At 43.0% G+C, this 58206-nt stretch overlaps 1 protein-coding gene across 3 annotated transcripts; it reads right to left on the bottom strand.

Moving 5' to 3' along the window:
• Nucleotides 1–4186: 4186 nt before the first annotated feature.
• Nucleotides 4187–45394, bottom strand: PIDD1 (p53-induced death domain protein 1). Of its 3 annotated transcripts, none has more exons than XM_073554376.1 (15): nucleotides 45136–45394; nucleotides 42492–42905; nucleotides 40465–40671; nucleotides 38921–38975; nucleotides 37387–37588; nucleotides 33397–33531; nucleotides 32545–32721; nucleotides 31673–31820; nucleotides 31449–31584; nucleotides 30511–30661; nucleotides 24572–24695; nucleotides 24218–24336; nucleotides 23655–23762; nucleotides 15271–15476; nucleotides 4187–4334 (listed from the first exon to the last, which is right to left on the bottom strand). In XM_073554376.1, the coding sequence occupies exons 1-15, from the start codon at nucleotides 45392–45394 to the stop codon at nucleotides 4310–4312; spliced, it is 2466 nt and encodes an 821-aa protein (XP_073410477.1). In that variant the 3' UTR covers nucleotides 4187–4309. The 3 variants fall into 3 exon arrangements, with proteins under 3 accessions (XP_073410477.1, XP_073410476.1, XP_073410478.1); XM_073554375.1 differs by lacking the exon at nucleotides 4187–4334 and adding an exon at nucleotides 5249–7274; XM_073554377.1 differs by lacking the exons at nucleotides 4187–4334; nucleotides 42492–42905 and adding an exon at nucleotides 5249–7274.
• Between the last annotated feature and the right edge of the window lie 12812 nt (nucleotides 45395–58206).

The raw sequence follows: 58206 nt of genomic DNA, 5'->3' as shown, positions 1-58206 counted from the left end.
ACCTATATTCTTTTGTGGCAGTGCTTTTTCTTCTGGAAATGGAGGAAGGGGGACTTTACATTTATATATTCATTAAATTTGCCATACAACGTTACTGTTAATTGTGAATCGCTCAAAAGGGTCAGGGATGGCAGACAAACTAAAAGAATTTGTAAGGATCAATCCGTCTGATAGTGCATGATCTCTTAGGAACAATTCATCACAGGCTAAGGTTGGAGATCAGCGTAAAAGTCAGGCTTCTGACAATGAGGAAGGTGGTGACCAGGAAGACCTAACTCTTCAACAGGCGTCCGAACAGTTAATGCAAGCCATATCCCTAACTAGAACGTCCCTGACCGGAAAAAGAGAGGATGTGCACTCAGAGGTGGAATGTCTTCGGCAGGACATGCAGGCCATGAGGGGGCGCATCACAGAAGCTGAATCAAGGGTGTCTCACTTGGAAGACAATCTTACACCTATAGAGACCTTGCTAACAAAGGTGGCAGGCTCTGTAAATGCTTGGAGACAAAAGGCAGATGATGTAGAAAATAGACTACGCCGAACTAACATTCGAATCATTGGTCTGCCGAAGCGCTCTGAGGGCCAGCGGCTTGAGAAATATCTAGACGGATGGCTCAAGGACACTCTGGGAGATGAATTCTCTTCTACATTTTCTGTGGAAAGGGCTCATAGGGTCCCTACAAAATCGCTTCCCCCAGGCAGCCCACCTACACCCTTTCTGGCGCTACTCCTCATCTGCAAAAACAGAGATGCTATATTGAGTTTGGCGCGGCAAAAAAGTCCCATCAAGTTCAACAATGTCACGATTTCGATATTTCCTGACTTTTCTATGGAACTCCAGAAGCAGAGAGCACAATTTATAGAGGTCAAGAAGCAGCTCAGAGAAAAGAACTTTCTATACTTCATGATCTATCCAGCCCGACTCCGAGTTGTCCACAAGGGCTCTTCCATAGTCTTTACGGATCCGGTGGAAGCATCTGAGTGGGACCTCGTGAAAAGAAGTCCAGATATGCTTGCAGATATTTGGGACCATCCTAATGGATATATGATTGGAGCTCTCTCCACTAGTGTCCAATGTAACAATACCAGACGCTGTATTCAGTAAGGGTATCCCCTTGTCTAATTCATGCTGGGAGCACAGGACTCTGCTCCTTTATCTTTAAACTTTCTTTTGTTCTGTCTTTTGTATTATTTCTGTTTGTTGTTTGTTATGTAGATGCAGCTGCCAAAACTTCTACATGTTGCCTATAAATTCAGCCGATGTGATAATGTATACCATATTTAGATGAGGAGACATGGGGTCTGATATTATATGTATGACCTGGAATGTGAGGGGTCTCAGGTCCCCTTGTAAGAGAATCAAGGTATTCTCCCAAATTAGGCGCTATCACCCTCATATTGTGGCTCTGGTTGAGAATCACTTAACCAGAGATTGCGCTCGACACATACAGAGACCTTGGGTACAATGGTTCATTCATACGTTTCATACAAGTTATTCAAGGAGGGTTTCATTGTTGACACATAGAGATGTTATGTGGGAGGTTAGAGAAGCTCGGAGGGACCCTGAAGGTCGTTTTATTTTCGTATACACATTGATAAATTATATAAGATAACTCATACTGTGTATCTATAATCCTCCACCAGCTATTGTGTCAATTCTTCAAATGGCATTGAGTTTTGCTTTAAACTACCCGGATGTGCATCTTATATGTATGGGAGACTTTAATCTAGTTATGGATACTAGCCGTGACAGAATTAATTTAGATAGTGGAATTTCTGGGGGGACCCCCTCCCCGTCTCCGTCTCAACTAGCGTTATTCATGGATGGCAGTGGTTGGATTTATTTGTGGAGGATACGTCACTCCATGGTAAGGGAATATACTTGTCATTCCTCTACTAAACGTAGTTTATCCTGTATAGACTACATATTTGGTTCCAGCAGTCTAGCGATGTGGGTAAATGACGTGGAGCACGGTAATAGGTGGGATCTCAGATCATAGTCCGATTATACTCAAACTTGGTTTTGGTCGGTCAAACCACACTATATTCTGGAAGCTAAATCCATTCTGGCTGAAGCTAATAGGTTCTAATGATAGAACTGTAGACCAACTGAACTTCTTCATCTCATCCCATCCTGAGCCCCAGAATATTAACCTGTTCTGGGATACCCTTAAAGCGTACCTGAGGGGTTGCCTATCATCTACAATCTCCTATCTTAAACGGGTGACCTTAAAGGAGGATAATGAAATGGAACAGCGTTTCAAGGATTCAGAGGCGGCTTATATATCTAACCAGAACCGGACTAACAAGAATAGAGTTGCATGGTTGACTTCCCATAAGATATATTCCCAAAACATGGACACCAAATCTAAACGTAAACTTTTTTTTACCCGTCAGTCCTATTTTGAGCTTGGGAACCAGGCAAGTAAATTTTTGGCCTTTTTTGTGCGTCAGCACAACGCACCTAATACTATACTTCAATTTCGGAAACCAGATAACTCAATAGCGACCTCAACTAAGGATGTACTCCACTGCTTCTATGACTATAATAAAACATTATATACCTCAGGAAGTGGTCGTGATGTTGTAGAGTGTCTAAATTATTTATCAGACATAGAATTCCCCACATTAGACTCTACTCAGTGGGCCCTTTTGGACGCTGGCTTCACCATAGAAGAAATAGAGGGTGCTATGATGGATATGGCCTCTGGGAAGGCTCCTGGACCAGATGGGTTCCCTATTGAACTGTACAGAAAATATAGGGATATATTAGTGCCACTTCTTTTAAAGGTGTTTCAGGGGATTTGGGGGGGGGATATATGCCTGACTCCTTTTGTGAAGCTAATATAATTGTACTTAAGAAAGTGGGGAAAGACCCCCTTGAGTGTGGATCATACCACCCCATACCATTGGTAAATGTAGATTATAAAATTTTTACTAAGGTTCTGGCCAATAGACTGAACTCGGTAATATTGGACCTTATACACCCTGACCAGACTGGCTTTATGCCTGGTAAGAACACTTCTATTAATGTCAAACGGGTCCAGGCGGTGGTTCAGTACAGTTCTTTGACACCAGACAATAACTGGGCTTTAGGGTCGTTAGACGCTGCTAAGACCTTTGACTCCCTTGAATGTCCCTTTTTATTTGCATGTCTACGGAAGTACAGTTTTGGTGATAAATTCCAGAGGTGGATCAGCGTAATATATGCAAAACCCAAAGCTCGTATAATTATAAATAATTATTATTCTAGAGGGATGCGACAGGGGTTCCCCCTTTCCCTGGCCCTTTTTGCCCTTGTGATTGAGGTGTTAGCAATACGTGTAAGGTCCTTTCCAAATATTAAGGGTACACACAGAGAATGATGTCCCCACAGCCATACACACGCAGAATGATGTCCTCACAGCCCTACACACAAAATGATATTGTCCACACAGCCCCACACATGCGATTTCATGTCCCCACAGATTCATACAAGCAGTGTGATGCCCTCACAGCTATAGGTCCCCACAGCCCCACACACAATATTATGGCACAGTGCATTTCCCCCACAGAGACACTGATCAGTAATTAAAAAAAGACTACTCAAATAAAGGCTGGATTGATATAGCATTTGCTACTATGTTGAGTTTCTCTGTTTTGGCTTACATCCGAACTCCCACAAAAAGGGACTCGGGGCTTATGTGGCAATGGAGCCATTGACTATAGTGATGCAGATGCAGTCAGAGTGTGCTCCGTCGTGCATCATTGCTGCATACAGTACTGATCAACCACAGAGTACACACGCATGTGAGCGCCAGAACTGAACCATGGAGTGATAGAACAATGGGCTTTGATTTTATAACTCACATTTTCTTGTACATATTGGGGAATGCTAGATGCTTGAGCATTGCAAACCTAGGAAAGAAGGATGCAGAGTAAAAGGAAGGTAAGCCGGTGTGAGCAGTTTAATACTCTGGGCAATGTTCTGCATGGAAATCCTGGGACTGGCATTGCTGCGGATGTTACTTGAACACGCACCACAAATTTTAATATTATAATAATGGCAGTAGGTAAGTGTATGGTAGAAAAAAAAAAAGACTCTAAATTGGCACAGTCACTCCAACAGAAGACAGCAGCAAATCCAGAGGATCAGCAAAAGATGTTATTTTATTTGTAGTGTTTAAAAAGCTTACTCATTTTGGGGATCTCCTTCCGTCATAAGACCAAAAACGAGACATGCTCCAATTCAGCATTTTTCTTGTACAATATATTCATCTATTCTTGCTCTGTGAACCATCCGTAACTCCACGAAGATACACCGATCCTCCTACTCTGTAGCAGGGCGATATACACTTTTAAAAAAAAAAAAGTTAAAAAAGGTGAGTACTGCATTGTTGTGTACCGCTGCTGCATGGCTGTATGACTGAAAGCTGGTGGTTTCTTCACGGTAGTTGCACTAGTAAGGCGGGCAGACAGCACTGAAACTCCATTAACCTGCAGATTAACCCCATATCTGTAGGTCTGTAGGTTAATAGCGTTTGGAAACGCTCCGCCGCCCTATGGGATCTAGAGTGTGCTGGACTGTCGGATTTGTGAGTGACAGCCCAATCGTCCAATCTGATCCTGCGGCGTGCTGTGCTGTCAGCATTTTGATTGACAGCCCAGCTGGTCAAACTGATCTAGCCTGCGGGCATTGGTCTAGCCTGCGGGCATTTCCCCAGGTGACTCCCTCAAATGATTTGCAAGGTATTTAGCTGGCTTGCTGTGAGCAGCAGATTGTCAGTTATAGTTTTGCTATAGTTAGATGTGTGTGTTTGCGCTTTGTATGACTTCTGATCTTGCTACTGACCTGGAATCTCTTGTGACTATCCATGTGGATTATCCCTTCTGCTCTTGACGCGCTCTGATTTCAGATACATGACCCCGGACTTAGCCTCTGACTATCCATTTGTTGTACTCCTTGGTTTTGACGTATGCTCCTGGCATTTGACCCCGGACTGTTACCTGACCATACCTTCGTCTTACCCTTCTGTACTATGAGCCCTCCTGGTATCTGACCTCGGACCTCCTGACTACCCTCTCTCATGGCTTGCCTGTGAGTAGTGACTCAACGTCACAAATCTGACATTATGGCGGTACATAATAAAAATGTATTTATCCCTGATTTCCACGATCTGGGCACTACTTCATTTCCATCTGTATGCCCACTATTGTGGTAACTACATGATATATCAGACATAGTATGAAGCAAGCAAAAATCAGAAGACACTGTAGTAAATTTTGTTTATTAAAGTGTTATCCTGCTACAAACGTACAGTATCTATGTACACATAGATTTTATTTTTATATTTAAAGAAACATTTTAGGAAAACCTGACACTGATTATTACCCGTGCAGTAAATGAAAGAACGTATCGTCATTGGAGACCCTGCTTTTTTCTGCAATGCTCCACCAAAAACAGCTCAGGACAGGACAATCATTTTTTACAGCTCAGACATGTTTATAAATCTTTTCTATAAATATATTTACACAAATATACAGAAAACTATACAAAACTATACAGCGAAACATACAAAAAATAGTGGGAAATCAGTCCTACATGGACTAATATGTGATTTCTTACCTGCCTAAAATGAATTATCCCAAATGACCCACTATAATAAGGTTTGAATCCAGTTTCTAAAGCATTTTGTAAAATGACTCCAAAGAAAATGTTTCACCTTAGATGGAAACTGCCAACAGAATTCTACAAAACCATCCCTTTAATGATGAGTATGATTTAATTTTAATAATATTATTTACGTGTAAAGATATCTTTTATAGTTGCAACGATAAACTTTGCAGCAATTAGGTTCCAGCGCTCCTATGACAACACTTCTGTTCCATCATATGCAGTAAAATCATGTCATATCAATGTACTCCTTCTGGATTTTTCTAGTCTGGAAGTACTAAAGTGAATCCATTACCAGATTTCATGATGCAAATTAGATATACAATAATGTCTGTAAAGCGCTGTGGAATTAATAGCGCTATATAAACGAGTAAAAAATAAATAAATAAATATATTATTAAATAAATCTCTTAGACCTGAAGAGGCTGCTGTACTAACTTTGAAAATCCAAATCATTATTAAAAGTTTCCCCTACCTAATAAAACAAGCATTTTTTTTACTCCATCACTAATTTAGTTTGAAGAACATGCAGCCATTCTGTCACGAATTTCCAAAGTAAGCAGACCAGCCTTACCTGGTCTATGCTGCTTTTATTGTGAAATCTGATGACAGATCCTCTCTGAAGGGATGTTTGGGATTAATTTTTAATTGAGACATAGAAAATAATCCCCCCAAAATCCACTGCATTGACCGGCTGAAGGAGTGACATAATGACTTCAGAACATGTGACTACTGCAGCCCAGTGATTGGCTGTAGGTGTGACGTCAGCACATAACGGGGCAGCGGTCCGCCAGTGACGGACCTGGGGAGGATGAGTAGAGCTGTCTTTGATATATTTTACATCTGCGAGACTGGAATTAATCATGGACAATCTCATTAATGTAAATGACAATTCAATTTATATAAGTATTTTCCTATATCTGCATATAAATACTAAGAAATTAACTAGCATAAGTAATATGGCAAGTGTATGTTTTGGTCTACCTCCTTTAGCATCTACAAATCCAATCCCTTTAACACATCCGTTAAAGCAGGGAGGAAAATTCTCAATCTCTTGCAATACAAAGAGAAAAAAAAGGCAAAAGAACAATAATGAGGGTAAAAAATAAACCTTTTCTTTGAGATACAGGACTGACAATAAATTATAAAGTTTAGTTTAGAAATCGTATAAAGGATTTTACAGCTTCTGACCCTTTTACATGTTTGCTTAAAATCCAAGCATGTGAGATGACCGGAGAGACAAGTCTCCTAATGAAGTTCAGTTATTACGATAAATGTGGCGATGAACATGGCAGAAAGACCGCACTATGCGATGGCCGTGGCTCAGTATGGTCTATGTAGGTGTCAGCGAGTCTCCAGTTTAGGTCCATTCTGACCTCACGACTGGCTCATGGCGATGGCAGAGTCTTCGCTGCTGTTGCCTTGGTCCAAGCCGACTCTTCGGATGGACTGTGAGTATTTTTCCTTCCCCAGTTTGATCACGTCTTCTATTTCATCAGCGATGTCGTTCCTTTTACTGTCCCTCATGGCCTGCACCAAGTTCTGTACGCAGTCCGGCTGCGCAGAGTTATTCCGAGCCCAGAGAAATATCATATCCAAGATTAGCTGGTGGAGGTCTTTGCTGGGGAGACACAACGTAAGAGCATCAGAGGCATTGTCTGCATCACAGACTGAGAATTCTGGGTCCTGATAAAACACAATTGGACTATTGAGGAATTCAGGCTTCTATTTCACTTTGAAGAGGCCCTCTCTGTTCTCCTGACATGTCTGATGTAGGGAACACTTATGGCACTGACACTAGGCAGGAATTTTTTCTTCAAGGTATACCATTGAAAAAAAAAAATGAAAGCAAGCCATGAAGGAGAAAGGTAGCCAACTAGTGATGAGCGAACGTGCTCGGATAAGGTGTTATCTGAGCATGCTCAGGTGCTAACCTAGTGTGATCGGCGTGCTCGAAAAATATGTTGAAGTTCCCATGGCTGTTCGACAGCCGCAACACATACAATAATTGCCTAACAAACAGGTAATCCATGCATGTGTTGCGGCTGTTGAAGTGCTGTGAGACATGCAGCTGCGGGGACTCAAACATATTATTCGAGCACGCTGAAGACACTCGGTTAGCACCCGAGCATCCTCAGATAACACTTTACCTGAGCACTTTTGCTCATCACTAATCACGACCATTGATTTTCTCACCGATCTTGATGAAGGGGCATAGTGGAGTCAGACGCTCCTGATTCATTAAGAGACGCATGCCATCATGAATCTGATTAATCTCATTGCACCTCGCCACAAACCTTACTCCAATCACTAAGATTTCTGGCATCAGGAATACCACCACTTGTCATAAATAATAATAATGATATGCAACTCCGGTGAGTCGGGCTTTGAAGAGACGCCGGCAAGACAGCGGGGCCTGTGGAGGACAGCGGCCACCTTCCACTGTGCGCTCTGACGGAAGGAGGCACAGAGCTGTGGATCCCAGTCCCGGGGGAGCCGTTGGAGCAGCGAGACTTTCTCCTGGAGGTATACAAGAGGGAGGCACGGTGAAAGCTTTGAAAAATGAGCCCCGCGCTCCCTTACTGACAACATAGCTGGCCCGTGGGCTCTCGCCATTTTAGGGATCTCTGGTCTCTTGCCGCTGCCCCTGCAGGTGCTGTGAGATATTAATCCATCCTGCTGCACAGGACTTGGGCAATAACTTTAAACCTGCTTCACTACTCAACATTTTACCCTATTATACTACCAGGATCTGCTTGCACTCCCCCATATTATTGAGTTAAGACAAGTACCTATATTCTTTTGTGGCAGTGCTTTTTCTTCTGGAAATGGAGGAAGGGGGACTTTACATTTATATATTCATTAAATTTGCCATACAACGTTACTGTTAATTGTGAATCGCTCAAAAGGGTCAGGGATGGCAGACAAACTAAAAGAATTTGTAAGGATCAATCCGTCTGATAGTGCATGATCTCTTAGGAACAATTCATCACAGGCTAAGGTTGGAGATCAGCGTAAAAGTCAGGCTTCTGACAATGAGGAAGGTGGTGACCAGGAAGACCTAACTCTTCAACAGGCGTCCGAACAGTTAATGCAAGCCATATCCCTAACTAGAACGTCCCTGACCGGAAAAAGAGAGGATGTGCACTCAGAGGTGGAATGTCTTCGGCAGGACATGCAGGCCATGAGGGGGCGCATCACAGAAGCTGAATCAAGGGTGTCTCACTTGGAAGACAATCTTACACCTATAGAGACCTTGCTAACAAAGGTGGCAGGCTCTGTAAATGCTTGGAGACAAAAGGCAGATGATGTAGAAAATAGACTACGCCGAACTAACATTCGAATCATTGGTCTGCCGAAGCGCTCTGAGGGCCAGCGGCTTGAGAAATATCTAGACGGATGGCTCAAGGACACTCTGGGAGATGAATTCTCTTCTACATTTTCTGTGGAAAGGGCTCATAGGGTCCCTACAAAATCGCTTCCCCCAGGCAGCCCACCTACACCCTTTCTGGCGCTACTCCTCATCTGCAAAAACAGAGATGCTATATTGAGTTTGGCGCGGCAAAAAAGTCCCATCAAGTACAACAATGTCACGATTTCGATATTTCCTGACTTTTCTATGGAACTCCAGAAGCAGAGAGCACAATTTATAGAGGTCAAGAAGCAGCTCAGAGAAAAGAACTTTCTATACTTCATGATCTATCCAGCCCGACTCCGAGTTGTCCACAAGGGCTCTTCCATAGTCTTTACGGATCCGGTGGAGGCATCTGAGTGGGACCTCGTGAAAAGAAGTCCAGATATGCTTGCAGATATTTGGGACCATCCTAATGGATATATGATTGGAGCTCTCTCCACTAGTGTCCAATGTAACAATACCAGACGCTGTATTCAGTAAGGGTATCCCCTTGTCTAATTCATGCTGGGAGCACAGGACTCTGCTCCTTTATCTTTAAACTTTCTTTTGTTCTGTCTTTTGTATTATTTCTGTTTGTTGTTTGTTATGTAGATGCAGCTGCCAAAACTTCTACATGTTGCCTATAAATTCAGCCGATGTGATAATGTATACCATATTTAGATGAGGAGACATGGGGTCTGATATTATATGTATGACCTGGAATGTGAGGGGTCTCAGGTCCCCTTGTAAGAGAATCAAGGTATTCTCCCAAATTAGGCGCTATCACCCTCATATTGTGGCTCTGGTTGAGAATCACTTAACCAGAGATTGCGCTCGACACATACAGAGACCTTGGGTACAATGGTTCATTCATACGTTTCATACAAGTTATTCAAGGAGGGTTTCATTGTTGACACATAGAGATGTTATGTGGGAGGTTAGAGAAGCTCGGAGGGACCCTGAAGGTCGTTTTATTTTCGTATACACATTGATAAATTATATAAGATAACTCATACTGTGTATCTATAATCCTCCACCAGCTATTGTGTCAATTCTTCAAATGGCATTGAGTTTTGCTTTAAACTACCCGGATGTGCATCTTATATGTATGGGAGACTTTAATCTAGTTATGGATACTAGCCGTGACAGAATTAATTTAGATAGTGGAATTTCTGGGGGGACCCCCTCCCCGTCTCCGTCTCAACTAGCGTTATTCATGGATGGCAGTGGTTGGATTTATTTGTGGAGGATACGTCACTCCATGGTAAGGGAATATACTTGTCATTCCTCTACTAAACGTAGTTTATCCTGTATAGACTACATATTTGGTTCCAGCAGTCTAGCGATGTGGGTAAATGACGTGGAGCACGGTAATAGGTGGGATCTCAGATCATAGTCCGATTATACTCAAACTTGGTTTTGGTCGGTCAAACCACACTATATTCTGGAAGCTAAATCCATTCTGGCTGAAGCTAATAGGTTCTAATGATAGAACTGTAGACCAACTGAACTTCTTCATCTCATCCCATCCTGAGCCCCAGAATATTAACCTGTTCTGGGATACCCTTAAAGCGTACCTGAGGGGTTGCCTATCATCTACAATCTCCTATCTTAAACGGGTGACCTTAAAGGAGGATAATGAAATGGAACAGCGTTTCAAGGATTCAGAGGCGGCTTATATATCTAACCAGAACCGGACTAACGAGAATAGAGTTGCATGGTTGACTTCCCATAAGATATATTCCCAAAACATGTGGACACCAAATCTAAACGTAAACTTTTTTTTACCCGTCAGTCCTATTTTGAGCTTGGGAACCAGGCAAGTAAATTTTTGGCCTTTTTTGTGCGTCAGCACAACGCACCTAATACTATACTTCAATTTCGGAAACCAGATAACTCAATAGCGACCTCAACTAAGGATGTACTCCACTGCTTCTATGACTATAATAAAACATTATATACCTCAGGAAGTGGTCGTGATGTTGTAGAGTGTCTAAATTATTTATCAGACATAGAATTCCCCACATTAGACTCTACTCAGTGGGCCCTTTTGGACGCTGGCTTCACCATAGAAGAAATAGAGGGTGCTATGATGGATATGGCCTCTGGGAAGGCTCCTGGACCAGATGGGTTCCCTATTGAACTGTACAGAAAATATAGGGATATATTAGCGCCACTTCTTTTAAAGGTGTTTCAGGGGATTTGGGGGGGGGGATATATGCCTGACTCCTTTTGTGAAGCTAATATAATTGTACTTAAGAAAGAGGGGAAAGACCCCCTTGAGTGTGGATCATACCACCCCATACCATTGGTAAATGTAGATTATAAAATTTTTACTAAGGTTCTGGCCAATAGACTGAACTCGGTAATATTGGACCTTATACACCCTGACCAGACTGGCTTTATGCCTGGTAAGAACACTTCTATTAATGTCAAACGGGTCCAGGCGGTGGTTCAGTACAGTTCTTTGACACCAGACAATAACTGGGCTTTAGGGTCGTTAGACGCTGCTAAGACCTTTGACTCCCTTGAATGTCCCTTTTTATTTGCATGTCTACGGAAGTACAGTTTTGGTGATAAATTCCAGAGGTGGATCAGCGTAATATATGCAAAACCCAAAGCTCGTATAATTATAAATAATTATTATTCTAGAGGGATGCGACAGGGGTTCCCCCTTTCCCTGGCCCTTTTTGCCCTTGTGATTGAGGTGTTAGCAATACGTGTAAGGTCCTTTCCAAATATTAAGGGTATCAACATAGCAGATCGTCTAGATACTATCGACTTATATGCCAATGCCATGGTGATATTCATGGATAAAACAGAAGAGACGCTATCATGTGTAATCACTACCATTGATAATTTCAGTAAATATTCAGGATTATGTATTAACTGGGGAAAATCTGCCTTGTTACCCCTTTCTTGCAGCTCAGGGACCCACCTTGATGCCTTGTCTTCATTGTCTATAGTGTCCCATTTCAAATATTTAGGAAATAATATACCAAAAAATAGTGAACTTGATCTACAACTCAACATCCTTCCACTATTGGATTTAGTTAAGCTTAAATTTGCCTCTTGGAGTAAACTTCCGTTGTCTGTCGCTGGCCGTATAAATCTAATTAAGATGATTTTGCTTCCTAAATTTAGTTATTCCCTTCAGCATAGTGCGGTGCTGATCCCTAAATCCTTCTTTACGAATTTAAATTCTCTAATCACGACTTTTACATGGGGGAAAACGAGACCCAAGTTTAAATTATCTACTTTACAGAGGCCCAAACAGATGGGTGGGGCGGCACTGCCGGATTTCTATTTAAACTATCTGGCAGTGCTGGCTCTGAGTAGATGGATGCCTGATAGTCACTTATCTAACCCCGAAAGTCATTTGGCTCACGCTGCAAAAGTTGACTGCACGTTGGGTTTTCTAGAAGCGGATAAACTTAGTGTCCCTCGGTTATTACCTTTACTTCGATTAGCGAGGTCAGTTTGGAGACAAATTAAAAGGGTGGTCTGCTTTGGGGACATTATAGCTGAAATGCCACTATGGAACAATGCTTATTTCCCGGTGTTGTTGAACCACCTGTCCTCTGAATTCTGGATTTTACACAAAGTTTCCTCGGTCAGGGAAATTCATTCTAAAAATAATATTCTGAGGTCTCAAGTTTTCCGCTACCATCAGCTTAGATCAGCTTTCCAGTCACGATTACGCTCTATGGGTGGGACCCAAGCTATCTCGTCCTTCCCTTTAATAGGTATCCTTAAGTCACAGGACCCCAGGGTCTAATTTCTGCTCTTTACACCTATAAGCTATCTGTGGGAACTGGCTCTGCAAAAGTGGCAATCAGGAGGAGGTGGGAAGGTCTTATTCCTGATGCTCAGGATGAGGATTGGGAGGAGGTTCTTGAATCTCCAATTAAAGTGTCCCCATTAATCAACAAGAGAATAACTCAATTGTATATGATACACCAATCGTATTTAACTCCGTCACGATTCTTCAAAATGGGCCGATTTCAATCTCCGGAATGTTTGCGATGTCATTCATTGGAAGCAGACTTGCTCACATGATATGGAGTTGCCCTATTATCCTTTCATACTGGAGTGAGGTAACATCGCTGTTGACATCCTTAGTACAGGCCCCGGTCCCCTTTAGCCTATTAGTCTGTTTGTTAGGGGTGATGGACGAGGAGATGTGGGGACGCTATGTTATGATTTTCTTACATGAGACACTCTTTCTAGGTAGAAAGGTGTTAGCACTACGTTGGATGGATGGTGTACATCCCTCTCTTAGAGCCTGGATTGAACTGGTAAATGCAGTTATACCATACGAGCGAACATTATATCAGAACAGGGGTTGCTTGGGGAAATGTGACAAGATTTGGGACAGATGGAACTCTTCTCATCTTACTATACTGATGCGTAGTGGTCCAGTACCACCGGAACATTATGGTTAAAATACATTGAATCATTCTCTGGCATCACATGGCTATTAACATTATATAACTATGCTTGGCAGTGTGTTAGTAGTAGTTTAATTAGGCATGTAGTGTTGTTTGAGGTGTATATTGCCAAATGGTTATAAAGATAAATAATGTTCCGCTCACTTGATAATTGGTTTATTATTATTATTATTATTATTATTTATGACACTAAAATTGGATTGACAATCTACTGTCAAATTTGCTGTTCCACTATAATTGTTTGGCTAAATGCATATGTATATATGTTTTGTGAATAATAAACGAATTAAAAAAAAAAAAAAACATGACCCATGTCCACATGTGCACAAGATAGTAACCCTGGGCTAGAACACTATTGTTTAAAACGCTACGCTGTTCCATTGCTCTATTGTTCCTTCTCAAAGTGTATGAATAAATTAACAGTTCCCTTTCCCCTTGTCAATGGGGTGTGTGCCACTGCCTACACATATCAGTGCATTTACTATTACAGATGATGGGAGAGTGAATGGCCGCAGTATACACATCCTGACTTCCTATTGGGTCTTACCGTATGTAGACATTTTCAAAAAAATGCAAGTAGACTGTTTTACTTAATGGGTGCAGAAAATCTGCAACATCAAAAATTATCCAAAAGCTTGTCATGGAAACATAGCCAAAAGATCGGCTTACATTGCCTGAAAATGACTGCCGAACGGTAATTCTTTACACAGGCAGACCGCGGAAAACGTCAACCTGTTTACACTGAAAAATACCAGTGAAACAAGCGTTATTAAAGACGCTCATTCAAGATCATCTTTCAGTGTAACTGAAGTCTCCATGGGCAATACCATGTAAATGTGCAAACAGATGGCACATCGTGAACACAGTCAATCAAGAGTATCATGCCTACGAAGGCTGGGGTTACATGGCTACTTTTTCTTTGATGAACTCACCAGCCAAACATTAGGGATTCTCGAGCTTACCATACCAAAAAAGAGACAAGTAGATATTCTTTTTTTCTGCAAATTTGCAACACCGTTCAGCAGCATCCCCCATAACATTGCCATTGGCAATGCTAGTCGCAAAAGGTCCGGCCGCGTTGGACTTTCAGCAAATTGCTTTTTGCAGTTGCAGTACCCTCAGGGTCACAAAGTCAGCTCATTAAGTTGTGTTGCACTGCAAAGTAACAGTGACATTATGCAAACTTTGTCACCGTCAAAGACATTGTGCAGCCACAGGCTACATGCTCCAGGTTCAGCAGAAAAGTCCAACTGTCCCAGGACACAGTGTGTCTGTCCCGGTAGACACATCTATCCCACATTACTGCACCAGAATGCATTGCCTATTGTTATGGGGGCACTGCTGAACGGCGTAGTACATTGGCAGCAACACACGACATCTAAATATCACTCTTTTGGCATGGTAAGCTTGAACATCCCTAATGTTTGACAGGTGAGGAGGCCATTGAAGAAAAAGTCCTGAATTATAATAAATGTTAATTGATGATTACAAGCTGTGATTAGTCAGATTTTTCACCAAAAACCTGTCCAAATAACAGAAGGTGGTTGGCAGAAAGCAGCCCTTAAGTCTGATTACTAAACCATCTTATATTTATGAGGCAGGCAGACACATCTGGAAATCTGTTCTTCTAGATGTTGATATCTCTTTCTGCCTCCATAGGATTCATAGCACCAATAACACAATGTTATTGATGCGAATGATGATGCGATCAGTGTGAACAACGACGTACTGGCAGCGACAAACCTGGTTGTGTTATGTGCTACGTTTCTCACCTGTTGTTAAAGCGAATACGTTCTAGCTCGTGATACGGAAGGCCCAGGTTAATACCAATGTTCATCCAATCTGATCCTATCTGACTGGCGATGCTGAGTAGATTGGTTTCGGTCAGATAACCCATCTCAGGATTGCCTATATTCAAAGGGGGCAGTGAATGATTGCTTCTTTGCCTGTTGTTTTCTCCATTTTGGTATTTCATTTTCTGGTAAAGAAAATAAGAAGAAAAATGTTAGGAATATTATGAGCACATTAGAATCATAGAATGTTAGAGTAGGAAGGGTCCCCCAGGGTCATTGTGTCCAACCCCCTGCTCAAAGCAGGATTTGCTATACCATCTCAGACAGATTTCTGTCTGGCCTCTGTTTGAAGACTTCTATTGAAGGAGAACTCATCACCTATTGTGCAAGCCTGTTCCACTCATTGATCACCCTCACTGTCAAAAGTTTTTTTCTAATCTGTATTTTCTCTATTAGTATACCCAAGTATTTTTCACATGTGCTGTTGCTTAGTTCTATTCCTCCCATTCTGTAGCTGTAATGACCTATTGTTTTACCCCTTCTCGACCGGGCTATTTTCAATTTTGTTTTTCTTTTCTCTTTTTTCCACCCCTTCTTTCAAGAGCCATAACTTATTTTATTTTTCTGTCCACATAGCCGTATGAGGGCTTGTTTTTTTGCGAGACAAGTCTTGTACCTTCCAAGTGTGTTGAAATTGCAAAAAAAAGTGTAATTCCAAAATTGTATTTTGGTTTTTTTATGTACCATTTAAGGGCTTATATTTTGTGCCATTAGCTGACATCTTCACTGATACCATATTGGGGTAGATATGATGTTTTAATTGCCTGCTATTGTATTTTATTGCAGTGCTGCAGCAGCTATAAAACTACAATTCTAGGGTATCGATTTTTTTTTTTCTCATTACGCAGTTTACCAATCTGATTACCGTAATTTACTTTAGATTTTGATAGATCAGACTTTTACAAATGCAGTGATACCAAATATGTGGTTTTAAACTGTTTTATTTTTAATGGGGCAAAAGGGGGGTGACTTGAACATTTGTGCCTTTTTATGTTTTATTTCATATCTTTAAAAAGTTTTTTTTAACTTTTTACTGTGCTTAACCCCTTAAGGACCAGGGGTATTTCCGTTTTTGCGTTTCCATTTTTTGCTCCCCTTCTTCCCACGGCCATAACTTTTTTATTTTTCCATCAATATCGCAATGTGAGGGCTTATTTTTTGCGGGACTAGTTGTACTTTTGAATGGCACCATTGATTTTACCATATCCTGTACTGGAAAACGGGAAAGAAATCCAAATTCGGTGAAATTGCAAAAAAAGTGCAATTCCACAATTGTTTTTTAGAATTTTTTACCATGTTCATTAAACGCTAAAACTGACCTGCCATTATGATTCCCAAGATCATTACGAGTTCACAGACACCAGACATGTCTAGGTTCTTTTTTATTTAAGTAGTGAAAAAAAATCAAAGTTTGTAAAAAAAAAATGTCATTTGCCGAGACCCATAGTGTCTTCCATTTTTCGGCATCTGGGGCCGGGTGAGGGCTTATTTTTTGCATGCCGATCTGACGTTTTAATTGATACCATTTTGGTGCAGATACAATCTTTTGATTGCCCGTTATTGCATTTTATTGCAATGTTGCAGTGACCAAAAAAACGTAATTCTGGAGTTTCGTTTTTTTTTCTTTTTTGCTATGCTGTTTACTGGTTGGATTAATTATTTTTATATATTGATAGATCAGGTGTTTCTGAACGCGGTAATACCAAACATGAGTATATTTTATTTTTTTATAGTTTTATTTTTAATGGGGCGAATGGGGGGTGAATAGAACTTTTATATATATACTAGCTGAAGAGCCCGGCGTTGCCTTGGCATAGTAACCAACTGTGGTTAGTTATAACAAATTATAATGATTATATTGCACGTAAAAACATTTCACATCATATATTCAACACTACAGATTTGCAACACAAATTAACTTAACGATTACTCAAGTATTGATAGTATTATATTTTCAACTCATTTAAGATTTTTGGTTTTTCCTTTCGGTGCAAAGATGAACAGATTTTTGGCAGTTCCAACTCTTGAACAGATCACGTAAAGTTGACCATGAGAAAAGCATGGAGATTGCAAATCGATCCCTACTACTTTCAAGGACTGTCCCTGAGCATTGTTAATGGACATTGCAAATAGCAGTTGAACTGGAAACTGGAGGCGTTTAAAATCAAAAAACAAATCAGATGGAATGAGTGGAATTCTTGGAATGAAAATGTCCTCTCCTTTGGCACATTCTGTTTCTGAGCTGTGTATCTAACCCTATCCTGTGTGATACTGTGTGCTGAGCTGTGTACCTAATCCTCTCCTGTGTGATACTTTCTGCTGAGCTGTGCATCTAATCCTATCGTGTGTTACTGACTGCTCAGCCATGTATCTAATTCTATCCTGTGTGATACTGACTTCTGAGCAGTGTATCTAATCCTATCCTGTGTGATACGGTCTGCTAAGACGTGTATCTAACCCTATCCTGTGTGATACTGACTGCTGAGCCGTGTACCTAATCCTATCATGTGTGTTACTGACTGCTCAGCCGTGTATCTAATCCTATCCTGTGTGATACTGACTGCAGAGCCGTGTATCTAATCCTATCCTGTGTGATACTGACTGCTGAGCTGTGTATCTAATACTATTCTGTGTGATACTGTGTGCTGAGCTGTGTATCTAATCCTATCCTGTGTTATTTATGACTGCTGAGCTGTGTATCTAATCCTATCATGTGTGTTACTGACTGCTCAGCCGTGTATCTAATCCTATCCTGTGTGATACTGACTGCAGAGCCGTGTATCTAATCCTATCCTGTGTGATACTGACTGCTGAGCTGTATATCTAATACTATTCTGTGTGAGACTGTGTGCTGAGCTGTGTATCTAATCCTATCCTGTGTTATTTATGACTGCTGAGCTGTGTATCTAATCCTATCCTGTGTGATACTGACTGCTGAGCCATGTGTCTAAATCCTATTCTGTGTGATACTGACTGCTGAGCTGTGTATCTAATACTATTATGTGTGATACTGTGTGCTGAGCTGTGTATCTAATCCTATCCTGTGTTATTTATGACTGCTGAGCTGTGTATCTAATCCTATCTTGTGTGATACTGACTGCTGAGCCATGTGTCTAATCCTATTCTGTGTGATGCTGTCTGCTGAGCCGTGTATCTAATACTATTCTGTGTGATACTGTCTGCTGAGCCGTGTATCTAATACTATTCTGTGTGATACTGTCTGCTGAGCCGTGTATCTAATACTATTCTGTGTGATACTGTGTGCTGAGCTGTGTAGCTGTTTAAAATCAAAAAACAAATCAGATGGAATGAGTGGAATTCTTGGAATGAAAATATCCTCTCCTTTGGCACATTCTGTTTCTTAGCTGTGTATCTAACCCTATCCTGTGTGATAATGTCTGCTGAGCTGTGTACCTAATCCTCTCCTGTGTGATACTTTCTGCTGAGCTGTGCATCTAATCCTATCGTGTGTTACTGACTGCTCAGCCGTGTATCTAATTCTATCCTGTGTGATACTGACTTCTGAGCAGTGTATCTAATCCTATCCTGTGTGATACCGTCTGCTGAGCCGTGTATCTAACCCTATCCTGTGTGATGCTGTCTGCTGAGCCGTGTATCTAATACTATTCTGTGTGATACTGTGTGCTGAGCTGTGTATCTAATGCTAACCTGTGTGATACTGTCTGCTGAGCCGTGTATCTATTCCTATCCTGTGTGATACTGACTGCTGATCTATGTATCTAATCCTATCCTGTGTGATACTGACTGCTGAGCCGTGTATCTAATCCTATTCTGTGTGATACTGTGTGCTGAGCTGTGTATCTAATCCTATCCTGTGTGATACTGTCTGCTGAGCCGTGTATCTAATACTATTCTGTGTGATACTGTGTGCTGAGCTGTGTATCTAATCCTATCCTGTGTGATACTGTCTGCTGAGCCGTGTATCTATTCCTATCCTGTGTGATACTGACTGCTGAGCCGCGTCTCTAATCCTATCCTGTGTGATACTGACTGCTGAGCTGTGCATCTAATCCTATCCTGTGTGATTTATGACTGCTGAGCTGTGTATCTAATCCTATCCTGTGTGATACTGACTGCTGAGCCGTGTATCTATTCCTATCCTGTGTGATTTATGACTGCTGAGCTGTGTATCTAATCCTATCCTGTGTGATACTGACTGCTGAGCTGTGTATCTAATCCTAACCTGTGTGATACTGTCTGCTGAGCCGTGTATCTAATCCTATCCTGTGTGATACTGACTGCTGAGCCGTGTATCTAATCCTATCCTGTGTGATACTGACTGCTGAGCCGTGTATCTAATCCTATTCTGTGTGATACTGACTGCTGAGCCGTGTATCTAATCCTATTCTGTGTGATGCTGTCTGCTGAGCCGTGTATCTAATACTATTCTGTGTGATACTGTGTACTGAGCTGTGTATCTAATCCTATCCTGTGTGATACTGTCTGTTGAGCCGTGTATCTAATCCTATCCTGTGTGATACTGACTGCTGAGCCGTGTATCTAATCCTATTCTGTGTGATGATGTCTGCTGAGCCGTGTATTTAATACTATTCTGTGTGATACTGTGTGCTGAGCTGTGTATCTAATCCTATCCTGTGTGATGCTGTCTGCTGAGCCATGTATTTAATACTATTCTGTGTGATACTGTCTGCTGAGCCGTGTATCTAATCCTATCCTGTGTGATACTGACTGCTGAGCCATGTGTCTAATCCTATTCTGTGTGATGATGTCTGCTGAGCCGTGTATCTAATCCTATCCTGTGTGATACTGACTGCTGAGCCGTGTATCTAATCATATCCTGTGTGATACTGACTGCTGAGCCGTGTATCTAATACTATTCTGTGTGATACTGTGTGCTGAGCTGTGTATCTAATTCTATCCTGTGTGATACTGTCTGCTGAGCCGTGTATCTATTCCTATCCTGTGTGATACTGAGTGCTGAGCTGTGTATCTAATCCTATCCTGTGTGATTTATGGCTGCTGAGCTGTGTATCTAATCCTATTCTGTGTGATACTGACTGCTGAGCCGTGTATCTAATCCTATTCTGTGTGATGCTGTCTGCTGAGCCGTGTATCTAATACTATTCTGTGTGATACTGTCTGCTGAGCCGTGTATCTATTCCTATCCTGTGTGATACTGAGTGCTGAGCTGTGTATCTAATCCTATCCTGTGTGATTTATGACTGCTGAGCTGTGTATATAATCCTATCCTGTGTGATACTGACTGCTGAGCGTGTATCTAATCCTATTCTGTGTGATACTGTGTGCTGAGCTGTGTAGCTAATCCTATCCTGTGTGATACTGTCTGCTGAGCCGTGTATCTATTCCTATCCTGTGTGATACTGAGTGCTGAGCTGCTGAGCTGTGTATCTAATCCTATCCTGTGTGATACTGACTGCTGAGCCGTGTATCTAATCCTATCCTGTGTGATACTGACTGCTTAGCCGTGTATCTAATCCTATCGTGTGTGATACTGACTGCTTAGCCGTGTATCTAATCCTATTCTGTGCGATACTGACTGCTGAGCCGTGTATCTAATCCTGTTCTGTGTGATGCTGTCTGCTGAGTGTATCTAATACTCTTCTGTGTGATACTGTGTGCTGAGCTGTGTATCTAATCCTAACCTGTGTGATACTGTCTGCTGAGCCGTGTATCTAATCCTATCCTGTGTGATACTGACTGCTGAGCCGTGTATCTAATCCTATCCTGTGCGATACTGACTGCAGAGCCGTGTATCTAATCCTATTCTGTGTGATACTGACTGCTGAGCCGTGTATCTAATCCTATTCTGTGTGATACTGACTGCTGAGCCATGTATCTAATCCTATTCTGTGTGATGCTGTCTGCTGAGCCGTGTATCTAATACTATTCTGTGTGATACTGTCTGCTGAGCCGTGTATCTATTCCTATCCTGTGTGATACTGAGTGCTGAGCTGTGTATCTAATCCTATCCTGTGTGATTTATGACTGCTGAGCTGTGTAACTAATCCTATCCTGTGTGATACTGACTGCTGAGCTGTGTATCTAATCCTATCCTGTGTGATACTGACTGCTGAGCCATGTGTCTAATCCTATCTTGTGTGATATTGACTGCTGAGCTGTGTGTCTAATCCTATCCTGTGTGATACTGACTGCTGAGCTGTGTATCTTAACCCTATCCTGTGTGATACTGGGCTCCCCCTGCAGTCTGTGTCAGAGGGTGGTCTGTGTTGGCACGGTAATAAATTGTGTTATTTCCAGCTTTACAGAAGGACGATAACACCATAGAAATGATAAGAATAATAGGCCAAATTGTTTGGTGAATTGGAAAGCGCGGGGTTAAAATTTCACCTCACAACATAGCCTATGACGCTCTCGGGGTCCAGACGTGTGACTGTGCAAAATTTTGTGGCTGTAGCTGCGACGGTGCAGATGCCAATCCCGGACATACATACATACATACATTCAACTTTATATATTAGATATAGTTTTAATACATTTTTTTTTTACTTTTTATTTGCTTTAATAGTCCCCATGGGAGACTAGAAGCTGCAATCATCTGATCGCTTGTGCTACATAGAGCAGGGCTGCAGCCCTGTTTTATGTAGCAGAAATGCTCACTTTCTATGAGCGCCGACCGCTGGGCGATGCCCATAGCTATCCGGCTATGACAACCACAGGGGTCTCCTCCTGACCCCGATTTGTCATGCCAACCCATCGGCGACCTGCGGTCATGTGACACGGGCACCGATGGGAGGAGGTAATGACGCGCTTCCTGCACTTGCATGTTAAATGCCACTTACAGACTTTGACAGCAGCATTTAACATGTTAACAGCCGCAAGTAGATCGCGATTCCACCCGCAGCTTTTAGGGGCACATGACAGCTGATCAGATCAGCTGTCATGTGCCGAAAAAGGTGGGGGCTCATCGCTGAAGCCCGCACCAAACAGGGGGAGGCGTCCAATGTCGGTTATATTCATCATTGGATGTTAAGGGGTTAATAGTCCTCTTAGGGGACTTTAAGCTGCAATTCTCTGGTCGCTTGTAATTTACATAAGAACTAAACCGTTGGCACAACCCTGAGAATTGTAGGTGGTGCCCAAGTAGGATCCCAATCCGTGAACTAAATATATATAAACTTGGCACACACCAAAGGTTTCTGATGCAGAAAGGTGATTTTGGATTCGCGGCGGATACTGCGTCCACACTCCACAAACCACCACGCAGTGGGACGGCTTCATGTGCCTCCTCACAGGATTGGTCTATCTCACAAAGCCCAGTCACTAAGAATCTCACAGTACAATATATCGTACATTGATGAAGGTCCTAGACCGAAACGTCTGTGTATGTATGTACTGTTGTATAATTAAAAATCTCCTTTCTGCATCAGAAACCTTTGGTGTGTGCCAAGTTTATATATATTATGCTTGTAATTTACATAGCAGGGCTTCAGCACAGCTATGTATAGAAAAAAAATCACAATCTCATATGAATGCCAGATAAATGTTGGCTTTCATAGGAAAATCATCATGGTAAACACAAGGGTCTTCAGCAGACCCCCAGCTGTCAAGGCAACCCATCGGCGCTCCACGATCATGTCACAGGTGGGCCGATGGGCCTGTGAAATGACACACCACTCTGCCGGCGAGTGTTAAATGCCGCTGTCAGAGATTGATGGCGGCTTTTAAAATGTTAACAGTTGAGGGCAAAGCACTACTCCACCCATGGCTGTTAAAGGCACATGATGGCGGATTAAATCAGTCATCATCTGCTGGGAAAGATGTGGGCTCGGCACTAGGTACTACTCAACTCAACAAAGGAGCCAGCAAGGTTGAATAAAGGGAACCTTTCAGATAATTTATGGACAATCATGGACAGCATCAATCAGGGTGAGGCTCTCTCATTGCAAAAAATTATGTTTTGCTCAAAACCGCAAAGAAAACGTGGTAAACTGGAACTAAGAAGGAAAAGACTAGTTATCGGCGTGGGTCCTAGCTGGATTCCCACTCCCCGCTCGGCTAGATCACCAGGTCTTTCTTAATACACACATAGGTAGAGACCTGTCAATCAAGCAGAGCTGAGAGGAGAGAAGCTGTTGGGATCCTGCCTCAGCGATTTGTCTGCTCGGTCCTGGCTCCTGTATAAAGTGAATTTTCTCTATAAAATATACAGGAGAATTCTGCAGTTACAAAGCCTGTCCCTGATTTATACTGCCCATGGTTGGGGCTGCATGAATGACCGAACAGGTTCACGTAAAAAATTCAGTATATATATTTTTTATGATTTTTGTAAAATATCTTACAGGCAGTTTGATAGGTAATGTTGCCATCCAATCAGATCGGGAGCCCTTCCTATGTTTAGTGACTTCCTCAGGAAGACGCTCTGGGACTGATTCACGGTAAAAGGAAACCTATCAAAGAAAAAGAGAATCACAACATGAAGTACACATTAAAGGGCGATTATAATTTAAAAAAATGTTTTTATGCACATAGGGGATACAGAATGCTGCTGATCGGTAGGGGTCTGGGTCTTGGCCACCCCACTGATTGCTCAAAACACCGTGCTGGAGTATACAGGCTCGATATTATATATATATGTAACTAGACCTGTGGGATTTAAATATGTCTGACCCTTGTTTCCACTGTGAGATATGTCTATCTATTATTTCCCTCTTCCTACTGAAATAATCCTGCAGCTATTATTCATGTTTATGGGGAGTTTGTAGAGATAAGAGTGACCACCATGAAATACTGTATGTATGCCAACCCAAGGAACATACAACCACCTGCTGAACATGTAGAACATTTTCTGAATATCATCCACATTCAATACAAACTTGTTTCCAGATTAGACGGATGTTCTCACCTGTCCCTTAACATCCTTCTCTATCCTGTCAGCAGACGACGTAACATAGACCTCTTTCATGTTTTTCATGCGTGAGTAAAACACAAAGCATATGCGGCCATCTACGCAATCGGGACGCTCTGAAGGGAGCAACAAATCAAAAAAAAATGACTGAAAATCTGTTCCATCATGTACAAATGCCAAAACTAGGTGATTTCACGGTTATCAAATTCAGGCTATGTTCACACCACGCATACATCTCATTATTGGCATATGTGCAGTGAAAGCTTCCAACATATGTATGGAATGAGCACCATATCCCTGACTGAGGATAGATCACATAAATATATATATATAAATGTAAATGCCCTATACCTGAGTACAGCTTCAGGCCTTGCTCGAATGTTGCAAAAAACTGTTCCCCTTCCACAAGTTCAACCAGGTCGGACGGCTCCGGGCCCTTATATCTGTCCTGCAATCTTTTAACTGTTGAGTCCACCTAAGTAAGGAAGAAATATTTCCAAAGCGTCAACAGGAGATAGTTAAGTATTAGCTGAAATATCTACCATTCTCGATACCATCTTTTCCCCCAAAAAAATTAAAGTTGCAACCAATCTCCATTTCAGAATCGGCATGTACTGTAAAATTAATAATATTTATGAAGCTTTCATCTTCCTGTAACCACCAGCTATTTGTGCCTGATTGTGCAGCAGCTTCTCACTCTTCTGTTCTGGATGACTAGTATGCTATGTAGCTACATGGACTAAAGTGGTAATAAAAAGCTGAGTGTTGCACAGTATTAAAGGGGACCTGTCACCAGGTCAAAAAGCGACCAGTTTTAACTTTTATTTTATTCCCACTGTACTCATGAGTATTCCAATTTTTGTTTTTTTTAAATCCGCTATACGGTTATAAAGATATGGACCTTTTTTATTTTGTGCAGATTTTTATGGTCTTTACGAAGGGGGCGTGGCTTACGCGAGATCCTGTTAGCCACGCCTCCTTGTAAAGACCATAAAAGGTAGTACGAAATAAAAAGGTCCATATCTCTGGAACCGTATGTCGGATTTTAAAAAAACAAAAATTGGAATACTAGTAGGAGCCGTGGGAATAAAATATGAGCAAAACCTGGCCACTTTTTATTTGGAGACAGGTCTCCTTTAAGCTGGCCATACACATCAGATAGATGTGTGCTGAACCCATTCTCGGCTGACAGCTATATCTCCTGCACAGATATGAGCATGGCTGTTCGTGTGTTTACGACAAGTAGAGAGGACAAAGCTACTATCAGACACTTATGTCAGCGCCAAAAGAATGGGGCATTGAAAGTCCAATTTCTTGATCCTTCTGTACTCTGACACCATCTGTAGGAAGAGATTCTGGAAGCTCCCATACACATATACATAGTTTGTTCTATAACATGACTTCTGGCAATGAGAAGTCGATAGTTAAGACTACATTGTCACCATTGGTAAAATATTCATAGGATACACACTGCTACACAATGGCTAACTAGGTTTCCTCTTAATACAAAACTTCCAATATTTCTTCTTACAATCTCCTTTTAGTCTTGTTCGTTGCATGAAAGTCTAAGTGGCCCCAAACACAATAGACGAAAGATGTCCAAACCTACTGACATCTAGGAGATCGGTGGAATACCATCTAATGTCTATGATTCTATGACTCAATATCTGCGGACGGATACAATACGGCAATACATGCACGATCATTCAGTAATCACGTTACATGCAGATACCCTTCAGCCACATTTTACATTTTGTTTCCGCAGGATCCAGCAGGTGCTAATTGGCTGAAAGTTGTAGATAAATGAAGATAATCACAAGCTGTAACATCAAAAAAGGTTAATGTGGCTGGGTAGCCAGACGGCGGTATATTGGGGGCACATAGCGCGCTGGTTTAAAGTGGATCTCCTTTAAAAAAAACTATTATCAAATTGTAATTATTCAGTAGGTCATGTTCACACTGCATGTTTGCCCTTTGTGTAACGTGTACACTGTAAAAGCTCCCAGCGTGCATGCCAATGTGTTTACAGGGATTCATTGCTAGATGGAGGCAAAAAAAATGTGTTTTTGGCTCCCGACTGGAGACTACTCTTTTCCATCCTTCAGGATACAATAAAAAACGTATTCTTTTCCTCTATACATGCTCCTGTGTATACAGCAAATGGGTAAGATCGCTGCCTGCCAAACGCGATCGTCTACTCCATCATTCGTCTGACAGCTACCTAACGTGTGCCATGATGACACTGATTTTTTAATAATAAAACTAAAATAAACACTACAGACCACTTTAAATTTTTCACTCTTTGTTTCATTGCAGCCATTTGGTAAATTCAAAAAAGTTCATTTTTTTCACATTAATGTACACTCTGCACCCCATCTTGACTGAAAAATAACAGAAATGTAGAAATGTTTGCAAATTTATTAAAAAAAGAAAAACTGAAATATCACATGGTCATAAGTATTCAGACCCTTTGCTCAGATGCTCATATTTAGGTCACATGCTGTCCATTTCCTTGTGATCCTCCTTGAGATGGTTCTACTCCTTCATTGGAGTCCAGCTGTGTGTAAACTGATAGGACTTGATTTGTAAAGGCACACACCTGTCTATATAAAGCCCCCGTCACACATAACGATCTTGCTAGCGAGATCACTGCTGAGTCACAATTTTTGTGACACAACAGCGATCTCACCAGCGAGATCGCTGTGTGTGACACTGACCAGCGACCGGCCCCCCTGCCGGGTATCTCTGATCGTCCTGGAATAGCAAGGACATTTTTTTGATCGCTGGTCTCCCGCTGGCCAGCACGCATCGCTGGGTGTGACAGGCGGGAGACCAGCAATCACCTTGCTGGTAGCTAGGGTAAACGCAGGGTTTCTAAGCAGCGCGCGTCACTTAGAAACTCTCTGTGTACCTTAGTTACCAGTGCGCTGATGCAGGGAGCTGGTAACCAAGGTACACATCAGGTTTCTAAGTGACGCGCGCTGCTTAGAAACCCGATGTGTACCTTAGTTACCAGCTCCCTGCATCAGCGCACTGGTAACTAACGTACACAGCGACGCCGCGCGCTCGGTGTCGCTGGTGGTGATCGCTGGTGAAGCTGTCTGTTTGACAGCTCACCAGCGATCACATAGCGACTCACCAGCGATCCTGACAAGTTGATATCGTTGTCGGGATCGCTGGTGAGTCACTATGTGTGACGGGGCCCTAAGACCTCACAGCTCTCAGTGAATGTCAGACCAAATGAGAATCATGAGGTCAAAGGAACTGGCCAAGGAGCTCAGAGACAGAATTGTGGCAAGGCACAGATCTGGCCAAGGTTACAAAAGAATTTCTGCAGTACTCAAGGTTCCTAAGAGCACAGTGGCTTCCATAATCCTTAAATGGAAGAAAATGGAAGAAGTTTGGGACCACCAGAAGTCTTCCTAGACCTGGCCATCCAGCCAAACTGAGTAATCATGGGAGAAGAGCCTTGGTGAGAGAGGTACAGAAGATCCCAAAGATCACTGTGGCTGAGCTCCACAGATGCAGTAGAGAGATGGGAGAAAGTTCCACAAAGTCAACTATCACTGCAGCCCTCCACCAGTCAGGCCTTTATGGCAGAGTGGCCTGACAGAATCCTCTCCTCAGTGCCAGACCAATGAAAGCCCACATAGAGTTTGCTAAAAAAAAAACACATGAAGGACTCCCAGACTATGAGAAATAAGATTCTCTGCTCTGATGAGATGAAGATAGAACTATTTGGTGATAATTCTAAGCAGTATGTGTGGAGAAAAACAGGCACTGCTCATCACCTGCCCAATACAATCCCAACAGTGAAACATGGTGGTGGCAGCATCATGCTATAGGGTTGTTTATCAACTGCAGGGACAGGATGACTGGTTGCAACTGAAGCAAACATGAATTCGGTCAAGTACAGAGATATCCTGGATGAAAACCTCTTCCAGAGTGCTCTGGACCTCAAACTTGGCCGAAGGTTCACCTTCCAATAAGACAATGACCCTAAGCACACAGCTAAAATAACAAAGGAGTGGCTCTGGACAACTCTGTGACCATTCTTGACTGGCCCAGCAAGAGCCCTGACCTAAACCCAATTGAGCATCTCTGAAGAGACCTGAAAATGGCTGTCCACCAACGTTCACCATCCAACCTGACGGAACTGGAGAGGATCTGCAAGGAAGAGTGGCAGAGGATCCCCAAATCCAGGGGTGAAAAACTAGTTGTATCATTCCCAAGAAGACTCATGGCTGTACTAGCTCAAAAGGATGCTTCTACTCAATACTGAGCAAAGGGTTTGACTACTTATGACCATGTGATATTTCAGTTTTTCTTTTTTAATAAATTTGCAAAAATTTCTACATTTCTGTTTTTGTCAGTCAAGAAGGGGTGCAAAGTGTGCATTTATGAGAAAAAATGACCTTTCTTGAATTTACCAAATGGCTGCAATGAAACAAAGAGTGAAAAATTTAAAGTGGTCTGAATACTTTCTGTGCAGACTGTATATAGTAAACTTATCACCCAAGTTAAAAATTTTGCAACACAATACTCCTTAGGTTCCTAAAAGAATTTGATGGAGTTCACAATCATGGTCTATTGATAAGTAAACTGTGAGGGTCAGACCTTGATCAGCAAATTTAAGAGGATGCAATGGTGTCTTGTTTGCATGTACCTGTCCAACCTTACAATTATGGGGCGGAGATGCAGTATCAATTTCATCAGCACATTTGTGCCAGGATACTCACAGAAGAGGCCGCAATGCCTGCAGGTGCACCACGGCATTGTTGTCCTGATCTCTAGGGCTCTTGGAAGTTGCATGACCAATAATCATACAATGATGGCTAGTAGATTAACCATCAAGATATATTCTCAGAAGTGTAGAATTTTAGTCTGTCCGAGCGCTATATTCCTATTTATCCACACAAAGGTATTTAGTACAAAGTCACACAAAAATCCCATACAGAAAAAACCATGCAGATAATCTCACATGCTATTACTTAGCTGGGAAAAGCTGGATTTTTCACCCGAGCTGTTGTGACGTTCCCGACGTCTGTCTGAAGTATAATGTGCACAAGTCAGCCGACATTTACATTACACTGGCTATATTTTATAATTCTGCAAACTAAATTCAGGGTTTTGAAGGGTTATTGCAATCACTGAAAGTTTTGATGAGTGATGCCTTCATTTTCTACTCAAATTGCCAGGATACGGCGATCCTAAGATCAAAGGGTCCACGACGCGGCTTTAGCTTCCCTTCAATTTTCTCTCTGCACAATGGTGCTACCGGCTGTGCAGGGATCTGCGGCGGAGCCCCCTTTACTGGGAGTGATGGCATATCCTAGTAATGTGCTTTTAGTTTCTGTGATGGAAGCTTTATGTTTATTGCTGCTGGACCAGATATGTTGCAATGTCCTACGTAGCCATCAGCAGAATGTAGACGGCAGTATGGCAGCCTGTCTTCTGTGTAACAATTAGCAACAGGAACAGACTGGTGGAAACGATGAACAGCTTCTTTTCTATTTCATCAGATTGTTCCTAGTTGTAAAGGAATCAATTCTGAAAATAGGATTATAGTAAGGAATTGCTTTTATATATTTCCTTAATAAATGAGAGTAAACCTACGTAACCTCAATTGGTAAGTGAACTGCGCCTGATTCTGTTTTACTACAAAATGAAGGATAGAAAAAAACCTCTTTTACCTGCAGACAAACCCACCGGGTATTTCAAGATATAAATGCTTTAGGACACATCGCTTTTTTTTTTTGTCCTGAAGCATCTCTTTCATCCTGAGCACTTGCTTCATCATTTTTGACCATCAGCTATTTTTTTTGGCTTTTACTAGTCGCCTTTTCTCTCCATTCAACAATGAAGAAACTGCCAGCGGTACCAAGCCCCGGCCACTATCAGAAGACAGAGCAGCTCGGCAAGTGATTACTTTTGGCCAGCAGCCATCGCCGCTGACACCGATATAACAGCTCAACGACGGGGGTGTCGGACCCTGGCCGATCAGACACCGATGACCTATCCTGAGGATACGTCATCAATGTGAAAGTATTGGAGAACCTCTTTAACTGCTTGGAGCCTTTGGATATCTGAAGAGGTTAAAAGAAGCCCAAAAGTTTGAACATATAAACAGCAGGTAATTTTTATATAGAAATGCAAAAGTTTATTCTTTTGAGCTTTTTTCTGAGTGTTTTCTTCAGGTGGGTTTAGGGCGGACCAACCTGAAAAAAGTCTGTATGTGCACATACCCTAATAGGGTAAAGGGGACATGAAATGATAACGATGTAGCGTACCTTGTGCTTAGGGACACATTGCAGCAGCACCTGCTCCGGATCCCGTTTCCTTTGCAAAGCAACAAAATTGACCTGGTACATACGCAGCCGCTTGTATACATTCTTGGCCAGCTCACCGACGTAGGACTTTGTGGTATACCATAGCCAGTACCTTAAAAAAAGATACTTTAAGTAATATAAAACAGACCTTATCTATAAGGAGTGATTTCATTACAAACATCTCAGATATTTACAGCACAAGGTATTAGGAGCACATGAAGTGTGGCGCCATATGACGTCTCTCTGAAGCATCATTGTTCTCGCAGCATTCCTTCTAGGTTATAATGCCTCTGTAAAATGTTATGTATTGAAGCTTGACACCCTTTATTTTCTTAAAGTCAGAGGTATGGTAATAACTAATATCTTATGCATGAGGTCAAAAACAGTGTGCAAAATACATGGGCAAACAGGCAATCCCAGGATGTGTTGCAGCTGTCGAACAGCCGTGAGACATGTAGCCGCGGGGACTCGAACATGGTATTTGAGCAAGCCGAAGGCACTCTGTTAGCACTCGAGCATGCTCAGATAACACCTCTTAATTTATGCTGTGTGAATGCTAGACAGCCATAATAAATGCCCCAATGCAGCAGAACATAGAAACATGTAGAATACACACTAAGGCCGGGGTCACACTTGCGAGTGCAATGCGAGTCTCTCGCCTCAATACCCCGCACTGCCGCCGGCGGTTCGGACCAGAGCGTTCAGCTGCATAGAAAGTCATGCAGCTGCACACTCTGATCCCGAGTGCCGGCGGCAGGGTGCGAGTTTCTCGCATTGCACTCGCAAGTGTGACGCCGGCCTAACAAAGGTAAAAGGAGTCTGTCTATTATAGGAAGTAATCAAGAAAAAAGATCTAGTAAACAAAATCCTAATCATGGCTTCTAATAATAAGAACTCACCATGAAAAATGATCCACCTGGAAGTGGGCATAAATATGAGTGATTTGCAACACAACCTGATTGGTGATGTCAGTCCAGGTCTGTGCCCGCGGATCGCCGTGCAAAAGAAACAGATGGGAACGATCCAAGGTGTCACCTGCGAAGAACAAAAAGAAAAGTACTGATACTGGATCAAACATGGACCCAAAGATGACGGCCACAGCGGAACTAGTATAATATCTGACCTGTCACCCCAGGGGGGAGCGGCAACTGGATCTTGACAGGACTCAGAAAGTTGGCTGCTGTACTTTGTGAAAGACATAAGAGGGGACTAGTGGAGGACTCCGAGTCTCCAGTTATCTTTTCCAGCATTCGTTTGGAGATTGGTAAAACCTAAAAAGTGAGTAAGTTAGAAAATAAGGAATGGAAATTAGAGAACAAGGTTTAATTCAATCATCAGGTTCGGCTGTAGTCACATCACATTAAATTGTAACTGCCCTTAGCAGAATCCGCAGCGTGTGCACACACCCTTTGAGCAGTTTTTCAGTGCAGGGAAAAACAAGATTTAGAGGGAATTTGTCAGCAACTTTTTTCTATGTAATCTGACAGCAGCATAATGTAGAGGCAGAATACTTGATTCCTGTGATGTGTCACTTACTGGGCTGCTTGCTGCAGTTTTGATACAATTACAGTTTTCTCTGCTGCAGATCTAGCAGTTCTCTGAATGCTGAACTCTGTATAACCCAACTCACACCACTGATTGGCAGCTTCCTGGTTATTTGGTCAGCAAGCTGACAATCAGTGGTGAGGGTGGGATTATACAGATTAGCTGGACTTGGCTGCATGTGAGACCTAGTCCTGTAGTGATAATCTTCAGATGATAAAACACTGATTGTATTGAAAGTACAGCACACAGCCCAGTATGTGATACATCCCTGGAATCATGCTCTTCTTCCCTATATTATGCTACTTTCATATTGCAGAGCAAAAATCTACTGACAAATTCTCTGTAATAGGAGAGAGAAGAGGCATTTTTCTCTAATAGGATATACTACAAGGTTTCTTATTTTCACTTTGTACTAATGGTTTATGCCGAAAACAAATTGTAGTTAGTGACCTGCATGCGCACTGTTCGAGTCTCTGCAGTTGCACCAGGAGGAAACTCAACCCGGATGTTTTGGTCCACACTAGAGAACAGGAGCTCCCCCTCTTTCGGAACCTTACGGCAATCTTCAACTAAACGTGACACCACAAGGAACCAGGAGAAGTGTGCAGTCTTACATGAGGCCAGCATCTATGTTAGTAAAGAAAGGAACAAGTTAGTGTTGTCCCATTAAAATCGGGTTCAGATGAGCGTATGCAAAACCGTCCATTTTTCATCCAGAAAAAAATGATGATTTTTCATCCTTATTGTCATCCATATGCACATTTTTTAAACGAACAATTTGATAAATAATAACAGTCAAGTCCAGTTTCCGATCCGTGAAAAACGCATGACATACGGATGCTACCCAGTATGAGATCTGTTTTTTTTGCACCCTGTGACTTGTAATAGGCAAATCTGATCCGAAATACAGATCAAAGAAGAGCATGCTGCGATTTTATACATGCAGATGATCGATCCGTGTGTTGAAACATTGATTTCAGTTTGTCTGAACGAGTCCAAAGTTGTACTGACTAACAGCCGGCTCAGTGCTGATGTGCTGCAGAGCGAGCTGTCAGTCAGTGGCGGGGCACAGTTATAGTCGTCGCTGACTATGTAGTGAGCAGGGACTGAAGCCTCACTGCCAGTGCTTCTATGACGGAAAGCTGGAAGCTCCGTCTTTCAGTCATAGAAGAGCTGCCGGAGTAGCAACTGCACAACTTTAGAATGTTATTAACCTGCAGATTAACCCCAGATCTGCAGGATAATAGTGTTTTTTTTACATTTCTGTTCTAATATTGCTGGTGCTGACATTATAAGTCCCACCTCATGCACTGACTTCTCCTTTGTTGTGGTGCTCAGGTCCATCCATGATCCAGAATAGTCACTAAAAGTCCTGATGACCACCTCACACTTTGGCACAGGCTTCAGGTAGGCGAATGGGATGCTGATTTCTACATCCTGTGGTATAATGAAGACAGCGTCTATAAATATACAATATGTAAACTTCGTCAGCTCGGCGCATCCCCCAAATAACTGCATAAAACTAAATGAGGCACGTCTTAATACCAGTGTTAATAAATTACATACAAACTTTAATTGTCAGCTAGCAAGTTTCATTTACTGGCATATACTGTATCTCCTCCGTCCCCCAGCACCTCCTCCCTCCCCACTCATCTCAGCTGAAGACTTTGCCTCATTTTTCAAGCAGAAGATCGATAACATCAGAGACAGTTTTGGTAAACAACCCCCAGAGCCCTTCCTCCCGACTTCCCAGCCCTCCACCTCCAAAACCAACTTCTCCACCATTACAGAAGATCGACTCTCCACTCTACTCTCAAGATCACATCTCACCACCTTGCACTTGACCCAATCCCATCCCACTTCATCCCAAACCTCACCACAGTCTTCATCCCGACCCTAACCCATCTCTTCAACCTATCACTAACTGGTGTTTTCCCCTCAAGCTTTAAACATGCCTCTATCACACCTATCCTCAAAAAGCCCTCTCTTGACCCATCCATCCTCTGTATCTAGCTATCGCCCTATATCACTTCTCCCCTATGCCTCAAAACTACTGGAACAACACGTCTACCTTGAACTGTCCTCCCATCTCTCTTCTTGCTCCCTCTTCGACAGCTTACAATCTGGCTTCCGGACACACCACTCCACTGAAACTGCCCTTACTAAGGTCACCAATGACCTCTTAACCGCCAAGAGCAAGCGACACTACTCTGTCCTCCTCCTCCTGGACCTGTCGGCTGCCTTTGACACAGTGGACCATTCCCTATTATTACAGACACTCTCATCCCTTGGCATCACAGACTTGGCCCTATCCTGGATCTCATCATACCTAACAAACCGGACATTCAGCGTCTCCCACTCACACACCACCTCCTCACCTCGCCCCCTATCTGTCGGAGTCCCACAAGATTCAGTCCTAGGACCCCTGCTCTTCTCCATTTACACCTTTGGCCTGGGACAGCTCATAGAATCTCATGGCTTTCAGTATCATCTCTATGCTGACGACACACAGATCTACATCTCTGGACCAGATATCACCTCCCTACTAACTAGAATCCCTCAATGTCTGTCCACTATTTCATCCTTCTTCTCCGCTAGATTTCTGAAACTTAACATGGACAAAACAGAATTCATCATCTTTCCCCCATCTCACGTGACCCCCCCAACGAACCTATCCATTACAGTAAATGGCTGCCCACTCTCCCCAGTCCCACAAGCTCGCTGCCTCGGGATAATCCTTGACGCTGATCTCTCCTTCAAACCACATATCCAAGCCCTTTCCACTTCCTGACGACTTCAACTCAAAAATATTTCACGAATCTGTTCATTCCTCAACCAAAAATCTGCAAAAACCCTAGTCCATGCCCTCATCATCTCTCGCCTTGACTACTGCAACCTCCTGCTCAGTGGCCTACCCTCGAACACTCTCGCACCCCTCCAATCTATTCTAAACTCTGCTGCCCGACTAATCCACCTGTCCCCCCGCTATTCCCCAGCTTCTCCCCTCTGTCAATCCCTTCACTGGCTCCCCATTGCCCAGAGACTCCAGTACAAAACCCTAACCATGACATACAAAGCCATCCACAACCTGTCTCCTCCATACATCTGTGACCTCGTCTCCTGGTACTTTCCTGCACGCAACCTCCGATCCTCACAAGATCTCCTTCTCTACTCCCCTCTTATCTCCTCTTCCCACAATCGCATACAAGATTTCTCTCGCGCATCACCCCTACTCTGGAACTCTCTACCACAACATATCAGACTCTCACCTACCATCGAAACCTTCAAAAAGAGCCTGAAGACCTACCTCTTCCGACAAGCCTATAACCTGCAGTAATCACCGATCCACCAAACCGCTGCATGACCAGCTCTACCCTCGCCTACTGAATCCTCACCCATCCCTTGTAGATTGTGAGCCTTCGCGGGCAGGGTCCTCTCTCCTCCTGTACCAGTTATGACTTGTATTGTTTAACATTATTGTTCTTGTTTTTATTATGTATACCCCTCCTTACATGTAAAGCGCCATGGAATAAATGGCGCTATAACAATAAATAATAATAAATAATAATAAAGAGTAACTAAACTTTTGTCACTCTTTTTTTAATATTTTTGCATCATTTTAATTGCAAGCAGATCGGTGGAGCCTAGGTCCAGTTGCCAAGACCCACTACCAATCACTCAAAAAAACCTCACAGCTCCTGCCTGAGCGTGTACACATAGCAGAGGACTGATAAAACAGATAGCCTACAATACCAAACCTATGTGCGTTTCCTCTGTGAACGTGCTCCGTTGTTGTTTTATTTTTCTATCTATCTACATAAGTAAATGTTTTTTTGCAAGATAAGTTGTATTTTGATTGCATCATTTTCACGTAGATAATACGGAAAAGATTTATAATTTCTAGGAGGAAAAAAATAGCAGTTCAGGCTTTATTTTGTAGGGTTTTTTTTACAGCGTTGACTGTATGGCACTGATGACTAGTGCCTCTATACTATAAAAGACAACATTTCTTGGGAGGCCAGCTGCACTAAGAATAGTCATGCAGGGGGTCATTTTTTCCACGTGGGACAAAAAAAATCTGCATCAACAATGAGAAATAACATTTGTACAGAAAAGTGCAGTTATATAACTGAGATGTGAATCAGATACACAAAAAAAAAAGACGGAAGTGACCCAAAAGGAGAAAGTTTGCAGTAGGGATCAGTAGTAAGGCTTGATGAAATAGTGAACCAGGAGCTAAGGAGTCAAAGAAGTGCAAAACCCCAAAAAGTCAATATAGTTAACCCAAGACTTCCGGATAAGGGAACAGTAGGGGACATCAGAAATGGATCAGTTAAGACCTGGGTGATAAGTTGGGAAATTTGAGACCAGAAAGTTGAAACTTTAGAAGAAGACTATTAAAAGAGAAGGGCCTGACACACTAAGCGATATCGCTAGCAATATCGTTATAACGTCACTGGTTTTGTGACGCAGCAGCGATATTGCTAGCGATATCACTATGTCTGATACTTACCTCCGACCACTCCCCCGCTGGTTATCGCTGATCGCGCGAGAATGTCCTGGGCCGTTTCTCGTCGGCCACTTCCTGCTGGGGCGACGAGCGACGCGTGGACGCGGGCGGGAGGACGTCTTCATCGCCTCGTCTGACAGGTAAGTAGCGACCCCCGACCGCTGCGATGTCGCTGGTGAGATCTGCCTGTGTGGCAGCTCATTAGCGACCACTTAGTGATTCGCTGGTGGGATCGCTGGTGCATCGCTAAGTGTGACAGCACCTTAAGGGTGGGATCACACATGCGAGAAACACGGCCGAGTCTCGCATGTTAATACCCGGCACTGCCAACATTGTAATGCTATCTGGATGCACAACGAAGCATGAAAGGTAGCTTAGTATCACCTGGAGGCTCGTTCATTGGGGCCTATAAATTAGAAATGTGGCCAAGGCCAATAAGTACTAGAATAAAGTGGAAGTCAGGAGGGCTCTCATGAGACAACATACATGATGAAGTATCTGATGCACATTTTTATTGTTTTAGTAGTGCAGGAGCTGTATGCAGATATTACCATTGATGTACATACAAGTAAGAGGACCCTAAATGAGACTCCCATAACAGTAAAACCTGTGGTGTGTTCCTCTTCTTCTTTTCAGGGACCATTCCACAGATTTCCAACTCCCCTTGGTTGCAAACATTGCATTTCCTTTGAAGTCAGGAAGCTTTTACAAGTTTTGTTACACAGAATATCAAAAGGTCACGGTCTGCTCTATGGCATGCGTGTCCTTGTGGAGAAGCTTACCTGGTGGAACTGTAGGCCATGAGGCTGTAACTCCAAGGTGCTACTGAGCAGCACATCATGGTGCCCGAGCCTCACATGTTGCAGGTCTGGTAGCAATATTTGGTAATGTATTTTTGTGGTGTACGATACAGCTCCAGGGGGAAAACAAAGATGAAATCCGTGTGGGAGAAATATCCAGCATCCATCTGGCGCGACACAAAAACTGAGAACATTTGTAAAAATAAAGGGTTATTACTTACCGGCAGCATCATTTCTGCATCTATAAACTACATGAATCCAACCAGTATTGTAACGTCATTACTTAGTTATCCCGAGCTGCGGTGGAGCGCAAAAGAACCACTTTTTAACCGATATAGATAATCAAGAATACAAAACAGGTTTATTTAAAGGGGAGTTCCAGTTTCAGAAAGACCCTGTCCAGTGGAGGGAGTTTATGTAAAAAATAAGCTGGCTTTACCTCTCCTCCCCAGGTTCACCGCGGAGTCTTCACCGCTGAGTCTGTTACTGTCTGCAGCGGTGACGTCACGTGGACAGCTCTGCAGCCAATCAGTTAGATCATCGGCGCTGCCTAAGTGGACGGCATGAGCCACTGAGCTGACTGAATGGCTGCAGAGCTGTCCACGTGACGTCAGCGCTGCAGACAGTAAGAGACACCGGCAGCAACAGTGAGACAACGTGCTGGACCCGAGAGGGGAGTAAAGCTCAGTTTGCTTTATTTAAAACGTCATATGTTAGTGTTATGGTTGATTCCTTCACTCTAACACCACATTCACACGTTCAGTATTTGGTCAGTATTTGTGAGCCCAAACCAGGAGTGGGAGATATCTGCATTAGTGGTGACGTGTTTCTGTTATACTTTTCCTCTGATTGTCCCACTCCTGATTTTGGCTTACAAATACTGATGTAAAATACTGAGCGTGTGAACGCGGCCTAAAGGAAACAATATTTCCATGGCTCTAGCCATGAAGAGATCTTGGATAGGGATGAACGGACCCTTGGAAGTTCGGGTTCTGGTACCCTACCAGAGTTTTTTCCAAAGTTTGGTTCGCGTGCAAGAACTTTACCCAAACGAACCAAAACCCGAACCCCATTGAAAATAATGTCTCTCTCTGTGTCTGGTGCTAAACGCCGAACACTTCCAGCAGGAGACCGTGTTCATTGATTAGCATTGGACACTAAGTGTCCTGTACGGACCCCAAACTTTTAAGTTCGGGTTCACTCCTCTCTAATCTCGGACGGTTCTCTGATCCTGGCTAGCGCAGATCATACTTCAGTAGGGTTCTGTTTTGATCTAATGAGATCCTTTGAAGCTATAAGTCAGTAGTATTCCTCCACCTATAGCTATGATGGAAGCCTCTGACTCTGTCCCCATACAGTTTGCATTAATGGGGGCAGCACATGGCCCGTTCAGGATTTCATGCTGCTAATCAACAGCAATTTTTGTTTAGCCCCCATAAAAGAGGCAATGACAGCTGGGTATTTTTACATAGGGCACTGACCAGGACCAATTTTTGCTATGACTGACATTACTTACCTCTTTTCTTCTGGTTTCACGTACTGCTCCTTTAATTCTAAGCGTTGACTTTCATCTGTAGAAAAAAAACAGAGTTCATTATCCCACAGTACTCATATGGGCCCTCTCACCAGTATACGGCCTTGTGCACATGGTGCAGTTTTTTGCATTTTTCTCCTCACGCTAAACCAAAAGTTAATTTTACAGAAGTCCTTGATTTTTCTCATACACAAAAAACTGACTGATTTCCATCAGTGTTTAGTCTCAGTGTTAGTTTTTTTTTTTTTATCAGTGCAGTGATTTTTCATATGCAAAAAAATGCAAAGCTTTTCCTACTCAGCAGTATGTTGCAGACAGATAACGCAGGGATCAGATCCTTGTGCTGGCTGTGATTTTTACAATCCCATAGACTTGCATGAGTGTTTTTTTATCCATAGACACAAGGTCAGCGAAAAAACATGCACATGTGAACAGAGCCATAGATTGTAATGGGTACATGACTGGGTTCAAATACGGATAGGACATGTACGTGAAAAATCGAGGTTTGAATGAGGCCATTGGACTGACTGAAAGGTCAGGCGTTTTGCATATGTGAAAAATGGACTGATTCTTATCAGTGTTTTGGATCAGATTTTCATCAGTGTTTGGTCCGTGTGTCAGTTTTTACCATCAGTGGTTTATCAGTGATTTTCTCATATGCTAAAAAAATATAAAGTTTCTCCTATCCATTACAATGTTAAAAAACGGACAGAACATTGATTCCCTACGATTTGTATCCTTGTGCTGACCCATAGACTTGTATGAGTAATTCTAACACACGATCTGCAAAAACGACAGCGTCGTATATTATAATGGGTGCGAGTCCTATCTTTGCAAAATATTAAATCATGTACGTCTGAATGAGGTCTGAAATCCAAAATGGCTAAAAAAAATGTATAAAAAGCTGCATCAAATTGTCTTTTATTAACCTGGCCCAGAACGCATTTTTTTGTCAATATTGTTTTATATTCATATCACCCCAAAAATTTTTTTTTTACAATTTTCACATTGGGACTCATACTTTCTGTTCTTTGCAGAAGACTTTTCAGAAGTCTCACTATCATCACAGGAAGGATTACAATGCAGATAACACTTCAATATACAGCTGATAACACAGGATCCACCAGTCACAATAGGTGAAGTCACAGTTCCTGCTCCATTCACAATGATCTATGCACATGCTCATTACATGCGTCAATACAAAATACTGCTGCTAATGTTCACGTAAAGCATCTGTAAAAACAGGATGTATGAGTCTAAAATAGCCCCAGAGGCAAGTGTGAAAATTTCAAGATTTTACATTTTAATAAATACACATTGAAATAATAAAAAATACATTTAACATTAAAAATTATTTAACAGTAGGTAATTTTCTGATGATACTTTCCCTTTATAGGAGCCATCCTCAGTTTTGGAAGATACAGTAGCAGCACATGTCTAAGCACTTCTATCACCATTTTAAACTTGTGATCTGTCTCTCAAAAGATTTCTCAAAGTATAAGCAGACTGTAAAGATAGTATTTTACCTTCAGATAGAGGTGAGGACTCTGGTTCACCTATGGGGTTCCCTTGCAGAAATGCACAAGAGCACTGCATGATTTCTATAGGAACAGTGCGTAACCTGTTGTTCTGTAAGTCCAGGCGAGAGAGGTGAGGCAGGAAGGCCAGGCCCGCTGGGACGGCCACAAGGACATTACTGTGAAGGTAAAGCTCCCGGAGAGACATCAAGTTACCTATAGAAGAAAAAATATATTTCTTATATTTCTGTTTTATTTGGCATCATGAAATGAGCTTCACTCATCTGGTGATTATTCTATATATCCATAGAACTATTTATATTATTAAAGTGGACCCCTGATGCTCTACAATACCTAAAATAACAAGCAAGGTAGGTACTCCCCTTCCCCAGGTCAAGCGCTCCTAGGGTCTCAGAGTTTGGACTGCAGTGGTGACATCACATTCACAGTGCGCATCACCGCTGTAGCCAATCACTGAGCCCAGCCTTTGTGCCAAGGCAGACAGCACAGCAACTGGGCTTAGTGATTGGCTACAGCAGTGATGCGCACTGTGAATATGATGTCACCGCTGTGGCCAATCACTGAGCCCAGCCTTTGTGCCAAGGTAGACAGCACAACAACTGGGCTTAGTGATTGGCTACAGCAGTGATGAGCACTGTGAATATGATGTCACCGCTGTGGCCAATCACTGAGCCCATCCTTTGTGCCAAGTTAGACATCAAAGCAACTGGGCTTAGTGACTGGCTACAGCAATGATGTGCACTGTGAATATGATGTCACCGCTGTGGCCAATCACTGAGCCCATCCTTTGTGCCAAGTTAGACATCAAAGCAACTGGGCTTAGTGACTGGCTACAGCAATGATGTGCACTGTGAATATGATGTCACCGCTGTGGCCAATCACTGAGCCCAGCCTTTGTGCCAAGGTTGACAGCACAGCAACTGGGCTTAGTGATTGGCTACAGCAGTGATGCGCACTGTGAATATGATGTCACCGCTGTGGCCAATCACTGAGCCCAGCCTTTGTGCCAAGGTAGTCAACACAGCAACTGGGCTTAGTGATTGGCTACAGCAGTGATTCTCACTGTGAATATGAGGTCACCACTGCAGCCAAAACACTAAGACTCAAGCAACAGCAGGGACCCGGCGCTGGACCAGGGAAGGGGGAGTACCTACCGTGTTTGTTATTTTAGAACATTTGGAATCCACAATCCTGAATTCGAATAACTCCTTTAAAAATATCAAATTAAGAGAAAAATGCATATTTCTCCTTTTCCAACCTCCTGGATGGATCATTCACACTCAATTCATTGATAAAATCTGTCTTCACTGAAGACAGATTTTATCGACTCACTAGAGATCAGATGACAGTTGCTGCCCATAAAAGTCTATAGAAAGGATAGGAAGGAGCAGGGGAGAGATAGAAGTGGGCAAAAACTTTCTGCAACACCCAGCACAACCACCAACAAATGTGGGGTATGGTGGTATTTAGGGGGCTATAAATAATGAGTCAAACTCACATTTCTGCAGTATCCTAAGAACAGGTTCCAGAAAACCCTTTAAGCCAAAAAATAAATACATTTGAGTCTAAAGTTAATATACCCTTTTGGGGTATTTTATTCCTTAGGGATAAAAATTATTTTTGCAATTGAGTTTTGTACAAAATTTTGCAGCATACGCCTTCTATAGGCTTTGCATTACCCTACTGCTGGGTCTAGAACAAGTTAACTGAGAATGTCTCGGTCACCCCAGTATGACTGTTTAACAGGGAGTCTGTGACTCTTTTATATGTCTTTTTCTGAGCTCCTCTGAACTGATTTATGACCTCCTCAAAGTTGAATGTGCAGGGAGATAAAAAGCCTATAAAACATAAACGGTGCAAAATGTTTAATGAAACCCAAATGCAAAAATGATATTTAGCCCCAAATAAATGCATTTAAATAAAAAAATGGCCAACAAGGTGGACAACCTCTTTAATATATTAATTTATGTGTTAAAATTAGAAATAAAATATGGAAAAATCAGGCTGACACCTACACAGTGTTTCAGGAAGATTGGCAAGGTTATTCCCAGACAGATCTAGATGACTACACTGCTGCAAGCCTCCAACCTCCTCAGGCAGGCACGTCAGCTGGTTCTCAGACAGGTCCATTTTCTCCAGATTTTTCAGCTGCCCAATGCCTGCAGGGAGCTCCGCCAATTGGTTCGACATGAGTGAGAGATCTGTCAAGAATTTCAGGTCACCAAAATCATCTGGAAGAGTCCTGAGCTGGTTGTAGCCAAGATGGAGAGTGGTAAGTAGGGAAAGGGCACTGATACAAGACGGCAGCTCTGAGAAGCTGTTGAAGCTCAGATCCAGGTGTCGCAGCAGGGAAAGCTGACCGATATCTGGTGGTAGGGTTGTCAGCAAACCATTCTGACAGCGCCCATAGTCATCCCGGAAATGTCCACCTGAGAAGTGTGATATAATAGGTACTGATACAAGGGTGCTTATTAGTGATGAGCGAACGTGCTGGGATAAGGTGCTATCCCTCAATGCTTGGGTGCTAACCGAGTGTCTTTGGCGTGCTCGAAAAATATGTTCTAGTCCCCGCGACTGCATGTCTCATGGCAGTTCGATAGCCACAACACATACATGACCTGTTTGTTAGGTAATCCCCGCATGTGTTGCGGCTGTCGAAACGCCATGAGACATGCAGCCGCATGGACGCAAACATATTTTTTGAGCATGCCGAAAACACTCGTTTAGCATCCGAGCATGCTCAGATAACACCTTATCCCAGCACTTTCACTCATCACTAGTGCTTAAAATCATTTATAGCTGCACACGATCATTTTGGGTTACAATAAATAAATATTTCCACTCTACAATTGGCACTTTAATATCTCCATATCACTAGAAGCTAAAAATCAGGACATAAAAAAAAACAACTTCCTTTTCTTTTACACACTTGATATTCTTGCACAATAACAGCAATAAAAATGGAGTTTATCCTGCTGAAATCTGACCGAGACAATGTGGGCATAGAAAAATGTCCACACAACGTCTTTTTCAGGTGGATTATGCCTGGTATCCGCCTGAGAAAGCGCTAAAGAACGTAAAAAAAATAATCTGTGTTTATGTGTTGTCCTTTTCACCTTTTAACCACTTCAGGATTCGATCTTTCTTTTTTGTACAAAATGAAAAAAAGCTGCCAAAGACGTCGGAGATGATGCTTCAGGAGAAACACTGCCAGGATTTTCCTTCAAAGGGTTTTCCCTCGAACAAAAGTACATTTTAATTAATAGATCTTGGTTTAATAATAAGTTCCACAATTGGATGTGTTTAATAAAAATGTTCCTGTGCTGAGATAATCTTATAAATGAGCCCCTGCTGTGTACTGTGTAATGGCCGTGTCTGACCATACAGGAACATGGTCTGATCATACCACAGCTCCTGGGCAGGGGAGGAAGCAAAAGAGAGAACACAGACAGGACAGCACGGGATCACAGCTGATTCGTTTTGTGAGGTAAAACATTTCACTGTTTTTCAACAATGTTTTTCCTCAAAGAATGAATCATCTGTGATCCCCTGCTGTCTTGTCTGTATTCTCTCTTTTGCTTCCTCCCCTGCCCAGGAGCTGTGGTATGATCAGACCATGATCCTGCACGGTCAGACACAGCCATTACACAGTACACAGCAGGGGCACATTTATAAGATTATCTCAGCATCGGAACATTTTTAAACACATCCAATTGTGGAACTTATTATTATTCCAAGATCTATTGATTAAAATGTTGATTAAATATAATTTTGTTAGTGTGGAAAACCTCTTTAAGTGTCTTTTGCTTTCAAAACACGTTGTGAGCACAAAACCTAACACTGCAATGTATGCTTTACTAAACTTTTAAACTTTTTTTTTTTACATAAAAATGTCAATCTAATATTGAGGTCGAGTCCATTGTGCAAGGAGGAAAAGTAAACAGATTTACACCCTACACTCGATTTCTGAGGGTTGACAATATCAAAGACCCCACCACGGGCCTGTCCTCTACTCTCTGATCAGCTCAGGACATTCAGATACAACACCCTTGTGATTCTCTGTTCCTTCATTCTCATTGGTTTTACAACCCGTGGATCCGCAGCAGATGGACGACGATTCAAAAATGCATTAAATCATGGAACAGGTTAGCGCAATCTGATAAAATAATTTTCTAATTGGTTGTCAGATAAGACACTATTTGCGCTACTTTCTCCCTAGTGTTTTAACATATTAGCAAAAAAACAGAACTGCGGAAAATAATTAGTACATTTTTTGGCAAATATAGAAAACCAAAGCTAATCTTGGAGACAGCAGTATTTACATACAAAAGCGAGTCTTCCTATATGTATGTGGATCGGATACATGTAGCGTGCTAGTACCATGAGGTATGGAGATAGTCAAGCAATGCTCTACTGCAGCTTCTCAATGTTAATAAGCCAAGTATCCGACATAAATGAATTTACATCTAGATTGTATCAACGCACCCACGGCCCAGATCAAACGCTGTGCTGCAAATTTAGAGCACAATTTGAGGACAGTGCGACTTGCGCTTGCAAGATGGCTGCATCGTTGGGCACCTGGGGTCTACTAGAAGCAAACATTTATGATGTACTTGCAATGTGATGGGAAAAAGTAATTATTTTACGAGAATAATTTACCTTTCAGGACTAGAGATCTGAGACGGCTGAACCTTGGAAGATCAGCCACCGCTGGTGTTATCATTGCGTCATTGCTGCTAAGCCGGAGAAATTCCACCTCCACCAGGTCACTTGTCGGGTTCTCTGTCACCTGCAGGAACCTCTCACATCCGTCCAGGTAAACATCAAGGATGAGTCTGTTGCCTGCGATATGTGGCATAGGAGAGGCTGGTTCCTCCGTGCTGGCTCCCTCCCACTGGGGGTCCAGAAGATGCTCCATCTCTCATTGTCTAAGTGTGGCAACACCGGCATGTCACGGCTCGCCCAGCGCGGAGGAGACGTCGGCTATACCAAGCTGTTAGGAAGAAGCAGAATGAAGTGTGATGATCAACTGAGCTGAAAATGTAAAATAATTATTGTATATATAAAAAAAAAAAAATCATAAAATTAAATTTAGGAATAAAATAAACACAAAGCATCACAACCACATAAAAATAAGTTTTCAGCTAGAAAATTATTATTTTCAAAAAAGTGTATTTTAATTCTGGGTGTCCAAAACTAGTTATAAGGAGGCCATTTTTTATATCTACTCCCCATTGCACAGAGTATTCTTACTATCCAAGGTTAAGGGTGTTATCCGGTTTAAGTAAACCCTAGTTCCAATATGCAGTTTGTTTTATAAAAACATCATGAGCTTTATGTACCCTCCCTGGGTCCAGCACTGAGCATCCACTACTGTTCACCCTGTCTTTTATTGTCTGCAGTGCTGACGTCACATCAACAGCGCTGCAGTCAACCACTGAGCTTAGCGATTCTATCCACTGACTTGTTGCAGAGCTATCTTCATGAATGCAGTGCTGCAGACAATAACAGACACTGGGAGCAGCGGCAGAGACTCAGCGCTGGACCCTGGGAGGTTGAGGTAAAGAGCAGTTTGTTGATCGTGCTGCTGCGCGTTCTATACATGCTACCATGGCCTTCATCATCACCGGACTTGTCTTCCATCAAGCACATCTGGGATGTTATTGTAATTGCACAGGGAGCTGCCAGCAGCGGATCTTGATGATTTACCAAAGTGCATTCAGTGCAGCAGAAGATTCCTCAAACAACCATTACTAACCTGTTACCAGCAGAGGCTGTAAGTGCGCGGATTTCTGCGTGTGGTGCTCATACTCGATACTGAATACATCAAGATGTTTTGAAAATTTAGTTTTTATCTTTTTCATCATTTAACCATCAGTAACAAGCCTCTCCATCCTGTGATTCCTATAAGTCCATGACTTTACTTTGCAATTTCAATGCTGAGAAGTGTGTGTGTGTATATATATATATATATATATGTATATTTTAGATTTAACACAATATATTGTGTATAAAATTGTTCAAGATGTTATTTTCAAAGTCCTATACGTGTGATATATTTTGGCACAGAGTTGTCGTTAGGTATGTTATTGTAGACTCTGTACCTGACAGGTGATAGACCCCATTGACTAAAGGCTCATTCAGGCAACAGGTTTTCACAGACAGCACGCGTACCTATGATAGCCTAATGAGTTGCTCATATGTCCGATTTTTTTTCCTCGGACCAGTTGGTCAACACAATAGCATGAGTGTTGGATCAAACTCACCAATGCAAGTCTACGGATCTGTGAAAATAATTATCATAATCGGACAACACTCAGATGTCATCTATGCACTGTCTGTTTTTTAAGGACTCTTAATAGGAGAAGTTTAAGAAACCTCAATCAGTTGGTTGCAACCGCGAGGAGTTGACCAAACTCTGATGGTAAAAAGTGACGTACTGATCAAGATCCATTTACAGCCTGATCAAAAACACTGATGAAACGAGCACCATTTTTTTGCATGCAAGAAAAATCACTGATGTATGAAGAAGCCATACCATGAACATACCATTGTTGTGTTCCATTTAGAGGAAAAGACAAATAGAATTCATGTATAAAGCAGATCTATTGCATTTCTAACAGAAATGGAAGCCTTAGGGCTCATACTCACATGCGAGAAACTCGGACGAGTCTCGCACGTCAATACCCGGCACTGCTGCTGACACTTGGATCGGAGTGTTCAGATGCATAGAAATACATGCAGCCGCATGCTCCGCTCCTGAGTGCCGGGTATTGAGGCGCGAGACTTGTCCGAGTTTCCCGCATATGAGTATGAGCCCTAAGGGCCAGATTGATTATTATGGGTCCGTCTGGGTCTCCTTATGTGTCAGTTTTTGGAACAGAAGAAAATGCCCATCACATAACAGAACCCAGACAGACCACATAATAGTCAACAGAGTCCTTCTGCTTCCGTTTCCATCAGTAAGGCTATGTGCACACGTCCAGAATTCCCGCGGAAACTTCAGCGGCAATTCCGCAACTCCCTGCCGCGGGAAATACGCGAGAATTCCACATGCGTAATTCCTGTGAAAAACTAGCGTTTTGCAAGCGTAATTAGCTTGCAGAATACTAGCGTTTCCCAAGCGATGCTACAGAACTGATTGACAGATTGGTCACACTCGTCAAACATAGTGTTTGACGAGTGTGACCAACTTTTTACTATTGATGCGGCCTATGCGGCATCAGTAGTAAAAAGATATAGTTTAAAATAATAAAAAATAAAAAATGGTGATATTCTCACCTTCCGGCGTCCCACGCAGCGTCCCCAGGCCTCAGCGATGCTCCCGGCAAGTCCCGTTCCCAGTGCTGCCTTGTGACAATGACCTGTGATGACATAGCGGTCTCACGATACTGCTACGTCATCAAAGGTCATTGTCGCAAGGCAGCGCTGGGAACGGGACTTGCCGGGAGCATCGCTGAGGCCTGGGGACGCTGCGTGGGATGCCGGAAGGTGAGAATATCACCATTTTTTATTTTAATTCTTTTTCTAACAGGGATATGGTACCCAGGGCCCGGAGGAGAGTCTCCACTCCTCTAGACCATGGGTACCATCCGCACATTTTCCGCTTACTTTGCGCATGGTGGGCATAGCCACATGTGGAAAATAAGCGGAACAATGCATTCCCATGTGTGCGAAATTCCCGCGATTCCGCAAAAAGAATGAGCATACTGCGTATTTTTCCACAATGCGATTCCGCCGCAGGAAAATACGCAGCATTAGCACAGCACATGCGGAATGCCATTGAATTCAATGGGTTGCTTATTTTATGCGTTTTCGCGGAACAAAAATGCATAAAATCCACGGGAATTCCGGACGTGTGCACATAGCCTAAAGCAAAAGATCCATTCTGCACCTGCATTCAGTGTGAATGATCCCTAAGGGTTTGTTCACACTAGCGTATAAAAAATCAGTCCCATTCTCATCCAGGACAGTGGGACTATTCCGATTTATATGCTAATGTGAGCGAACCATAAACTGTGCAAACGGAAATGTGAACTTACAGGGCTGCACACAAAGTCACTAACGACGGTGTGAACAAAGCCTTATTTTTCAGACAGTTCTGATTCTTATAAATCGTAAAATGCAAAAACTGTTCATGATCCAATTATCCAAACCGATCTTGCTATGGGTGCTGTATATGTAAAGTCCAAGGAAAAAAGGAGGGTTCCAGCTCCATAAAAAACATGTACTTTATTTCATCTTCGTTAAAATGGATATATAACGGCAATTGTACATGTGGCCAAGAATCATCACCCAGCAAACGGCAACGCGTTTCGATCAGAAGATCTTTATCAAGCCATTCTCAGATACCATATCCAAATCACTTAAGTAGATAAGGACAACCAATAGATTTGTCTGTAAGAATCACAGGACACATACAAGGTCCTATTCTACACCGTGAAATAAAAACAAAAAATATAACAATAAAAACTTTAGCAATGTAACATAAGATCATAACGTTTATTTAATCCTGCTGGACAACGAGTATTTAATTGATAAATACAAAATGCCGCGCGAGTCAGGAGGCGCCGCTTGGAATCCCCACCTCGCATAGGCATAATTACATGTTCTATGCCCTGCACCTAGAAATGAATAGTGCTGCGTGCGTGATTTTCAGTAAAATGTTTAGACGCAGCAGAAACACCCCAGTTAGAATTGGTGGTATTAATGATATCATATAGATGTTCTCTGACCCTCACTTTTAGGTTTCTAGACGTGCACCCAATATAACTTAATTCACACGCCCTACAGTCTATTTTATAAATGACATTGGCGGTATTGCAATTTATATAAAGTACTGTTGTATTTTGAAAATGCCTGGATTGTGAGAAGTTTAACATTTTTTAGATACATTTGCATGTTTGCACATTTGACATTGATTACTGTCACATTTGTAAAATCCAGTGCATTTTAACCAATTTTTAGAAGAATTTTTATTCCTCATTGAAGAAACGCTGGGCGATATTTTATTGCCGATCGAAGGAGCTCTGCGTGATTCCCTCTTTTAAAATCACAGCAAGTTTTTCATCCTCTAGTAAGACCGGTATATATTTGTTAACCAACTGTTTCAATTTAGAAAATTGAGAACTGTATTGAAAGCAAATGTAAGGCTTATTTTTGTTACCATCCTCAGTTTGAGTATGGGAAAAGGAGATGAGATCAGTACGATTCTTTTTGTCAGCAATCTGCTTTGCCCTGTTTATCATCCAATTTGGATAACTCCGATTTCTCAGTTTCTTGGACACATGCATAAATTCCCTATCAAGATCTTGTTCCTCACTACAATTTCGTTTAATCCGTGTGAATTCTCCCACTGGCACTGATTTGATAGTATGCCTATTATGGCTGCTCTTGGCATGCAGGATGGTGTTACCGCATAGCGGGTTTATGATGCGTTTTTGAGGAAATAATAGCTCCGCTGGTGCCTGTGAGATCCAAATCTGTCTGTAAGTAAACTTGATGTTGTACTGATTGGAATATATTGGATGAAGTCTGGTATGGCAGACACACCGCCCCCCCAAATAATGAGGGTATCGTCGATGTATCTACCATACCAGACTATCTGATCCATAAAAGGATTCGAGACAGAAAAGACATATTCCATTTCCTAGAAAGACATGACAAGGTTGGCGAGAGAGGGAGAAAATTTATCCCCCATCGCCATACCTGTCTGTTGCAAAAAATACCTTCCGTCATAGGAAAAAAAATTATGTGACAATAGGAAACCAGTGACTGAGATGATAAAATGTATTAGATCATTAGAATAATTGCTATACCTGACCAAATGATATTGAAGTGCTTTGATTGCTATGTCATGCGGAATGCACGTATATAACGACACCACGTCACAACACAGCCACGAATATTGCGAAGACCATACAAAATCATCAAAGATTCTCAAAACCTGTTTATTTAGAGTCCCTGATATAGCCGGGTACTCTATGAACTAAAGGCTGCAACAAGGAGTCTACCCACTGCCCCAGAGGCTCATTAGCTGATCAGATACCGGATACTATTGGGCGCATATGTGGTATACCACCTCCTTTATGTATCTTGGGGACCCCATATATAATAGGAAGAATAGGGTTATTGACTTGTAAACAATCCACCTGCTTTTGTGTCAAAACGCCCAAATATTTACCTTCCAAAATTAATCTGTCACTTATTTTTTTTGTATTCAGTGGTTGGGTTACTTTGTAATTCTTTGTATACAGTAGCATCCGGTAGCATTATAATCAGTGGCATTCAATACCACCACCACACCCCCTTTGTCCGACATTTTAATAACCAGATCAGACATATGTTGTAATTCTTTGAGCGCTCGTCGTTGTTTATAGGAAAAATTATTTCGATCCGTTTTTTTAGACTGCACATTTTTGTGAAGTATTTGTAATTCTTTTTCTAATAGGTCTTGAAAGCGGCCCATGCAGTCAGAACTAGTTTGGACAGGATGAAAAAAGCGGGTTTTGGTGGCGAAATGAATGGCACAATCTATACAATCTCCATTTCTACTGGACTCCCGATCCAATTCCTGCAGGGCAATAAGTGATACTTGCTCCTTAAAATTCAAAGTCATAAATTCATTAGAAACATTCATAGTCTCTTCTGATCCAGAATCCAGATTCTGCTCCATAGGGGCATCACACAAAAAATGTTTCTTTACTGTCGAGTTGCGTATAAATTTATTAATATCCAATATAGTATCAAATAAATCAAAATTCTGATCCGGCGCAAAGTTCAGACCCAGAGAGAGTACCTGGGTTTGAGGACAAATTCAGCACATTAGTGAAGCCTTCTACCTCACTAGATACTTCTTTCTGTGGGTAGATACCCCTGGATCTGGAGCGATGTTTTCTGCCCCCACGCCTTTTGCGTTTTTTGACAAACGAGTGTGCTTATTTGAAACATTGGAAAAGCTCTCATTTAATGAGACATCCGAAGCACCTTGATAATTATCAGATGAATCTGGATCCGAAAAATGTACATGTGATTTATTCGTCTTGTATTTCTGGCATTTCCGTTTATTTCGAGCATGGCTATTTTTTAAAATGGATTTAGGTGTTCTATTGCCTGCTTCCCAATTGCCACAGTCATACACTTTATCCGCAGAGTAATCATTCAAATCTCTGGTAAATTTTCGCTTTTTCCGCTCCATAATGTCATCTTCTAGTGCTGTAATGTTCTCATTCATAGTAGAAATGAAGGACTCAAACTGTGCCATGGCTTTAAATTCATTCAATGAAGAGTTAATCACTTCTATTTCCTTTTAAATTTCTTAGAGTTTATTTTCCTCATATTTGAGAATTAGTCTCATTAAATTTATCGAGCAATTGCCCAAGATAGTATTCCGCTCTTTAGAAAACTCTTCTGAATAAACAGTTGTGGGCAGTTTCTTAATTCGCAAGCCGCTGGGTATCATTTCTTTAGTTAAATAGTTATGTAGAGTCGTGTGATCCCACCAGATTTTGGTTTCTAGGGTAAGAAGTTTTTCAAGTTGGGTAACATTTTCATTCAAACCAGGTGCAGCCGTAATAATGTCCAGCTCATTAGAAAAGACTTTAGCAGCTTTGCTGGAGCGATCTCTACTGAGATACACAGCCATATGAAAAGTCGCTCATAAAGGCATATGTACATAACGAGCCTGGCGATATAATTAGCGGATCTTAGCTCGTTTTAAGGCCTGTTTACGTACAGTAATGCAAACTGTCTAATAAAAAAAGATGATTATTATGACCATTCGGACCCCATAGAGGTAGGAAATTGACGGCAGTACATTCCCTGTTTACAAGAGGAAATGCTGCCAATGACAGTTTTATTTTAGGGTGCGTAAAAGATCCTATTGCTCGATCGTTGACTGATTGCTGCAATTCTTACGCTAGCTCATGATTCGGATTGAGTGTTTGGGCAGACAATTTACTAATACAAAGGGTCTTTGCTTACATTAATGGGTCATGGCTAGTGTTGAGCATTCCGATACCGCAAGTATCGGGTATCGGCTGATATTCACTGTATCGGAATTCCGATATTGAGTTCCGATACTTTTAGCATATCGAATACCGGAATCGGAAGTTCTCATAATGCTATGAGCCAGTTTGATTTGATTCAGCCAATGACAATCCTCAGAAGTGTGGGCACATCCTGTTAGGCATGTAGGCATGTTAACTAATGGCATGGCTGTGATTGGCTGCTGAAATGATGTCATGATGCACTATAAAAGCCGCCGGCGCTGCCATTTCGGGTTCACTCTGCTGTGAATTCAGTTAGGGACAGGCTACTGTTCAAGACTCTGAGGGACAGTTAGAGATAGCAATTTTCACAATCATAGTGTGCTTTACCCAGGCTACATAATCCACCACTGTAGCTTTCTTTTGCCTTGCAGCAGTGTTCACAGCTGTCTGCAAGGTCTGTGTGAGTGCAGCTCACGCTGAGTAGTGTGTCCTCCAGCCACTTCTGGTTGTAGGCCGCTCAGCGTGCGTCACTGCCTCATACATATTTTTCTTTTATTGCAGCTCATTTTTTATTCTCCTATTAGTGTGCATCCATCCGTATCCATATATGGTGGTTGCAAACAATATAGGAGTAGACAGCGGACCCTCTCTGCAGCCTTTCAGTGCTAGTGCCCACTTATCTGCACTGTTCACGGCTGTCTGAGAGGTCTCTGACTGTGTGTGAGTGCAGCTCACGTTGAGTAGTGTGTCCTGCAGCTACGTCTGGTTGTAGGCCACTCAGCGTGCGTCACTGCCTCACACATATTTTTCTTTTATTGCAGCTCATTTTTTATTCTCCTATTAGTGTGCATCCATCCATATCCATATACGGTGGTTGCAAACACTATAGGAGTAGACAGCGGACCCTCTCTGCAGCCTTTCAGTGCTAGTGCCCACTTATCTGCACTGTTCACGGCTGTCTGAGAGGTCTCTGACTGTGTGTGAGTGCAGCTCACTTTGAGTAGTGTGTCCTGCAGCTACGTCTGGTTGTAGGCCACTCAGCGTGCGTCACTGCCTCACACATATTTTTCTTTTATTGCAGCTCATTTTTTATTCTCCTATTAGTGTGCATCCATCCATATCCATCTACATTGGTTGGTTGCAAACACTATATAGGAGTAGATAGAGGAGCTTTTTTTTCTGGCTTGTGCCCTTCAGCTGCAGCCAGATTAGTATTACCCTATTTTTTGGAGCCTCATCTTTTGCATTGTAGGTTACCTGACTGCATTGTAATAGCTCCAAAAAGTTAGTGATACTATCGCTTTCAAATCTTTGGTCACATCCTTTTAGTTTTTTAAAAAAACAAAAAACAAAATAAAGTTCACCAAACACTCCATTTGACAGTTGTGTAGGCTACATTAGCGCCTATTAAAGTGTAGTCCACACACACACTTCATAAAATTAGTGTTTCTTATACCTGTTACCAGCTGTTCAGGAATAAGCACACTAAGCCCCCCTTTGTACTTTTCTGCCTATCTTTATCAGTCTACCAAGATGAAGAAGGCAGGGAGTAAGGCACGTGGGCGTGGAGTTTCAGCAGGGAGAGGACGTGGGGATTCTGCAGGGAGACGACGTGGGGATTCTGTGCCTGCTGCGGGCACCAGTGAGTCAGCATCCTCCAGTTTGAGCAGGCAACAGTCCTTTATGCGCAGCTTTGTAGGACCTCACCTTACCCCACTGCTGCGGGAGGAACAAATTGAAGCCGTTGTCGGATGGATGGCAGCTAACGCATCGACTTCAGTGACTTCCACGTCCTCTCAGGGCCAGAGCACTGAAGAGCAACCATCTGTCTCTTCACCACCTGTCAAAGTGCCCAGGCAGTCAGAGAGCCCTGGACAGGAGCCATCACAGTCTCTACTTCTGTTCTCTGAATCTGTTGGCTTGGAAAGAGGGGGCCAGCCAAGCAGCATTCAAGAATGTGAAGAAGAGGGAGTATGCAGTGATGCGCAACTTCTTTGTCCCTCTGAATCTGAAGAGGCGGGTGGGCCAGTGCCTATGGTCAGTACATCTCAGTACGCATCAGATGATGACGAGACTCAGGTGCCACTTTCTGGTGCGTACGGTGCTGGCGAGACAACCCAGGAGAAGCAGGTGTTTGAAGAGGGGAGTGTAGATGATGAGGTCCTTGACCCATCATGGCGTGAGGAACAGGAAAGTGGTGGGAGCAGCTCTGAGGAAGAGATTCCCCGAACGGCCAAAACAGGAAGGAGAGGGAGAGGCAGACTTGGTTGCCTGTAGCCTCCACTTCGGCACCCGTTAGGAGCATTCCTCTTTCAAAAGCCAAAACGGGCGCTCCCAAGATTTGCAGTGCGTGGTCCTGTTTTGACACAGTTGCAGATGACATTTGCTTTGTGAAATGCAAGCTGTGTCATCAGAAAGTCAAAAGAGGGAAAAATGTCAGCAACCTCAATACCACAAATATGTGGAAACATGTGCGGACCAAGCACGAGGTGGAGTTACACAGACACACTGAAGACGTAGGCCAACGTACAGCACCACCTACCACCTCTTCAGCTCGTGTTGGGGCCTCTTCCTCCAGCTCACACACAGCTGGTTCGGCTTCCTCACAGGATAGACCCAGTGACATTCCACCCACAGCACCACGTTCCCAGTCATCCTCACACTCCCAGGCCACTCTACAGCCATAGGTAGCACAGGCATGGGATAAAAGGCGGCCATACTCGGCAAACCATCCCCGAGCACAGGCTCTGAATGCTGGCATTGCCAAACTACTGGCCCTTGAAATGCTCTCATTCAGGCTGGTGGAGACTGACACCTTCCGGAACTTCATGGCATTGGCAGTCCCACAATACACCGTGCCCAGCCGCTTTTATTTCAGCAGGCAAGCCATCCCTGCCCTGCAAAAACATGTAGAGGGAAAAATAAAACATGCGCTACTAACGCCGTCAGTAGCAAGGTCCACCTGACCACCGATGCGTGAACCAGTAACCATGGACAGGGACGATACCTTTCCCTCACTGCCCATTGGGTCAATGTTATGGAGCCGGGTACAGATCTGGAGAGTGGCGCTGTACGTGTTCTGCCAACTCCACGGATTGACTCCTCCTCCTACTCAAGTTCCTCAGAAACAGCGCTGCAGGAGCCTGTTACGACTGATATGAGCACAGCCGTGGCCAAACGTCAACAGGCCGTACTCAAATTAATTTCTTTGGAGAATCGCAGCCACACAGCGCAGGAGCTCTGGAATGCCATCAAGCAGGAGAGCGACGTGTGGTTTGTGCCAGCGAATCTCCAGCCGGGCTTGGTAGTGTGTGACAATGGCCGAAATCTGGTGGCAGCTCTGGGCCTAGGCAACCTCACTCACATCCCATGTCTGGCACATGTGCTGAACTTGGTCGTGCAGAGCTTTCTGAGGGACTATCCGGATATTGATGCACTGCTGCACAAGGTCCGCATAGAGTGCGCTCACTTGCGGCGTTCCAGCACGGCAAGATTGCGCCTTGCTGCTCTGCAGAGCCGATTACGCCTTCCGGAACATCGCATCATATGTGACCTACCCACCAGGTGGAATTCAACGTTACATATGTTGGAGCGGTTGTGTGAGCAGCAGGCAGCAGTCATGGAGTACCAGCTGCATCAGGCGCAAACAAGTCGCACTGTGCGCCGGTCACACTTCAGCACCACTGAGTGGGCCTCTATGAAGGACATCTGCCTCGTTTTGCGTGCCTTCGATGATTCCACGCGGATGGCGAGTGCAGATGATGCACTAGTCAGCATGACTGTCCCCCTTATCTGCCTGCTTCAAAAAACACTGCAAGCACTAAGGTGAGGAGGTTTTGGAACAGGTGGAGGATGAGGAGTAACAAATGCCATCTGCTTCTGGACAGTCTGCGCTACGTGGTTCCTCACAAAGGCCTAGGCAGGGGACACTTTGTGAGGAGGTTGAGGAGGAGTCAATGGAGGAGGAAGACATCTCTCCAGAGGAGGGAGGTACACAATGCTCTAGTAAGTATGTACAGCGAGGGTGGGGTGATGCAGAGCAGGCAGAGATGACGAATCAAGCAGGGGACAGCGTTTCTTTGGCAGCTGGGAGTCTGCAGCACATGGTTGATTTCATGCTGCAGTGCCTGAGAAACGACCGCCGCATCGCCCACATTCTCAACACGACTGATTATTGGGTGTACACCCTCCTAGATCCTCGCTACCGGGACAACTTACAAAGCCTCATACCACTGTTGAACCGGGAGCGTAAACCGCGGGAGTACCAAGACACACTGGTGCAGTCCATCATGTTCTCCATTCCACCCGACAGCAGTGCTGCTAGTGCTTTACAAAGCAGCTCTGTGCGTCGAGGCAGTGGAGACAGCTCGGCACAAAGAGGGAGCAGAGGCAGCGCCTCAGCACAAGGCAAGACCACTATGGCCCAAATGTGGCAAAGTTTTGTGTGTCCGCCACAAATGTCTACACCATCACAGACGGCTCCAGTCAGCAGGAGGCAACGTTTCCGTCAGATGGTGACACTACATGTCTTGCCCTGTCAGTGTACTCCCAGATGGCTCTTCCCCCTTCAAGTTTTGGGTCTCAAAGCTGGATACATAGCCAGAGCTTAGCCAGTATGCATTGGAGGTGCTGGCTTGCCCTGCTGCCAGTGTATTATCGGAATGCGTCTTTAGTGCCGCAGGTGGTGTACTAACAGACCGTCGCACTCGACTATCCTCCGATAACGTTGACCGGCTTACTTTTCTGAAAATGAACAAGGCCTGGATCTCGACAGAATTTGCCAGTCCTCTACCAGAATAAATAATTGGTTGGCAACAGTATCCAGGTCTCCTGTTGTGTTCATGTTTCTACCACCTGAACTGTAATCCCTGGGCTTCAACACAGCCAGTTGTCGCTCAGAAGTGCCGTCTGCACAGAGAAAAACACTAGCTCCTGTGTTAGTGGGGTTCAGTAACGCCATCTGCTCCCCTGCTGAGTGGACGGCAAAGTCTCCTGCTCCCTCCACAATCGAACTACTACTGATTTTTAACCGTGCTCCACTTAGGCCTCTGGCTCCACTGTCTCTAGTATTTCCCCTGGCCTCCAACCCCGCCAGTTGCTGCTCTGAAGTGGCGTCTGCACAATCCACACTTGTTCCTGAGTTACAGGGGCTCAGTCACGTCAGCTGATCCCCTGATGTGTGTCCGGCAAGGTCTCCTGCTCTGTCCACATTCCCATTACTAGTAGTGGGAATGTGGACAGAGCAGGAGACCTTGCCGGACACACATCAGGGGATCAACTGACGTGACTGAGCCCCAGTAACTCAGGAACAAGTGTGGATTGTGCAGACGCCACTTCAGAGCAGTAACTGGCGGGGTTGGAGGCCAGGGGAAATACTAGAGACAGTGGAGCCAGAGGCCATAGTGGAGCACGGTTACAATCAGTAGTAGTCTACAACCTATATAAAACTTGCTGCAAGTTGGCTTCCGCCTGCTGCATGATTGATCCTGGGCTTCAACACAGCCAGTTGTCGCTCGGAAGTGCTGTCCGCACAGAGAAAAACACTAGCTCCTGTGTTAGTGGGGTTCAGTAACGTCTGCTGTTCCCCTGCTGTGTGGACGGCAATGTCTCCTGCTGCCTCCACATTCAAAAACCATCAGGCCTCTGCCTGCTCCATGCTTGATCCTGGGCTCCAACAACGCCAGTTGGTGTTCTGAAGTGCCGTCTGCACAGAGAAAAACACATGCTCCAGTGTTAGTGG

The sequence above is a fragment of the Dendrobates tinctorius genome, unplaced genomic scaffold, assembly GCF_039654945.1.
Source record: "Dendrobates tinctorius isolate UK_male_01 unplaced genomic scaffold, ASM3965494v1 ptg000211l, whole genome shotgun sequence".
NCBI lineage: Eukaryota > Metazoa > Chordata > Amphibia > Anura > Dendrobatidae > Dendrobates > Dendrobates tinctorius.
This window is presented reverse-complemented; position numbering and strand designations above follow the sequence as displayed.

Bases quoted from the DNA above. Each gene is read 5' to 3' on its own strand.
- PIDD1 (XM_073554375.1), bottom strand. From the start codon at position 45,394: ATGGAGCATCTTCTGGACCCCCAGTGGGAGGGAGCCAGCACGGAGGAA. The intron at 33,532-37,386 runs GTAAGCTTCTCC...ATTATACCACAG, and splicing joins ATGGCCTACAGTTCCACCAG to GATGTAGAAATCAGCATCCC. The intron at 7,275-15,270 runs GTGAGAAACGTA...GTGTCTCCCCAG, and splicing joins CGTATTCGCTTTAACAACAG to CAAAGACCTCCACCAGCTAA.